General features: G+C 46.7%; 1 protein-coding gene and 5 non-coding genes across 6 annotated transcripts; all 6 read right to left on the bottom strand.

Annotated features, from left to right (window-relative positions):
* Positions 1-47,874: 47,874 nt before the first annotated feature.
* On the bottom strand, positions 47,875-66,462 carry LOC147693646 (small ribosomal subunit protein uS3-like). The gene is made up of 7 exons (XM_086933858.1): positions 66,336-66,462; positions 61,271-61,401; positions 60,615-60,708; positions 54,429-54,523; positions 53,612-53,799; positions 52,697-52,917; positions 47,875-47,938 (listed from the first exon to the last, which is right to left on the bottom strand). Exons 1-6 carry the CDS (start codon positions 66,363-66,365, stop codon positions 52,700-52,702), a joined length of 756 nt encoding a protein of 251 aa, XP_086789984.1. The 5' UTR covers positions 66,366-66,462; the 3' UTR covers positions 47,875-47,938; positions 52,697-52,699.
* LOC147693651 (small nucleolar RNA SNORD15) lies at positions 48,065-48,210 on the bottom strand. Its single transcript, XR_015299554.1, has one exon. It is a non-coding gene; the product is annotated as a small nucleolar RNA SNORD15 (small nucleolar RNA).
* LOC147693650 (small nucleolar RNA SNORD15) lies at positions 53,124-53,269 on the bottom strand. Its single transcript, XR_015299553.1, has one exon. It is a non-coding gene; the product is annotated as a small nucleolar RNA SNORD15 (small nucleolar RNA).
* Positions 54,225-54,369, bottom strand: LOC147693649 (small nucleolar RNA SNORD15). Its single transcript, XR_015299555.1, has one exon. It is a non-coding gene; the product is annotated as a small nucleolar RNA SNORD15 (small nucleolar RNA).
* On the bottom strand, positions 59,306-59,442 carry LOC147693648 (small nucleolar RNA SNORA29). Its single transcript, XR_015299660.1, has one exon. It is a non-coding gene; the product is annotated as a small nucleolar RNA SNORA29 (small nucleolar RNA).
* Positions 60,818-60,962, bottom strand: LOC147693647 (small nucleolar RNA SNORD15). Its single transcript, XR_015299552.1, has one exon. It is a non-coding gene; the product is annotated as a small nucleolar RNA SNORD15 (small nucleolar RNA).
* Positions 66,463-72,089: the final 5,627 nt, after the last annotated feature.

The following is a 72,089-nucleotide window of genomic DNA, read 5'->3' as shown; positions in this document are numbered from 1 at the left end:
TCATCCTGGTGCCAGCGTGGGATGATGAAAAACTGAAGAGGCAGAGGACCCCAATACCCGCGCGCGCAATACCCATTGGACTCAAAGGGCTTCAGTCCTCCCCCCCCCCCCCCCCCCATTGGGTGTGGCAGCCCGGGATGAGACAGCTTCCCGGGCACACACACAGCCGCACCCCCGCACTTCACAGGTCTTTAAAAGACCATTTGTATGTTAATGAGGCCTTGCTGTTGTTTCACCCCTTCTAAGAGCCCCTGCAGCTCCACTCTGCCTATTGATTAAATTGGGGAGGTAGGGGAAATTAGTTTCACCATTTTTCACCAATAAATAATAAAGAGTTTGTAAAGCGCCTGGTTACACTAACTAGTGTATCCCCGCGCTGCGGCCAGAGGGAGCTACAAAGAAGTGTCGAAGAGGGACAGGCAGAAAGCCAAAGGGCTCTATGTCTGGAAGAGCCATGTCTTCAGTCTTTTCCTAAAGGTTTTATCTGATTGTTCCATCCGAAGGTCAAAGGGAAGTGCGTTCCACTGTTTGGCTGCCAGGTAGCAAAAAGAACAGCCTCCCATTCTCATTCTTTTTATTACTGGGACTTGCACCAGCCCTGAGAACGAAAAGCCCTGGTTGGAGTGTAGAAGGACAGTAGGTTGGGGAGGGCCTTTGGGTCTTTCCCATAGGATCTGTTGACAAATACATAGGGCCTTGAATAAAATTATTTTCCTTATCGGGAGCCAGTGAAGAGTAGGTCGAGCATTTTTAGATGAGGCTCTCCTAGGAAGCATCAGGACCAGGCGGGCGGCGGCATTTTGGATGTATTGTAATCTTTACACGCTCTTTTTACTGGCGCCTATGCATAGTGCATTCCCGTTGACTAAGCGAGAGGTGACAAGTGCATGTACTAGGGTTTTCCTGGCAGCTACCGGGAGCACATGTTATGTTATGTTATAAAGCTTTTCTATAGCGCGCGGCTACTCATAAGAGTGTCCCGGTGCTTTGGCAAAGAGGAAAAAAAATCAGTACATAACACAGAGCTCTACACAGGTGGCAAAGTTATTACTGGGTGTAAAGCCACGTCTTCAGCTCTTTTCGAAAGGTGAGCAAGTTGGACAATGATCGCACCGCAGTTGGAAGCTTGTTCCACCAGCAAGGGGCCAGATAACGAAAAGAGCGGCCTCCAGTACGGGCCAGTTTAATTGTAGGGACGATGGCTTTTGCTTGTTGTGCAGACCTCAAAGTTCTCCTTGGAACATAGAAAGCCATCCGTTTCCGGAGCTACTTAGGGCCGATGTGATGCAGGGCTTTAAAGGCCAGAGTCAGCACTTTAAAAGTGACTCTCTTGGCAATAGGGAGCCAATGCAATTTCTCCAGCAGCTCTGACGCACGAGCCCTATGCGGCAGTCCAAAGATAGCTCTAGCAGCAGAGTTCTGCACGACCTGTAGGCGAGCTAGGAGATATTTAGGGAGGCCTAGGTAGAGGGCATTTGCATAGTCCAGCCTCGATCCTATCAAGGCTTGAACTATGATTTTTTTATGTTGAAGAGATATTAGGGGAAGGAATTTCCGCATCATCTTCAACATGCCAAAGCATTTTCCTGTCAGTCCTATGACTTGAGGTCTAAAAGAAAGATCTGTATCACAAAGGATGCCCAGATTTTTGGCTTTTAATGAGGTTTCTCTAGGCGGTGCCATATCCTGTGGCCACCAGGACCTCCACTCAGGATTTAGTGGACTTCCAAAGAAAAGCAACTCTGACTTATCAGAGTTGCATTTCAGGCCATGTCTCTGAAACCACTCAAACACGGCTTCCAGACACTCTCCAATCTGCTTGCCATCAAAATCCTCTCCCTTGTTGCATGTGAAAAGTAGCTGGGTGTCATCAGCATAGGATATGATCTGGGCACGAAAAGATTCCGCTACCTCCGCCAGAGGAGCCATGTAGATGTTAAACAGGCAGGGGCTAAGAATGGACCCTTGCGGGACCCCTACCTCCAGCGGAGGCATTTCAGCAGAAAACGGAGGTGCCCAGACCACTTGTCGGCGATTGGTAAGAAATGACTTAAACCATTCCAACACCGTCCCCCGCAATCCGATCCCCCATAATCTTGACAGGAGACCGATATGAGGGACGGTGTCGAAAGCAGCCGACAAGTCCAACATGACCAAAATCGCCCTTCCTCCACCATCCGGAGTCTCTCGAATGGCATCCGTTATCTCTAGCAAGGCTGTCTCCGTGCTGTGATTCGCACGGAAACCTGATTGAGAATCGTGAAGCAGGTTGTTATTCTCTATAAAGCTGGTAATAGAGGAATGCACGTGTTTCTCAATCACCTTGGCCATGGCTGGGAGAAGGGAGATAGGTCTATAATTCGCATGCTCAAGGGGATCTGCTGTGGGTTTTTTTAGCAGCGGTAGGATAAGAGCGTGCTTCCAGGCCGCCGGTACCTCACCTGATGTAAGGGAGGCATTGAGCAGTGGATTAAGAAGAGTGTTGATTGCCGGGGCAACCCTTCCCAGGCTGATGGCAGGACAAGGGTCCAGCGGCGAGCCTGATTTGAGACGGGTTAGTAGTTCAAGGGAGGAGGCCAGAGACATGGCCGGGAAGTCTGAAAGCAGCGGTCCTGATTCCATTAAAAGTGGAGGAGGATAGCTCGGACAACAGGTGTAGTAATTAGTCCAAGGAAGCAGAGAGAAGTTGGAAGTAGTTTATTCTGAGAAGACAGCTTAACAACCACCTCCAGCATAACACCAGTAGTAACTGACCAGCTAGTACAGATAGAATGTTAAGCCAGGAATGTACAATAACAATTCTGAGAAGGAATGGTGCAGTAACATAGGATGACATAGGATACTACACACCTTCCCCCCTAAAAAAAAATAGCTCCCGAACCAGGACCTAATCGATGAAAGGAATCTTGGATGAGCTTGATTTTATTAGTGAAAAATTCACTAAGTTGGCAGATCCATGCTCCCGTATGAGAGTGATTTGGTGAGCTTGCAGCAGGGGAAATGAATTCCTGAACAATTCTAAAGATTTCCTTACTCCTGTTATCTGCTCCATCAATTCTATGTTCAAGATAACTTTTTTTTGCCTCCGAAATTTTCTTATGATAGAGACAAATTAGTCCCCTGTATTTACTTTTATCTTCTAAATCATAACGTCGCCTCCAGACTCGTTCCGCCCTCTTGCAGTCCTGGCGCAGCTTGCCAAGGAGGGGAGTGAACCAGGGGGCCGAGATTTGTTTGCTCTCCGGTTTGCCTATTTTGCCAGGAGCTAATTCCTCAAATCTAGTTACAAGCCATTTCTGGACAGTTTCTAAATCTGACTCCAGGTTCCTAGTTAGAAGGCAGGGATATTGATCAAGAGCGGCCGAGAGCATTTCTGCCGTCACTCGGTGAAAAGGCCGCGACAGCCTCTTAGTATCCTCCGCTCCTCTTACATTGGGCTTAACCATAATAAAGATCCGAAAATCAATTAAAAAGTGGTCAGACCAGAGAACGGGACGCGTGGAGAAGCTTCTAAAGATCCGGTGGAAAAGATCTGATCAATCGTGTGACCTTTAGTGTGCGTTGGGCTGCTGATGAAAGGAGAGAAGCCCAACGGACAAACTATATCAAGAAGCTTGATGGTGTCGGGGTCAGCCGCTTTATCCATGTGGAGATTAAAGTCTCCCAATAGGAGACAATGCTCAGATCTTAAACACATTACAGAGATTGCCGCCTGTAGGTCCTCAAAGAACGAGCCCAGAGGGCCAGGTGCTCTGTAAATAATGATCCCAGTACAAGTATGGCGAGTAGATAATGTAAGAGTGAAGCCCAAGGCTTCACTGCCCTTAATGTTATCCACCGGGAAAGAAGAACAGGACAGACTCTTGTTGGCAATTAATGCCACCCCACCGCCACGACTCACCTCTCTATCCTTCCTATGGATGGTATAATTAGGAGGGACTGCAGAGGCAATGTCAGGACCCGAGCAGTCATTAAGCCAAGTCTCCGTCAGGAATAAGCAGGAAGTTTTTGCATCAGATATCAAGTTCCAGATGTCAATAGAGTGCTTACCTAAAGATCTAGTATTAAGCAAATGACAGGAAAAATAAAGTGACGGGTGAGCAGGCAGAGCCACTTGCTGCCTCGGCATAACCCAACCGCACTCGGCACATCCCTTCCTAAGCAGACGCCCACCAGGAAAGACATGATGACATAACGAATACGGTCCCCGTAGTGCAAGAAGCTCTGTGGGAGAGTATGTGAGCATCATAGCTGCTAAAATAACTTGACCATCCGACAACCGACCTCCAGCCAGCAGAAGTCCCCCGCCTACTCGCCGCCTTCCGAGACGCGGACGAGCGCAGACGGGCGAGACTCTGGCGCGACTCAGGCGCAGGGAAGGCGCTTCCGCTGCGCGTTAGGAGCGAAGCTTTAAATAGGCATGTCCCACTGTCCCTGAGCGCTAGAACGCTCAAAGATGGCGCCCACTGTTGCAGCCCCACACAAGAATGGCGCTCAGTGCCCCCTGCCTCCCCGGGAACCAAACCCGCTAAATAGCGGTGGGGGATCCAATTTATGGTGCAAGTAAGTGTCCAGAGAACCCTCTACTAAAATCAGGGGAAATATAAACAATACTAAATAAAATATAAAACGGGACTTTTAAAAATAGCGTACAACGCTATGACACTCCAGCAACACACACAACCATCAGCAAAGCGCTGCTACGATACTTAACTCCTTGTTCCAAATGCCAGGAAGATCGAGTGCAGGCTCCGCCTTAAATAGGCATGTCCCACTGTCCCTGAGCGCTAGAACGCTCAAAGATGGCGCCCACTGTTGCAGCCCCTCACAAGAATGGCGCTCAGTGCCCCCTGCCTCCCCGGGAACCGAACCCGCTAAATAGCGGTGGGGGATCCAATTTATGGTGCAAGTAAGTGGCCAGAGAACCCTCTACTAAAATCAGGGGAAATTTAAACAATACTAAATAAAATATAAAACAGGACTTTTAAAAAATAGCGTACAACGCTATGACACTCCAGCAACACACACAACCATCAGCAAAGCGCTGCTACGATACTTAACTCCTTGTTCCAAATGCCATCTAAGATCTTCCGAAAGCCCTTCATTATGCCAATGAACTTACCCGCCACCGTCCTGGTGTGGAGATCGATGGAGAGAGTAGAGTCTAGCCACATCCCCAGGTTTTTAACCTCCTCCTTAGGGGTGGGGGTGGTGCCCAAAGTCTGGGGCCACCAACTAGGTGACCATATCGCTGGACCATTTCCCACAATAAGGACCTCGTTCTTGCCGCCATTCAGCTTTAAACAGTTGTTAGCCATCCAGACTGAAAGCTCTTGAAGGCATGCGGAAAAGTTAGCGGCAGCTTCTTTCTGAGATTGCGTCAGGGATACAACAAGCTGCCTGTCATCCGCATATGACACGACACTGATGCCGTATTTATCAATGATATTAAACAGAGGGTACCCGTGTCCTAACCTGATATTCTTGGAGTAATACTGCCCTTGGGATACTTGAAAGCTCCTATCTTGTAGGAACGAGCTTAGCCATTTCAGAGCCAGGTTGGTAAGTCCACTCTCCTTAAGGCGCTGAATGAGAATGGGATGGGCCAGGGCGTCGAAGGCAGCACTGAGATCCAACAGAATCAGTGCCACAGTCTGTCCCGCATCGACCTGACGGCGGATGGTTTCAGTGGAAAGAAGCAGCGCCGGCTCTGTGGAGTATGTGCCCGGAAACCCGATTGCGTGGGGTGGTGTAGGCAGGCCTGATTCATGTGATCAGTTAACTGAGCATTGACCACCTTCTCCGCGATCTTGGCGAAGAAAGGTAGGAGAGATTTTGGTCGGAGATTCTCCAACTGGCTGGCGCTAATCCTGGGTTCCTTCTTAATGGGGACAACCGCTGCCTCCTTCCACCTTTGGGGGACTACTCCCGCCTCAAAAGAGAGTTTGATGAGGTGTCTAATGTAAGGGCCCAGAATGTCCATACTCTCCCTCATATTTCTCGGTTTAATAGGATCTCTCGGGGAGCCTGACTTGATATTCAGAGCTATGGATTTTAGGTCATCCAGGGAGGGAAGGCTGAAACTGGAGAGACAAGAAGCTTCTTCCAGATTACATATTCCCTTCCAATCACCTTTCCCGTTGCGAGCCTCCTCCGGGAATGTTGAGTAGATCTTCTCTACTTCATCCGAGAAGTAATCTGCTATCAAGTTGCAAGATTCAACCGAAGCTTTAATACGGGCGGAGGTTCTATCCAGGGACGAAAGCTCTTTAAAAATCTCAAATAGCTCTCTAGAGGAATTGTCGGCAAGTTCAATCATCATATTGTAGTATGCCACTTGCGTCTTCCTTATTAGAGTGTGATACATCTTAAGACTGGTTTTATATGTGGCCCTCCTCTTTTCAGAGAAGTCTTCCCTCCACCTGCGTTCCAGACGTTTACAGGAGGATTTCACCGCCTTCAGCTCCTCATTGAACCACGGGCAGATCTGGAGTGCCTCCTAGGAGCATTGGTGGCCCATGGCTCCACCTTGTCAAGCGCCTCACAAATGCGTTGATCTAAAGCATTGCAGGCCGTTTCAACCTCACTCCCTCCAGGTTGCCCCCCCCCCCTGCTGTAGAGCAAGATTGAACTTGGTTTCCGAGAACTTGGACCACTTCCTCTGGGGTCTGCATGTGTCTGATTTTAGCACACCTTGGGCTTTAGGTATAAGAATCCTGAAGGGGATGATATAGTGATCCATCCATGGGACCGGGATAGGAGTGTTAACCCGGATCTCTCCCCAATTGGCAAAGATAGGGTCAAGTAGGTGCCCATGCTGATGAGTTGGGAGAGTGGATTGTAATTCTAACTGAAGTGCCTCCAGCTCCTTGCCAAGCTCTTGCGCCGGGGCATTATCCGCGTCGTCAAAGTGTAGGTTGAGGTCACCCAACACCAGCACCTTGGCATAACGTAGTGCTAGTTGCATGACGTGTTCCCTAAGACTGATGGAAAACTGTGAAGCCTGACCCAGGGGTTGGTATATCAAGAGGCCTTTAATGACATGGATGTTGTCCACTGTGATGGTGAAGAGCCCTGCCTCACTGGCCTCTACTGCCACCTTCTCTAGGGAGTATTCCACTGCCAGTTTATGAATCATAGCTATTCCACCCCCTCTGCTTCTAGGGCGATCCAGTCTTAGGATTCCATAATTAGGGGGGAGGGCTTCGAGGCAATCTGGAGCAGAGTCCTTGTTCAGCCATGTTTCAGTTAGTAGCATGATGTCTGGTTGGTTATCCATAAGAAAGTCATGGAGCTCGTGTTCATGCTTGCTTAGGGATCGACAGTAGACCAATATCAAGTGGAAGTCTTATTCCTTTCTGACTCTTCCCTGGTTAGTTGTCAACACATAGGGGCAGGGACTGCATCTTTGCTCCCTGCAACCTATCTGTATACTATGCGCACATAGGCTAGATAAGGAGGAGCGATTCATATGGAGTTCCTCAGAGGTGTAGGTGAGAGTGCTAAGAAGATGGACAGGGGTTCTGGCCCCGGCCGGTCGCAGACGGGCTTGCCTTTGGCGCGCGTCCTTCCTAGCATGTGCCCTAAGTAGCCCCTCCCACCTCCACACTAGACCGCTGACTGAGTCTGGAGCTGGGCTACACATTCCTCCCTGCCCTCCGTTCAATCGGCACAGGATACGCCGTGACAGACCGGGGCGGGAGGAGTTGAGAAAGCAAGTGAGTGTTTTCTATTTTAAAATCATTCTTGATCGGTAAGCGCAGTGGGTTATCCCCCCAGATTGATTAAAATCGTTTTTTAGTTTGAGCTTGTATAATGCGTAGATACCAGTTACAAACTTGCATCTTTATTTTTTCATGTGTGCGTTGTGATTGATAGCCAAGTGCCTCCTGGCAAAGGACTGTCTACGCTGAAAAGAATTGTTTGTTACTTTTAGTTCCGCGATGCTTATCTTTGACTCTGTGATGTGTATTATCCAAAGGGTACTTCTTACTTTCCTGCGTCAATGCCTTTGGGTCGAGTCTGCACCGTATAAAATTGCAAAAAATAAACTAATGAAGACAAAATAAAAAGCTGAAACATAATTCCTGGGTGAGATACTACTGTATAGCAGCTTTTCCATATTGATGGTGTTTGCATTTGTTAGATGCCGTTTGTGTGATTCACAAAAATATAATTTAAACCTAAAAACAAAACTGGTCACCAAAATGCCTGTTGACCCGTTTTGGTTCAATCAAATGACCAAATATGGAGATTATAGGGTCAACCAGAAAATATTGTAGAGGTTAAGTTCACAGTAGAGGATATTCATTCCTACAGAAAGTGAGGAAGACAAAACACAGAGAGAAGAGTCGGGGGGAGGAGCGGAGGGAGGGAGAGTGAAAGGAGTGTGTAGATGTGATACAGGCACACAAATAATGTTGTTTCTACTTGGTTGCCCTCGATAGCCCTGGCTTTCAACCTGAAAGGTCAAGCAGAAAAACTGCAGTTTTAGTTGGGAGAAAGTCACAGGGGGATTAAAGGGATCCCATGAGCAGCAGTGCTAGTTATCTTGATTTAGACCACACCCCTACTCAGATAGAACACACCCCTTTTTAGAGCACCCCCAGTTTGTTTTCTCCCACTTTAAAGCCCTGAGCTGTCATGCCATTTGGTCATATGGCATGTCTAGTTATGTTGTGCTGTGTCATGCCACGTTGTCTTATGCCACGCCCTGATATGTTTTGCTTAATGCCATTTGCGACATGACCTGAAAAGGATTCTGAATTGCCATGCAGTGCTGTGATGCACGCATTAGACAACATATAAAACACACGAAAGACACGGTTAGAATTATTAAAAATGAAACCCTTATAAAGGGGGGTACTCATTTTTTTTGTAGTTTATGCTGCGTGTGTGGCTCTGTGTGTGTGTGTGTGTGTGTGTGTGTGTGTGTGTGTGTGTGGCTATGTGTGTGTGTGTGGATCTGTGTGTGTGTGGGGCTCTCTGTGTGTGTCTCAGTTTGTATGGGCAATTATTTTTATTTTCTTAGCCGTAGTATGCAAATGTGAATCAGGTGCAAAATCGCAGTTTTTGCATTATCCGCTTTCTGCCTGCAGCGGACTAGAAAACGAATGAATTGTACGCTACATTTTTGCAGTGATCCATTGACTGCCACAAAATTACTGCCCAGGCATGCCAACTTGCAGATACATTTCACAATGGGGAGAGGGGGGGTTTTTTGGGGGAGGAGAAAGAGGATCTTATAGGAGAGGTGTCTATAAAGGGACAAAATCATAAGCCAATTGCGTTTACAAGGCATAAAGGCACAAGGTTGTGAAGAGAGGTCGGGGCTTTGGGCTGAGATCTGACCCCCAACAACCCTCCCCCCCAAAACAAAAGCTTCTGAAGCTACCACTAATTCCCTGGGGAGTATGTTTAAAAAAAAAAATATCCATGAAACGCAGCAGTGCCCACCCTCCAGATATGAGCTGGAAACCCACATCCCACACCTGCAGTATGAGAGACAGAATTGCGTGTAAGAAAGACAGATGTGTGAGAGACAGCATATGTGTGTTCTAGGGAGAGACAGCATTGCAAGACATTTTATTTATGTTTTGGTTTTTTAAACAAATAAAACCCGTCATTTGCAAAGTCAATAGGTCAAACTAGCGTAAATACGTGACCTAATGCATTGCAATGCAATAGGTCTCGTATTTGCAAGAGATTAAGCTATTGGCATTGTAAATGACAATGCCATTTATTCACCTGTTTGCAAAACCAACACATGAATAAAAATTGTCATTTACAATTCCAACAGCTCTAACTTTTGCAAAGGCGAGACCGTTGCATTGTAAATGCTTGTTAACCATACCAGCAGGTCTGAATTTCTTTTTCTGTTGTTCCTACCTAGTCAGGTAGTTTTAATCTTTAACCTAGACACTCCCACTCTAATACCATCAAATTTTTCATAGTATTCACTACAAGTACTCCCACATCTCCGTTGGTTAGCATGCCCCGTTCCACAGCAGGCGGGAAGAACCCGATAATGAGGACTCTTGGCGGGTGAGGGTTATTTTAAGAAAACCTTCTAGTTACCTTACATAGAGTGGAAAGATAACTTGATGGTTGATTGCAGCTAAGATAGGAGGCAGAGTCCTCCAGTTCCAGGCCTCTCTCCTTCTCCTTGACTCGCTGTAGTTTGGTCTAACCATCTCATTCCTTTTGGATGGTTTCTTCAAGATAATCTTCAACAAACCAGGCAAGTAAATAGTTATTTCACGCCTGGAATGAAATAAGAAAAAACTTGCTATCGGAGTTCCTTTAGCAATATAGTTTCTTCTCTCTCAGGTACTACAAATTACAAAAATGACGCTGCTAATGGCTGCGTTGGATTGCCTTAGAGCAATGGCGGTTCCTCTGTAATAGAGGAGCGTTGCTCCAATCACTGCAGAAGACAAAGAAAACTGTAATAAAATAATTGTATTATTGTTTTATTTTCCTCTGACAGCGGATGCTGAAGAGGGCGGGGCAGGCACCCTGAGTGATAGCCATCAGGGTGAGGAACAGTTGTTGGGCAGTGGAAGTGCACATGATGGCTTGGCCGGCCAAACCATCATGCTCACTTTGACTTCTCCAACCCAGCTGTATTGTGAAACACCAAAGGCTACAAGTCACTTAAAAGAGCAACTAACCAGGGAGCTCAGACCAACCTTGGAGCTTCTCTCATGCTGAAGAGTCTGGATTGGATTAGAGTGGCACATGGACTTCCTCATGCTTCTTCACTGAGGTGGGTAGCAGTGCTAGGTAAGTGGTTTTTGATTATCATTCTCCCGCCCGTACTGCCCCATCAGTGTATTTTAACAGCAGCCGCACCTGCATCAGAGGCTCCAACCCCACTCGAGCTGAAGGAGCCCAAGCGTGACCTCTTTGCTTCTTGGTTTTCTCCCTCTCTTGACTTGGAGAGGAGGGCTTGCAAGAAATTTGAGAGAGTGGTGCAAGAAGGAGTAGTTTCTTACCTGTAACTCCAGTTCTGTAGTAGGGGTATCTCTGTTATAGTCATAATCTAGTGAATAGTCCCGCTCATGTGCGGGGACCCCGGAGCAATCAAAAATAATCTCTTAAGCGGTCTTCTTTGCAGTCCTGCACAGACACTTTAGAGAGAATTAAAGACAGATAATGCACCCTATACATGCAAGGCTACACTGTCCAGTACTTCAACTAAAAAATGCAAAGGATATTCCACCAATATCACATTTAAACCTGTCTGCCATGTTACACCATGAACACTTCCCCCCTTCACCAAATCCTTGGAATGATAGAGAGGAAGGACAAGACAGACAAGCCCCCATAGGCTGCCATGATGTGGTTTAAAAAGGGATACAGTGCCTTTAAGAAAACTTTCCAGAACTCTCCTGGTATCCTAGAATGCACAGCAGCTCCCTCCACTGTCAGTTCTTTTTGGAGGTGTATACAGCTAGACCTGTAGCATTCATCATATTATCCTTATCTCCAGTGGGGAGGAGGGCGAGCGCTTATGACTATAACAGAGATACCCCTACTACAGAACTGGAGTTACGGGTAAGAAACTACTCCTTCTGCAGTAGGGGATCTCTGTGTATAGTCATAATCTAGTGAATAGAATGGCAAGCCCATCCAAACATAACCCGGCGGTGGAGAAAAATAAGGCAACACCACTACTGTGCAAACAGATTTCTCAACGAAGCCTGCCCAACCTGAGCATCTGCTCTGGCATCCGAGTCCAGACAGTAATGCTTAGAAAAGGTATGGACCGACTTCCAAGTGGCAGCCTTGCAGATCTCTGCAATAGAAACATTATGAAGCAAAGCTGTTGTAGCCGCTTTGCCCCTGGTGGAATGAGCCTTAGGCTTACCCCCTAAGGTCTTATTCGCTTTCTGATAACAGAGCTGGATACAAGACACAATCCGCCTAGAGATGGACTGTTTCGAAGTAGCCAGACCAGTCCTAACCAACCCATAGTTGACAAACAATTGGTCGGATCTGCGAATGTCTTTGGTTTTTATCCAGATAGAATTTCAACACCCTTCTGACATCCAAGGAATGAAGAGACCTTTCCGCTGGAGTGGAAGGATTCTGGAAGAAAGTCAGTAAAGTTATAGTCTGATTAACATGAAAATCAGAAATCACCTTGGGAAGGAACTTGGGGTGAGTTCGCATAACAACCTTAGCAGCATGAAACACAGTATAAGGTTCTTGGCAACACAATGCCTGAATCTCACCCACCCTGCGGGTCGATGTAATGGCCACGAGGAACGCCACCTTCCAAGACAGGTGCTGCAGTGAAGCCTTGTGAATAGGCTCGAAAGGTTCCTTCATCAGCCTGGACAGCACCACATTCAATTCCCATGCAGGTGAAGGCAGCCGAACAGGAGGGAACACCTTCAACCCTTCCAAAAAATCCTTAATCACAGGAATCTGGAAGAAGGATGTCTGCGAAGGTCCTTTGCTGTAAGCAGTCAATGCAGCCAGATGAACCTTAATGGAATGGAAATTAAGACCAGACTGAGCTAGATGCAGAAGATATGGAAGGATGACAGCCCCCTTGTAGGTCGTCTGATCATAGATCTTAGACATGCACCAGATGCAGAATCTCTTCCATTTGTAAGCATAAGAGGTCCTAGTAGACGGCCTCTTAGCCTACTTCAGTATGTCCACGCAATCCTCAGGAAGATTCAAATGGCCATATTGCCCTATCTCAGGAGCCATGCCGCTAAACTCAACGACGAGAAGTTGGGGTGCACCATCTGCCCCCCGAACTTCGTGAGAAGGTCCGGCCAACACGGCAGCCACCGATGAGGTAGGATCGACCGGTGAAGCAGGTCTGTGAACCACCACTGCCTGGGCCATTCCAGAGCAATGAGGATTATCCACGCCCGGGACTGGGCCAGCTTGATTAGCACCACCGGAATCAGGGGAATAGGTGGAAAAGCATCCAGAAAGCTGTTCGACCAGCTGATCCATTACGCGTTCCCCAGAGTCCCCGGCTGCTAATACCTCCAGTCGAAGACGCTGCATTTTCTGTTTTCGGCGGTGGCGAACAGATCCACGTCTGGAGTGCCCCACATAGCAAAGACGTCGCCGAGCACCTTGTCGTTTATGACCCACTCGTGGTTTTCCTGAACCAGTCTGCTGAGGGCATCTGCCTGAACATTCAGCACACCTGGCAGATGAGTTACCGTTATCGTCAGTCCTCTGGCTAGCAGCCAGTGCCAGATCGCCTGCGCTTCCTGTGAAAGTGTGTGCGATCTTGAGCCCCTCTGCTTGTTGAGGTAATACATCGTGGTCGTATTGTCCGTCTGTACATGCAAGGAGTTGGTCTGGAAGGACGGATGAAAGGCCTTCAGTGCCAAGTGAACCGCTCTGAGTTCCAGGAAATTGATGTGATATGTGGACTCTGCTGGAGACCACGTTCCCTGGATTTGTAGATGGGCTGAATGCGCTCCCCAGCCCTGGAGAGACGCATCCGTCACAATAGCCTGAGTCGGGATTGTGAGAAGTTGGCCTGGTATATGCTGCTCACTAGTTCTAGTGATCACCTTGTACCATGTCAAGCAACCCTTATGATTGGTTGTAAGTCAACCTTATAGACCAGCTATCCTAGAGGTAGCATGGACAAAGCAGTCTTAGGCTAAACTCTGTAAAGGCATGTGAAGCAAGCTGTTTTACCATAGACAATCCCCTTGAATACCAAATGAAAGGACACCACACAGATATATATCGAAAATATATATATATATTTATTTACTACAAATATCCCCTATACTCTTTATGAGCACAGAAGCAAATGTGTTAAAACAAAACACAGTTTAAATACACAAAAGTTGCACAATATGGATGAGGCCGGGGGGCCACTCAAACCATATACTAAAATAGTGGTATAAGAATCACTAATGGAAAAGGAAATAGGCCTAGGGCCAGGGGAATCGCTGCAGCTGTTCAGGACTAACAGTGAAGAAGTCGGGAAAGGCCCGCGGGACTCGGGTGCAGCGCTTAAAGCACACGCCTGCACCAATGCATAGTCAATGGTGCGTAAAATTTACAAAGTTACTGCAAAAGGAGTCTTCCGACTGCACTAGGACTACCAAACTTTAGAATTAGGCACTAGAGGTGTGTACCAGTGTAAGAACACAGGCGTTAGTAAGTTACCTCACCCACAGGAAGCAGGTGCATAGGTGCCAAAGTGTGTCGGGTTTCGTCACGCAGTTCGATGGTGCCTGGAGATGAAGATGCTGCAGGCGTCCAGGAGGGAAGTGTCCGGTGTGATCCAAGGGTGGATCGATGATGTGAAGACCTGAAAGCAGAGGGGACAATGTTCAGAAGTCACTAGCCAGTGACTGGCATGGAACCAGGAAGGAACCAGGCGATGTCGGGTGCAAACAGGCGATGAGGTGCACCTTGTCTCCGCAACCACGTGGACACAAAGACCGAGGACGTCCAAGAGTCGATCACGAGCTGTCCCACGAAGGCTCTAGCTGATGGCGGTGTCAGCAACTTGATTGGAGCAAACAGGCCTTGGCTAATGCAAGCCATGCAGGAAGTGAAGAAAGCTTAGTTCTCGGACCAGCAAGGTCAGAGGGGCTGCTCCTTTTTACAGGAGCGAGGGCCAGTCTGGAGCAACCAGACCAGTGGTGTAGATCGTAGATTTCGTCGCCAAGCTGGCCATCAGCCAACGGGCTAGCGACTGGGATGACGCGTCGAGTGGCAAAGTGCAAAAGGGCCCCACGTAGATCGTGGAGATGCTGGGGGGCTGATCTTCGGTGCAGATGCTGCTCGGTGGTGCCTCGGGTGCTGCGCAGTCAGCTTCTCGGGGGTCTTTCAAGATGGCCGGTCCCACGTGTCTCGGTGCCTCCACGGGTCTCTTCTTTTTGGAGACTGTGAATCGGGCTGTGAGAGGTCTGGGAATCCAGGTCTTGTCGGGCTCTGGGCTCGGGCTCCGGCGGGAGGCGGCGGCAAAGCAGATGTCGAGTTGCTGGTTGGTACCTGTATTCACAGGGTGGCCACTCCTAGGCCACAAGGGAGATTCTTTTCAGTCTTCTGTGCAGCAGAATGTCGAAGTCCAGTTTTCTTCTTAGTTTCAAGTCGAGTTCAGGATGATCTGGAGTCTTGGGACACAGCTCCTAGTCTTATTCCAAATCTAGGGGCCGGATTACCTGCTAGGTCCCTCCTCTGGGTGGGACCAGGAAGGGGGTCGTTACACCCCCTCTCCTTTGTCCAGCTTCGCACCAGGGCTGGGGCTGGCGTGCCCCAGCACCGGTTTGAGCCGGCTTATGCACAGGGACACCTTGTGTGCCCCAGGCATGTCTCATTCTATTCAGCCCTTTCCTACTAAATACACAAAATCCTGGCTGGGGTGGTGCTCGCACCTCCCAAGGCAGGAAACCCTTTGTCCAAGCCTCCCTCGCTGGAAGGACTCCCAGCAGCAGGAGGTCAGACTTGTGTCTGTGGTGGCAGCGTCCATTTTGTGATGCTGAGGCTCGAGTTAACTTTAACCGGGGTTCAGGTTATGTACATGTCGTGTCCCTCTAGAAGGGTGGAATGCTACCCCCGTCGCCAGAACTGGCGAGGGGGTAGTATCCCAATTCGTATGACACCTTACTCGACATGTTTTGATAAAGCCAAACCAAAGATAGCATTGTACCGCGAGGGTCATAATGCACTTAAGAGTATATAGTATGGCAGTATCATGGAACAGCTAAAGGACGTGGTTCCGAAAGCTGTAGACAGGCTCAGCTCATGCTAGAGCACCATCTCACATATTTCCAAGCACTCTGCCTCCAGGATTGATGAGGCCTTCCATAGAGTGGCTGATAGGAACATATGTGTCCATTTTAGGTTAGGTACAGGCATACTATACCTAAGTAAGGGGTGATTACACCGTCTTACCCCAGCTGAGTGATCAGCCACTTGTGTCAAATATGGAGGCCAGGGGTGGCACAATACGTGCTGCAGCCCCTGGTAGGCCTTGGAAACACCTATGCCCTGGGTACCTAGGGTACTCTGTTACAGGGGCCAATAAGGTGAACCAGTTCCAATTCGTAATGCACCTAGAGTGCATTGGTATTAATTTAGAGAGAGAACAGCAGGCTGTGGGTCTGATTAGCAGGCCCACCACCACATTAAGTCATAAACCAGTGAAGCAAAAAGCAAAAATTTGGGGTGACCATAGGATAGCAGACCCTACTCTCCTACAGGGATATCCTTGTGGAAAGGAACCCCCTTGAGTAGATTCTCTGCCGAGCACCACCATCTCAGGGACTGTTGGGCATGAAGAGACAACTGAATCCTGTCGTCCCAGAACCCTTTCCTCTGGTCCCATTGATCCTCCAAGCATTCCTGCAGCAGCCTCATATGTAGGCGCGCATGTGGAGTGAGGAAGATGCAAGAGGCCATCGACCCAAGTAGAGAAGACACCGTCCTCACTGTTGTAGATGGAGCAGCTAGGAGAGCCTGAGCTTTCCGAAGGAGCGATAAGCGTCTCTCCTCCGAAGAAGATACCCTTGCTGACAGCGTATTGATGGAGGCTCCCAAGTACTGCAGGCACTGGACTGGGATCGGAACAGACTTTGACATATTTATGTGCAACCCCAGTTGATTCAGCAGGACGGCCGTCCTGTTGAAGTGCAGTTGTGCTTCCTGGAAGGTGGAGGCCTTGATCAACCAGTCGTCCAGGTACGGGTAGACAAACACCTTGTTCTTTCGCAGGTGCGCTGTCACCACAGCCATGCACTTTGAAAAACGTCCTGGGTGCAGACTTCAGTCCAAACTGTAGTACGGTGTACTGATAGTGATTGGTGCCGACGAGGAAGCTCAGGAACTTCCGGTGTTTCTGTGCAATGGGCACATGGAAGAACGCATCTAGCAGATCTATCGCGCAAAGCCAGTCTCCCCTTTGCAACGGAGGGTAAATCTGGTGCAAAGACAGCATGCAAAACTTTTCCTCGCGAATCCACTTATTTGCTTGTTGCAAATCCAGAATGGGCCTGAACTCGATCTAGTCTTTCTTGTGCACCAGAAAGATGCGCGAGTAAAGACCCTTTCCCCTCTGAGACATAGGGACGTCTTTTTCGCCCTTTTCCTTAACAGGGTATCGGCCTCCGCCTGGAGCTCGCGTAGTTGGAACTGCGAGCAAACTGGTGGAATCGCTGGAGGCGGGCTGATGAAACGAAGACTGTATTCATTGCAAACAATAGTCAGCACCCACTTCTCCGGAGTAATTTTTCTCCACTCTGCTAAGTAATGTTGGATGCTTCCCCCTACCGGAGCTGGTAACGGACGAGGGGGTAGTAGCACCTAAGGGCTTAGATCCGGCCAGGCCCTTATTCGCTGCGGAGGACTGCTGTCCACCTCTGCCCCTCTGGCGCTTCTGGAACGGTCGGCGCTGGTATTGCTGCTGCTGCTGTTGCTGCTGCTGTGCAGCCTGCCGACCCTGTCCTCTGCCCTGTGCCACGTACCGCCTTTGGAACGGACAGTAGGTTTTCCTTTGCTCCTTCGGCTTCTCTAACCCAACAGCCGTCAGGGTCTCAGCCTCTGCCTTCATGCGGGCCATCTTCTCATCCGCATGTCTGCCGAACAGGGTCGCTCCAGAAAAGGGCAGATTGGCGACCCTTTGTTGAGCTTCGGGCTTCAGCGACGTTAGACGCAGCCAGGCGTGTCGGCACAGGTTCATACCGTGGCAGTACCCGTGGGCTGCCAACAGCGAGGAATCCGCTGTGGAGCTGATTATCTGGTTAGAGACAATCATCCCCTCCTTGATGATCTCCTGGAAGTCCTCTCTGCGTTCCCTGGGAAGATGTTCCGCGAACTGCTGCAGGGACTCCCACAATGCTCTATCGTATCACCCCAATAACGCAGAGGCACTGGCGGCCTTCATGGATGTGGAGGCCGTACCACATACTCTCCTGCCCGCTGAATCCATTAATCGACTCTCCTCGTCAGGAGGCACCGTTGATGATGGCGCAGTGGAATGTTGTTTCCTGGCTGCCGTCACTATCACTGAGTCTGGTACAGCATCCGAACGCAGAAAGGCAGGGTCCGACTCAAGGGCCTTGTACTTCTTTTGTAGCCTTGACGGTGCAGACTTCGTAGAGGCAGGCGTAAGGAAGAGGTCCATGGCTGGTTCTTCTAGCCCTGGCACCAAAGGTAGTAGAGAACGAGACAGCTGTTTTTTATGTAGGGTCTCGAATATCACTGAGGTTGAGGGCGTAGGAACAGTCAGCGTGATGCCCAGTTTTGCCGCTCCTCGCAACAAGACCTCCTAAAAGGAGGCAATGTCGTCTACCGGAGACACCCTCGTCCGAGGGGAATCCGAGACAGTCGGGGAATAGTCCCAGGCACTGGATGACTCAGTGTGGCGGGACCTGGACCGGTCTCTCCTGCGGCATCGTCTGGATCTAGTAGACGACCGACGATCATCTCTGGACCTGCTCCGTCCGGAGCTGGACCTCTGTCTCCTTGGTCTTGGCCGCTCCACTGGCCGTACAGGCGCGGGTTGTGGAGGCTGAGACGGCAGCCTAGGCCTTGGAGGGCCTGAGGGTGGCGTAGGTAGATGTAACGAGTAAGACCTCGGAGGAGGAGTTGGAGTCCTCGGAGGAGGTGAAGGTAAACTTGTGAGTACTCAGAGCCCAGAGACAGTTCCACCCTCTTTCTCTTAGGCTGCCGTACCCTTGAAGGGGACTTTGAGGCCGACCACTTCCTTGACTAGCGACAGCGCCGCCGCGACCATGAGCTCGCGGTCGAAGAAGAAGAAAGGCTGATAACGGAGCCTTGGGACTCTGTCCTGGCCTTAGAACGCCTTCGGGACCTGGATTCTCTTCTCGACTCAGATCTGTTCTTCGACATTGAATGCGTAGACGCCGACTTCTCAGACGTCGAAGATCTTTCGACGCCAAGGAACGCCTCCTCGATGACGAATGCTGAGTCGACGACGACCTGCAGTGTCGCCTCGACGGCAAGCGCCGGTGTCTGCTAGACCCCTCTCTATGTTGGTGGTACCTCGACGACGAAGTTGTCTCGACGTAGACCTGGACGTCGAACGACGACGACGCTTCGACCCAGAGCCCTGGGGAGACGGGGAACACACCGTGGTAATTCCTCTCGACGCAGAGGCCATTGACGTCGACGGAGAACGATGACGTTATCTGGCCTTTTCTTTACTGGGGAGCCCCCCCAGAGACCTCAGCACGGGCAGAGGAATGAGCCCCTTCATGCCCAGACCCACCTTGGTCACGCTGTCTTCGCTTCGCCAATCCTTGAAGCAGAGTCTTCTCCCTGTCCCTCAGGGTCCTGTTGGAGAACTGTTGGCAGATCTCGCAATCCTCTGGGACATGAAAAGGTGGCAGACAATGAATGCACACCCTGTGCTGGTCTGATTTGGCCTTCTTTCCAGCACACTCTGGACACCTATCAAATAGGGATGGCATATTTGATAGAAAGAGTGGCTAAACTTACTAGAAAAACACCAGCAAGAGCAGAAAGGGCCAAAGGATGTCGAGTGAAAGCACTCTGAACACTTTTAAAAGTGCAAAAAGATTAGAACACCCAAAAAGGGAGATCTCAATGCTCCAGGGTCCTGCTAGCAGGAGCCGGAAAAAAGAACTAAAAGTGGAGGGAGTTGCTGTGCATTCTGGGACACCAGGAGAGTTCTGGAAAGTTTTCTTAAAGGCACTGTATCCCTTTTTAAGCCACATAATGGCAGCCTATGGGGGCTTGTCTGTCCTGTACTTCCTCTCTATCATTCCAAGGATTTGGTGAAGGGGGTGGGGGGGAAGTGTTATCCATGGTGTAACATGGCAGACAGGTTTAAATGTGATATTGGTGGAATATCCTTTGCATTTCTAGTTGAAGTACTGGACCGTGTAGCCTTGCATGAATAGGCTGCATTATCTGTCTTTAATTCTCTCGAGTGTCTATGCAGTACTGCAAAGAAGACAGCTTAAGAGATTATTTTGGATTGCTCCAGGGTCCTCGCACATGAGCGGGACTATTCACTAGATTATGACTATACACAGGGATCCCCTACTACAGAACTACTTTCCTTCTAGCAAGGCCATTTATAAAGCATCCCTGGAGTCCTACCACACTGCTAGTAAATCAACTCCGGCATCTTATTTTGAATTTAAAATCAATGTGGTTTCTAATGGCCCCAGAGAACATTTTCAGATATGTCCCTTATGGCCTGTAATTTGCTGTTTTCTCCTTCTCCTGAACTTTGTAACTGTGTTACAGACTTCAAGGATAAGATCATTAATATTCAGAGGTATTTGCTTGAACCTTTTCTTTGCCTGGAGGAAAAAAGCATTGATTGATGTGCCTGCTTGTAAACACTGACCATCTGGAAATGAAAATCTGGCCCCCGACAGACTGCTCCCCTCCTAATCTGGTGGTTTAGGTGAACAACCGGGTTATAAGTTACATAAGGTTTTCAATGACTGTCTACAGCCACTGTGCCAGCTTCTTGTAAACAGACTAGTTATTCCTGGACCCCCAATCTGCTATCTAATTTCCAGCCATTTCTCTCCCTATCTAACTAAAATGCTTGACCAGCGCGTCCATACTCAGATCTTAGATTTTCTGGAGGAGCTCAGGGGTTTCCATCACATTCCTAAAGAAGCTCTCTTCATTCTCCGTCACCTGAAGAAAATCAAACCCTTTATCCCACCTGAAGTCTTCAAATGGGTCGTACAATCCCTGGTTCCCTCACAAATTGATTATGGGAACGGTATCCTCATAGGAACCCCCTAAATCCACCTAGCCCCACTCAGATCTGTGCTCCACCTAGCAGCCAGCCTCATCACTGGCTATAAACAATTTGACCACATGTCCCCAGCCCTGAAGGCTCTCAACTGGCTGCCCATTGATGATAGATCCTCATACAAGACAGCATGCCTCACACAAAGCCCTACACCAGAATGCCCTGCTGTACCTCACAAACCAACTTTAAAAAAAAGAAGGCAGCTCCGGAATGATGATCACAAACACTTTCCTCCTCATCCCCCACTTATTTTAAAAGAAAACCACTCTATCTCGCTCCATCTCTGGAAACGCGCCGATCGTCTGGAATGCCCTCCCAAAGGAACTGCGTTGCAACCCCTCCTACATTGCCATCAAAAAATACCCTAAGCTGCATCTCCTCTGCAAATACTAGGGGGCCCTAATCAGGCCTTCGACCTACTCCGACCCTACCCTCCTCTACTTCACTCCCTCCCCTTCACCTCTCCCCCATCCTACTCCCACCTATCTTCCCTCCTCCCTCTTAAAGCCCCTCCCCGGCAGCCCACCCCCCGCCTTCGCTCTTTCAAAATTTCTACATCACCCACAGCTCAGCCGCTTAATCACTCTCACTCCCCACCACCACCTAAATATATATATATATATATATATATATATATATATATATATATATCTGTATCTGCTCTTGCTATGTCTGTTTATTAGACCTCAAAGGAACGTTTATTGATTTATATTGTGTGCAGTTTGAGCAAATCCTGTAATCTTATCTTTCACACATGTAAAGCGCACAGATACCTCCGGTGATAGCCAGCACTATATAAAACTTCAAATTAACAGTCGATGTAGGTTACAGCCCTGGCATAGTACAGAAACAGGCTGTTTGTAGTGTAGGATCAAGCTGTCCCTCGTAAGGGGAAAATGACATTATCTAATTGATCTTTCAGCAGCATTTGATACAGTCTCCCGCTCCATCCTTTTGCAACCTCTTGGCAATCTGGTGGTTTAAGAACAGGTATTGGGCTGGGTTCAATCCTTTTTAAACTTCAGATCATGTAGTTGGGTACGTTTCGCTCCTTTTTCATCTTCCTTCAAACCACTTAAGCACAGGGTGCCATGGAGCTCTTCTCCGGTCTTTTGGCCATCCTAATTGAGGTATTTTGGGTGTATCATCTCCTGTGCTGAGGATAAGTAGCTGCTTCTCTCTCGAGAGTAGCTCACATTAGTTGTGACCAATGTTCCCTCTAATTTTTTTTTCTCTGTGTGCAGCAGTGTAAGGTCTATGTGCGCGTCAACCAAGGCTATGTGCGCCAGTAACCAGACCGCGCGGGTGGGTGCAGAACCAAATAGCATAGTGACTCGCTCCTGTCCCTCAGGCTGAGTGGTCGCTCCCCAGTGTCCCCACGTGACACTCGGTATCGTTGTGCTGCTTTAGCCCTTGATTTCCGCCTAATTCCATTTGCCTGCTGTGTGCCTGCTTGCCGAGTTGCTCTTTTTGTAATTTAATTAATTATATGTGCCGCTTTGACTGTACTCAGTATTGTTGTACCGCTTTTGCCCTTGATATCTGCCTAATTCCATTTGCCTGCTGTGTGCCTGCTTGCCGAGTTGCTCTTTTTGCAATTTAATTGATTATACGTGCCGCTTTCACTGTATGTGCGCGTTTTGACTAGCGCGACGCTGTGCTCCCCCCTCCGCCTCCATTTTGTTGTTGTTGTGATCCCTGGAGCCCGCCCTCCCACTGACCTGATCAGCGCTGCAGAACCTTAGAGCGCCGTGACTCGCTCCTGTCCCTCAGGCTGAGTGGTCGCTCCCCAGTGTCCCCTCGTGACACTCTGTATCGTTGTGCTGCTTTTGCCCTTGATTTCTGCCTAATTCCATTTGCCTGCTGTGTGCCTGCTTGCCGAGTTGTTCTTTTTGTAATTTAATTAATTATATGTGCCGCTTTCACTGTATGTGCGCGTTTTGACTAGCGCGACGCTGTGCTCCCCCCTCCGCCTCCATTTTGTTGTTGTGATCCCTGGAGCCCGCCCCGCCTCCCAGCTGAGCCGCCCTCGCCCCTCCCCCTCCACTATCCATATATGACAGTAGTTCCCGCGCGCAGCGTCCACGCGCAGCGACCGCGCCCAATCCGCGCCGAAGGTGCGCCAAAAGTAAGCCCGTCTACGCCTGTCCGCGCCTGGACTGCGCCCAGCGCCAGACCCCCTGGCCCCCGTCCCTCCCAGCCCCCCCGCATTACCTACGATGCCGCCACCCTCCTAGCCCTTAACCCCGGCCGCGCCCCCTCCTGCGTCCAAGCCGCCCCTGGTCACACCCATGGACCTTTCTCCTGCTACTCCTGCAAATTCATCGGCACCAACAACTTCTCCGCTATGACCACAACACAGATTCCCGACCCCAACCACCTACAGTGCATCCTTCTCAACACTCGTTCGGTCCACAAGCACGCCATAGACCTATGGAATCTACTAGACACCACCTCTCCAGACGTCGCCTTCCTAACGGAAACATGGATGAATGCTTCCTCCGCACCGGACATCACCATTGCCATCCCAGAAGACTATAAGATCACTCGCAAAGACCGTACCAGCCACACAGGAGGAGGAGGAATCGCTATCGTCCACAAGAAATCAATCCGCATCTCAACCAGCTCTGACGCCAACCTCGCCAACTCCGAACACCTTCACTTCCAGATCCACATTGACCCCAAGACCACACTCAGAGGCACCCTCCTCTACAGACCACCAGGACCCCGCGCAAAATTCAGTGAAGACATCACAGACTTCATCACTCCTCACGCGCTCACCTCCAAAGACTACATCCTTCTGGGAGACCTCAACTTTCACCTTGAAAAGATCAACGACCGCAACACCGCCACCCTCTTGGACAACCTCGGACTTCAACAACTGGTCACTTCCCCCACCCACATCGCAGGTCACACACTCGACCCCATCTTCACCTCCAGCAATCATGTCTCCTTCAGCCACACTACGGATCTCCTCTGGACTGACCACAGCTGCGTTCACTTCACCTACAACAAGCCAAAACCCACCAACCACCTCCAACCAACTCTGCAAAGAAACTGGAACAAAATCACCACGGACCAGATCGCCTCATCGCTCCTTCTTAACACCCCAGCCCACTCTTCTAACGTAAACGAAGCCGCCACCAACCTAACCCTATGGTTATCCAACACCGCCGACACCTTAGCACCACTGAAGAAACGTCAAAGCAAACCCGGCAGCAAAAAGGCCTCATGGTTCAACGATGATCTTAAGAAGTCCAAGAAACTCTGCCGCTCCCTTGAAAAGGCCTGGAAAAAAGACCCAACCACTAGCACCAAGGACGCCTTCAAAAACGCCACCCGCACTCACCACCAACTAATCCGAAAGGCCAAGAAAACAGCATTCAAGGATCGACTTGACAACAACGCCCACAATAGCAAGGAACTATTCAACATCGTCAAGGAATTTTCCAATCCCTCAGCCAACTCCAACGACATCACCCCCTCTCAAGCCCTCTGCGACTCCCTAGCCTCATTCTTCCACAACAAGATTGCACACATCCACAACAGCTTCGACAACCAACCCGGAAACCAACCCACCCTACCATCTGCTGAACATTCTCCCCCCCGTGAACATCCTTAACGACTGGAACCCAATCTCCATTGAGGACACAATCCGCCTGATGAACTCCATCCACTCAGGATCCCCCACAGACCCATGTCCTCACCACATCTTCAACAAAGCAGACTCCGTCATTGCACCGCACCTCCGAGACGTCATCAACTGCTCCTTCAACACCGCCACCTTCCCGGAAGACTGGAAACACGCTGAACTCACCGCCCTCCTGAAAAAACCCACAGAGGACCCCACCGAACTCAAGAATTACCGCCCCATCTCGCTCCTCCCATTCCCGGCCAAAGTCATCGAAAAAGCTGTCAACAACCAACTCGCCGCCTTCCTCGAAACCAACAAATCCCTCGACTCCTCACAATCTGGTTTCCGCGCAAAACACAGCACTGAGACCGCCCTCATCGCAGCAACAGACGACATTCGAACTCTATTGGACAATGGAGACACAGTCCCCCTCATCCTCCTCGACCTCTCTGCAGCTTTCGACACAGTCTGCCACAGCACCCTTTTACAACGCCTCAATAACATCGGAATCCAAGGAAAAGCACTTGATTGGATCACCTCGTTCCTCACCGGAAGGACCCAGAGAGTCCGCCTCCCACCATTCAAGTCCGAGGCCACTGAAGTCATTTGTGGCGTACCACAAGGATCCTCACTCAGCCCCACCCTCTTCAACGTATACATGAGCCCCCTCGCGGCCATCGCCCGCCAACACAACCTCAACATCATCTCTTACGCGGATGACACTCAACTAATCCTTTCCCTCACCAATGACCCCAGCACCGCCAAAACTAACCTACACGAAGGAATTAAAGAAGTTGCCGAATGGATGAAACAAAGCCGTCTGAAACTGAACTCAGACAAAACAGAAGTCCTCATCTTAGGTACATCCCCCTCCGCTTGGGACTCCTGGTGGCCGGAAGCCCTCGGAAAAGCACCCATCCCGACAGACCACGCACGGAACCTAGGCGTCATCCTTGACTCTTCACTCTCAATGAACAGACAAGTCAGCGCCGTATCCTCTTCCTGCTTCAACATTCTTCGCATGCTCAGAAAAACATTTCGCTGGATCCCCACCGAAACAAGGCAAACAGTCACCCATGCTCTGGTCACGAGCCATCTGGACTACGGAAACACCCTCTACGCAGGCACTACCGCTAAACTCCAGAAGAAACTCCAACGAATCCAAAACGCCTCAGCCAGGATCATATTAGACATCCCACGCAACGAACACATCTCTGGTCACCTTAAAGACCTCCACTGGCTACCCGTCAATAAGAGGATCTCTTTCCGACTGCTAACCCACGCACACAAATCACTCTACAACATCGGACCAGAATGCCTCAACTCACGACTATCCTTCTACACCCCCTCCCGCCAACTACGTTCTTCCAGCCAAGCCCTCGCCACTGTACCTCGCATCAACAAGACCACCATGGGAGGCAGATCCTTCTCATACCTGGCTGCTAAAACATGGAACTCACTCCCCACTTACCTCCGCCTTACCCAGAACCATCTAGCATTCAGAAAGCAACTTAAAACGTGGATATTTGACAAGTAATCCTCCTCCCCTTTCTAAGCGCCTTGAGACCCTCTGGGTATGTAGTGCGCTATATAAATTCTCTGACTTGACTTGACTTCCAAACTTTTGCTTAAAAAAGTGAAAGGACGGTGCATTTGCTCACATACAGATCCACGTGAACGGTGTTAAGGCAGGTTTGAAACCGTCCCACATAGCAATTTGAAACCTTGGCAGCTATGTTGCTGCATTTCTTTTCTTAATAGAGCTGGGCTACGGGGTAAATGTGTGCATTTATTCCAGTTTTCATGTTAATTTCAGCTCATGATGTGCGCTGCGATTAACATCAAAACTTTAAATGCTCTCTTTGAGCAGGAAAAAATAAAATTATAATAAAGTTGTAATTATAATTTTACTTTTCGCAGTTTCAGGGCTGGGTTAGGGTAGGGCCGCATCAGGCTTTCGAATAACGCATTTTAATGCTAGTGTCTGCATCACCTAATTAAAATCAATTAGTTTCGCATTCTAGCGCCCCTCTGACAATACCGCAATTGAGGCACACGGCCATTGAGGCAGCACCAGCACGATAAAATTGTCTAACATATGAGCATGCAAATGCGCCTTCAAAGTTAAAATGCTATGCGTCAGAGAGAATATTCATGAACAGCGCTGAGCAGGCAGGCCAGAATCTAACCAATCAATTAGCCGTGCCCCAACCAGCCTTCCTGTGAGTCTACTCTGGGGGTACCAGCCATCACATGGGTGATCCGTGGAAAGGGTCATGCCTGCTGTTTTCCCACAATTACACCACCCTTTTGGTGACCAGAAGCACACACATGCTTTGAAGATTGAACACACCGGGTGGTAGCTTTGCTATTCCTTCCTGCACCTCCCAGCAGAGAAGTCACACTACCCGAGCCTCTTGCGCAGGATGTTATAGTTTTACAGCCTGGTGGTCCCATTCCCTCCTAAGCCCCTGCATCAACCTGGACAGAGATTGTTGACAAACCAGTCAACTTCTCAGCCCCTGCCGTGCCCTCTGAACAGGTGTACTTTCGTGAACCAGAGGCACAGTATTGGTCTTGTCACTTGATCCTGGGACTTGATCGTCGTCAGAGTGGCACACAAGTGTTTAAATGCGACCAGCAGAGAAAGGAGGTGTTTTTAAAAACAAGCTTGTAATCCATATTTCAGACATTCTGTTTGTATGATCTGGGTTTAAAGCAATATTCGCTTATATACTTCAAAACACTTTATTTTGGATTGTGTATTTTTTAGGTTTGAATGCTGTGGACTGTCAAAAACAGTTTGCCTGTTGTATTGGACTAATTTACACAAAAAGTATCCAGGAGTCAAAAAACACTCTAATCACAGACAACCGTTGGCATGACAAAAAGAGGGATTGTGAACTAAATGTAGTTAGATTGAACTAAGACAACACGTGATACCATATAAACAAATGCACGTGCAACATATACCCAAGGTGAGAATTTTCCCATCAGTTGTCGATCTGTTCCACCACTTTTACATAATTTGGGTTCTCCTTACCCAGGAGTTAGTGCCCACGCAGTCACACAAGTTGAAAGAGGACTGTGAGAGTAAGAAGACTCTACCCTTTATCTAATGAGTGGTGTCAGTGTGATGTTACAACTGAAAAAAAGCAGTGCAAGTGAAATAATTAGTGAAGTGAATAAAATTAGGTGAGACTGAGTAGAAGTAGAAGCTTTAATGTTTTCTTGCAGCTCCCTAAACATAAAAACAATAGTGAGATAGCAGATTTGACAAAATATCCGCTCAGCGAGTGGTCAACATGTTTCTGCATACGAGGAAAAGTGCCTCCGCATTCATCAGGACCTAGGTTTTGCTACTGCTGTTAAGTATAGTGAAAGAATAATGATAAAAAGGAATCATATCACCTGCCCGTCAGGTACAGATCCTCCGCCACAATCTAAAAATAGTCATGTCAACGAGAAAAGAAAGTGAGAAGAAACAAACATATTTTGAAAAATACACTCAACAGTAGTGTTATTTCTGTGATCATGTCATTGCATTTAGTTAGCATGATATCACTCACCCAATTTCTGTGGGGATAGCGCCTCACCTCACCTGGCTGCAGCTCAGGTAATTGAGGAGCACCGCTCTGTTATGAAAAGACACACAATTGTAAAAGCATTCCACCGTTTCTCCCATAGGGAAACACAATCCACATTGATAGCTAAAATAGTGAGACACCTAGAATGGTATATAGTGTCGAATATACACGTCTGTTTTGCCTCAGTATTCCTAAATTCACTGTGTTTTTACCCAAGACAGTTGTTGTATTCGGTCTCAACACATACATATACTCCGTCATTGGGAAAATACTCTGGTAATCACAAAATGTTACACTGTCTGTGCCCCAAATCGACTAAATCCTAAGTTATTCCAATAGCAAGTAGGGGCCGCATCAATAGCACGCACATAAACAGATACTAACTTGCTTATCGGCAATTAGTGACTCCTTCGATATCAGACAAACAGCATCTAAAAATCTATATCGGCGTACAAACAGACATGCTGCTTTACGGCAAATAATGACTCCTACGAAAATTGCGATTCTCATATTTACATGACTAGAGAATCTGGATTTCATTAAAGACTCGGAGGCTGACATTATGCATACAACTTTTAATGCAGATCCCAGCAGCCGCATCACAATAGAAAGTTCCAAATAGAACAAAGGCAACAGCTAAAAGCCATGAGCCAACAACACACAGCCTCTTTTAAATGCGGCTCCCAAGCAGATAAGTCTTACCTTATACTCTCTTATTTTATACTCTATTAATTGTTTAGTGATTATTTAGAGTTTTATTTAATGATTACAAGTATTTTGGGGGTTTTTGTCTTGACTTTAGCATGAGTCTCCTTGTATGGTGTGGTGCTTTCCTTCCCCCTTAATCCCACACCCCTTCCACTACCGATTTCCAATATATGGAAATTTCCCTCATCAACCCCCCCCCCCCCCCCCCCCACACGATCGTTTGCTGTTTGACGTTTTCTTTGCTTTATGTAAATTGCGCTTCGCAAGTCTCTCTGGCGATACACATCGTTTTTTTCATAGAGATAAGTATTGTTCTTCCCTTACTTCTAAACTTATTCCCTTTCCGACGATACACGTCGCTATTTATCGAGTAAATACCTTGTTTTCTTCCTTAGTTATTGCCCGGCTTTTCCTCGCGCTCAGCAACGCGAGTCTGTGGTGCTTTCGAGGAATGACCCTTAGCAACAGCGACGCCGCGTCGTTTGTTTGCTAGGGCATTTCCTCTATTCCGCACGTGTCCACATGCTTTAGCGCGTCTCTATGGCAACCCCTCTCGCCTGACAGCGCTCGTCTTTACCGGCAAACGACAGTTTACTCGTGTCATAAAATCCTCAATATTTTAGTATTTAAAAACGTTATCTCAGCATTTCGAGCTGCTTTCTCACCATTTTGAGTTGTTTTCACCCCGTTTTTTTCTAATTAACTCCTACATCGTGGGTGTAATTTATTAACTCTAATGTCTAGCTCTGGCTCTGAAGAGGCCTCTGCCCCTTGTCAGGATGTCACCACTGAAATACTCAAAGTGAGATCGTCTCTCAAAGAGGCTCATCCTGCACTAATCAATTCTAAACGTTCTATTCAGCAAAATAATCCTATCTCTGGCAAAAGACTAAAAAAGAGTAATAATATTGACCTGAGCATGGGAGGTCTTGGCACCTCATCTACAGTTAGAGGTCCTAGTACCTCAAGGAATGAGGGAGGTCTTCGCACCTCAACTAGTTTGGGTGCCCTTGGCGGCACAAAGAATATCGGTGCCCGTAGCGACACACATTTTAAGAATGCTCACTACGACGATGATAATGCCTCAGATGATTCTAACTCTGAGTTTCTAGACGAATATATATTCGACCTTAATGACCAAGACCATGATTTTGGAGATGGCCTAGATAATACGGACCCTTCCAGTAAAGATGTTATATGTAACCCCTTGGGCGAGGAGATGCTTTCTCCTCAAAACTTAAGACATCCTCGAAGCTCTGAATGGTACCCTCAAGAACACGTTTCCAAATTTGTTAAAAAATGGATTAGATATCCCTTGGAGAGGGAAACTCGTAACATCTTGAGAGCAGAATGCTCCAGACCCTCGGTTGGGGATAAGACCTGCTACACCCCAAATCTTGATCCTGATTTGATCAAATTCCTTTTTAAATTGGGACGTGATCCAAGGAAGGGTTTCGAAAAATCCTTCAAAACTTGTCAAGATTGTCTCCTTGACGTCCTTGGCCCTCTCATAAGAATCCTCGACTCCGCAGAGGAGGCCCATCTAGAAGGAACCCATCTTGATACCGAGCTCATTAGAGGATGGAGCCAAAGAGCTATTATTCTTTTGGGAAATGCTAATACAAGCATTAATGCTGAGAGGCGTAGAGTGGTTCTCACTCGTATTAACCCTAAACTCGCCGATCTCGCCGATAAAGAGCCCTCTAATAACCAAAAAGGACTTCTCTTTGGCGAAGATTTAATTAAATCCCTCGGCAAGTATGTTTCTACATTCACTGCCTTAGACAGAGCGCAACAAAACATGCGCAAGGTTTTTAATACTGGAAATGGCCTTTTTGGAAGGGCCGGAAGACGCGGCCAACCTTCCGGCTGTTTCTCTCAGAGGCCCAATTTCAGATCTCGTGGAGGTGGCAGAGGCTACCCTCAATACCAACAATACCAACAGTATCAATATTCTAGTCCGCAATTCTACCCTCAAAGAGGCAGAGGACAACGTGGCAGAGGATTCAGAGCACGTGGGTCTAACACCCAAACCAACCCCTCAGGTGAGTGCTTCCCCTCTACCTTTCCCTTCTTTCCCTTCAAAGGTGGGCGGGAGACTGAAGTATTTCGTAAAAAATTGGGAATCCATCACTCAGGATCCCTGGGTTCTAAACACTGTAAGGGGTTTTACGATAGATTTCGATCAAGAACCTATTCAACTTTCTCTCCCAAAATGTATTCCAATGTCGCAGGTACAACAAGACATAATAGAAGAGGAAATCTCTTCAATGATTCAGAAAGGTGCAATCTTGGAGGTCCCTATGGATCTCATAGGTTTTGTGAGCAACCTTTTTTTGGTCGAAAAGAAAGACAAGGGTTGGAGGCCGGTTATAAACCTCCGCCAAGTAAACAGATTCATTTCCTACAGACATTTCAAGATGGAGGGTATCCACCTCCTAAGGGATCTGCTCCTAGAAGGGGACTGGTTAGCCAAACTCGACCTCAAGGACGCCTATTTTACTATCCCCATGGCCAAAGCCCATCAACGTTTTCTCCAATTTCTTTGGAAAGGGCGACTGTACCAATTTCAAGCTCTTCCATTTGGTCTCTCTTCCGCACCATGGTGCTTCACCAAAGTGATGAGAGCCGTTGTTTCCCACCTAAGATCAAGGGGTGTTCGTCTAATTATCTACCTAGACGATATTCTAATTATGGCACAAGAAAAGTCACACTTAATTCGAGACCTGGATTTTGCGATGAACCTCATAGAAAGTCTAGGTTTCATCATAAACAAGGAAAAGTCTCACTTGACTCCTTCAAAATCCTTGGAATTCCTGGGCTTCACGGTCGATACCACCCGTTGTCTCCTCCTCCTTTCTTCAAAGAAAATCGCGAAAATAAAGAAGCAAATAAAACATGCTCTGAGCAAACAGTCTCTCTCCCTCAGGGACTTAGCCAGGTTACTAGGTCTCCTTTCATCTTCAATTCAAGCAATTTTTCCAGGACCACTCAATTATCGGGCTCTTCAGAGAGTCGAAGCGAGAGCCCTGAGGTCAGGACTTTGGTACGGAGATCAGATTTATCTGGACTCAGACTCTCGTTCAGAATTGATTTGGTGGCTAAACAATCTGGAGGCTTGGAACGGCAAGGCCATTTTTGGATCTTCCCCGGAATTTGTTCTGGAATCAGACGCCAGCCTTCATGGTTGGGGTGCTTGCCTCTCGGATGTAAACACTGGAGGACTTTGGTCTCAGGACGAATCTCTCCACCACATAAACTATCTGGAGCTGACGGCCGGACTTTATGCTCTTATGAGCTTCAAAGATTCGCTTCAAGGAAGGTCTGTCCTTTTGAAAATGGACAACATGTCGGCAGTGGCTTATATCAATCGCCTAGGAGGTACGAGGTCGGCGGATCTCTCGGATCTAGCAAAAACTTTGGATGTTTTGCCTGGAGCACAAGATTGCTCTAAAAGTAGAATACCTTCCGGGCTCTGCCAACTCATCCGCGGATTGGAACTCCAGGTTCCTTGTGGATTTCAGCGATTGGAAGCTGAACCCTCACGTCTTCAGGACTTTAAATCACATTTGGGGCCCTCTAGAGGTGGATCTCTTTGCAAGCAGACTCACCTCCCAACTTCCAGATTATTTCAGCTGGATGCCCGACCCGGGTGCTCGAGCATTCAACTCCTTCCTCCAGCCTTGGAGGGATGTCCGGGGATATGCCTTTCCCCCCTTTGCGATGATTCAGAGAGTCCTCCAGAAGGTGAGACAAGAACAATGTCTCCTCACTTTGATAACTCCCTTCTGGCCCTCCCAAGCTTGGTTTCCAACTGCTCTGGAACTAACTTGCAGCATTCCTTTTTTAATCCCGTCTCTGGAAGATCTTCTCACAGATTCAGACGGTCGAATTCATCCCCTTATTCTCAATCAGACTTTGTCCCTTCTTGCTTGGAAGGTGTCAGGAGATCTAACGAGATCTCAGGACTTTCGGACACGGCTTCAGTTCTCCTCAGGGAGTCTTGGGCACCAGGCACACATTACAGATACAATAGAATCTGGAAACTTTGGGTTTGTTGGTGCTTAGAAAGGGACCTGGATCCCTTGGAGGCTCCTATTGTTGACGTAACCAATTTTCTAGTCGAACAATTTGAAAGGGGACTTAGTTATAGATCCATTAATTGCTTTAGGTCAGCAATCTCTGCTGGACATTCCCTCGTTAATGGCAAAACCATTGGAAAAAATGTTATCATTTGTAGGGTTATGAAGAGTATTCGTCTCAAAAGACCCCCTAGACCCAAGTATGACATACTTTGGGACGTTAATTTGATTCTTCGTCTCTTTAGTAATTGGCCTTCTAATTCTCTCCTCAACCGGAAGTATCTTTCTATTAAACTGGCTACTCTCTTATGCCTGGTTTCTTGCAGAAGATCCTCAGATATCCGTTCTTTGGATATTTCCTATCGTTCCTATAATGTTTTTGGTGTTAAATTTGATATTCATAGTCGTACTAAAAACATGTCTGACTCCATTTTTTACCCACGATTCGATCTACATCCTAAACTCTGTGTTGTTCAGTGCATGAAAGAATATGACCTCGGAATGTCTGAACTCCGTCCAGTTGGTGTTAATCAATTGCTTATTTCTTTTATTAAACCTCATAAAGGTATTAGTTCTCCTTTGATTCAGGGAGTTGAAAACAGAAGTGTTGAGTTTTCAATCGCTGTAATCCAAGATGAATCTTGAATTCCAATCTGCGCAAAGATTGGATTTCCCGGAAAGGTATTCTGCTCTCAGAGAGATTTTGTGTTCTAGGCAGAAAAAACAAAGCTTCTTTGCTAGATTGGAGAGGTCTTCTGACTTGGTCCCTCCTAGACGTTTATGTAAGCGACGGCAGACATGTTGTCCATTTTCAATATGACTGATCTTCCTTGAAGGAAGCGTTTGAAGCTCATTAGAGCATAAAGCCCTGTAGTTAATTCTAGATAATTGATGTGGTGCAGGGACTCTTGCTGCGACCAAATACCTCCAGTGTTTTGGTCCTGTAGTCGTAGGTTAGTTCCAGAGCTGTTGGGAACCATGCTTGGGATGGCCAAAACAGAGTTACTAGGACAATTGAGGGATGTTCTTGTCTCACTTTCTGAAGGAGTCTCTGGATCATTGCGAATGGAGGGAAGGCATAAGCGTTGATCCCTTCCCAAGATTGGAGAAAGGCATTCACTGCTAGAGCACCGGGATCGGGCATCCAGCTGAAATAGGATACCAATTGGGTAGTCAATCTGCTCGCAAATAGGTCTATTTGGAATGTACCCCAGAAATGATTCAGGGAGTTGAAAACAGAAGTGTTGAGTTTCCAATCGCTGTAATCCAAGATGAATCTTTAATTCCAATCTGTGCAAAGATTGGATTTCCCGGGAAGGTATTCTGCTCTCAGAGAGATTTTGTGTTCTAGGCAGAAAAACCAAAGCTTCTTTGCTAGATTGGAGAGGTCTTCTGACTTGGTCCCTCCTTGACGGTTTATATAAGCGACGGCAGACATGTTGTCCATTTTCAATATGACTGATCTTCCTTTAAGGAAGCGCTTTAAGCTCATTAGAGCATAATGTCCTGCAGTTAATTCTAGATAATTGATGTGGTGCAGGGACTCTTGCTGCGACCAAATACCTCCAGTGTTTTGGTCCTGTAGACAAGCACCCCAGCCATGAAGGCGGGCATCCGATTCTAGAATAAAATCTGGTGCTGAACCAAAGATCGCTCTCCCATTCCATGCATCTAGATTGTCTAACCACCATGTTAGTTCTAAGATTGCTTGAGAGTTTAAGGAAATTCGATCTCCGTACCAAAGACCTGATCTGAGAGCTCTTGCTTTTATTCTCTGAAGGGCTCGATAATTCAATGGTCCCGGAAAAATGGCCTGAATAGAAGAAGATAGAAGGCCTAAAGGTCTGGCTAGTTCTCTTAGGGTGAGATTTTTTTGTTTCAATACATGTCTTATCTCCTTTCTGATTTTGGCAATCTTCTTGGGAGGGAGAAGGAGAAGACATTATGTTGTGTCTACTGTGAAACCCAGGAATTCCATCTTCTTTGAGGGATTTAGAATGGATTTTTCCCTGTTTATGATAAAACCCAGACTTTCTAAGAGGTCTATAACTGTCTTGAGATCTTTGATGATTTGAGCATAATCTTGAGAAAGAATCAGGATGTCTTCTAAGTGGATGATGAGACGAATACCTTTTTCTCTTAGACATGAGGCAACTGCTCCCAGTACCTTGGTGAAACACCATGGGCAGAGGAGAGACCGAAGGAAGGAGTTGAATGCCCGAGCACCCGGGTCGGGCATCCAGCTGAAATAATCCGGAAGCTGGGAGGTGAGTCTGCTTGCAAACAGATCCACCTCTAGAGGGCCCCAGATCTGATTCAGGGTCCTGAAGACACAAGGATTCAGCTTCCAGTCGCTGAAATCCACAAGGAAGCGTGAATTCCAGTCCGCGGAGGAGTTGGCCGCACCTGGAAGGTATTCTGCTCTCAGAGCAATCTTGTGCTCTAGGCAAAACATCCAAAGCTTCTTGGCTAAGTCCGAGAGGTCTGCAGACTTCGTGCCTCCAAGACGATTGATATAGGCCACCGCTGAGATGTTGTCCATCTTCAAAAGGACAGACCTCCCCTGAAGAGAATTCCTGAAGCTCATGAGAGCATAAAGACCGGCGGTCAATTCCAGGAAATTTATGTGGTGGAGAGATTCCTCCTGAGACCAAAGACCTCCTGTGTTTTGATTCAAGAGGCAAGCACCCCAGCCATGCAGGCTGGCATCTGATTCCAGGACGAAATCCGGGGATGAGCCAAAGATGGCTTTCCCGTTCCATGCCTCCAGGTTGTTCAGCCACCAAAGCAACTCTGAACGAGAATCCGAATCCAGAGTAACAAGGTCCCCATACCAGAGACCTGATCTCAGAGCTCTCGCTTTGAGCCTCTGAAGAGCCCGATAGTTGAGTGGGCCTGGAAATATTGCTTGAATTGAAGATGAAAGAAGACCTAGAAGTCTGGCCAAGTCTCTGAGGGAGAGATTCTGACGGCCCAAAGCATGCTTTATTTGCTTCTTTATTTTTGAGATCTTCTTGGAAGGAAGAAGGAGGAGGCAACGAGAGGTGTCGACCGTGAAACCCAGAAACTCTAACGATGTTGGAGTCAGGGAGGACTTCTCCTTGTTTATAATGAAACCTAGGCTTTCTATGAGTTTCATAGAAAAGTCCAGGTCCCGTATCAACTGCGCCTTTTCTTGCGCCATAATGAGAATATCGTCCAGGTAGATAATGAGACGAACACCTCTTGATCTTAGGTGAGACACAACGGCTCTCATGACCTTGGTGAAGCACCATGGTGCGGAAGAGAGACCAAAGGGCAGAGCTTGAAACTGGTACAAGCGGTCTTTCCATAAAAACTGGAGGAAGCGCTGATGAGCCTTGGCCATGGGGATGGTAAAGTAGGCGTCTTTGAGGTCTAGCTTGACTAACCAGTCCCCTTCTAGAAGAAGGTCCCTCAGGAGGTGAATACCCTCCATCTTGAAATGTCTGTAAGAGATGAACCTGTTTACTTGGCGGAGGTTTATAACCGGCCTCCAACCCTTGTCCTTTTCGACTAAAAAGAGGTTGCTTACGAAACCCATGAGGTCCAAGGGAACCTCCAGAATAGCACCTTTTTGAATCATTGAGGAGATTTCCTCTTCGATGATGTCTTGTTGAGCCGGGCACATGGGAATACACATTGGGAGCGAAGTCTGGACAGGTTCGGACTCGAAATCTATTGCAAAACCTCTCACAGTGCTCAGAACCCAAGCATCTTGAGTGATGCATTCCCAATTTTTTAAGAAATATTTCAGTCTGCCCCCTACCTTTAAGGGGAAAGAAAGGGAAGGGAGAGGGGGAGCGCTCACCTGAGGGATTATTCTGGACGCTTGATCCACGAGATCTGAAGCCTCCGCGGACTGGAAAATGCATATGAAAAGGCAACAATAGTTTTAAGAGAACGGAACCATTAACGGACCCGCAATGCTGCTGCCGCGAGCAATACACAGCAACTTCCTGCTGGAAAGGAGCACACTGACTGTTTACGCGTTGTGTATCTAACAAACAAACACGCTATGGAACAGACTGCTACCGTACTCACCTATCCGTCGGTGTCTCCAGGCGTTCCTCTGCGCTAGACTGGGGAGGCACCGAGCGGATAGGGCGCGGTCCATTTGAACATCCGTATCCTCTTTGCGTGTGCGTAATCGCACACGGAATTCTGGGTCTAGTAGTGTGAATGTTCAAAAAATGAGAAAACAAATAAATTGCCATGTGTCAATAATGTTAGTGTGTGCAAGATGTAAATTGCACCAAGAGTGTTGTGAAGTATTGTAGGTTTTGTAATGCGAATGAAAGGCACTACGAAGTACAGATATATTCTTGTTCGATATAAACAAAAATACCAAAAGCAACAAGATACTTGGTCTTATGGTGCAAATGTATCGACATTTTTGAAATGTAGTTACATCTCCATAAGGCTAATTGCTAGCGGATTCACCAAGTTAAACAAGCACTGGCATTGCCAATAGGTTTTGCATTTAGAAAGTTGGAGCTATTGGTTTTGTAAATGACATTTTATATTTATATATTGTTATTGACAATGCCAATAACGATATAAAAATATAAAATGTCATTTACAAAACCAATAGCTCCAACTTTCCAAATGCGAAACCTATTGGCAACGGCAGTGCTTGTTTACCCATCTCACCCCCTAACTAACAGGCACACACAACCACTACTTACAAATTAACTTACTACTCCCCATTTCAAATCCAATCCCACCATTCTGTCACTACTGTAAACTCTACTAATGAATTCAGGGGCAATTAGCAGATTTATGGCGAAAGTAGCGAGTTATGCTTTAATTGGCGAGCATAACGCTATAGACTGAATGTGCCGGTTCTATTTGTGTAATAGGCAATCTATCCACGACAAGGTTTGATCGATGGAGTTGTGTGATGCCCTTGCCTTGTTTTATATTGGCTGTCAACTCTTAACTGGGACTGAAGTATCTGGGTAACAAAAATTGATATAATGACTTAATGTGCCTTATTCTCTTTGAGCTACATCAGTTTAGAGTACTTCTGAGAGAAAAATGTCTGCGCAATATCAGGGACTCATTTATCAACCTGTTATCATTAGTATACTGCCTGGCGCTGGCGAGGATCAGAAACGCGGGAAAGGGGGCACAGCGCTGCAATTTATTCCAGCTCTCATATTTCTTGGATGAAAGGAGACTTCTAATAAAAAGGAAAGCATGGAAAGATGCTGCGGCCGCCGATCTACGCCGCGAAAAATCAAGTGGAAGGAAAGTGTCTGCTTTTATGAACGGTACATGTTCAGAACGGCAATTAGAGGAGCAGGGCCCCCGTCTGTGCGGGCTGGTTTCTGCATAATGCTTCACAAAGACACAAGCACTGGCAGAGATGCGGAGACTCTGCACTGAGCCGCCGCATCTGCATGCATAATGAGGGTGGAGGGTTCAAGTCCCATGCCGGGCACGGCCAGTCACTGATGTTCAAGGAAGAAAAGCAGAATAAAGCTTGAAAGCTTGAAAACAGCTTGAAACAGTGTCGCCTGTCGTGAACTGAGGGCTGTAACTCACTGTGTAATGCACTATGTAAAGGCGACCACATGGCCGGAGGGAAGCCGGATGGGGGAGAGAGAGCCTGGTGGGGGGGCGGGAATGCGAGCGAGGGGGGGAGGAGAAGTGTGGCAGGCGGATTAGGGAGATGCGAGAAGGGAAGCCGGATGGGGGCGGGAGAGCCTGGTGGGGGGGGCGGGAATGCGAGCGAGGGGAGGAGAAGTGTGGCAGGCAGATTAGGGAGATGCAGGTGCTTGTGTGGTCACGTGACCCGCTTTTGTGGTCACGTGACTCACATGCACTGTGGAAAAACCACAGTGGTTTGACGAGTCGATCGAGCCCTTGAATTTTCACCTATTACATTCGCAAGCGAATGATAATAGGCGAAACCTAAAAACCCTCTGCTAGTAACAAATTACAGTGAACCCAACCCTTTGCAGCTCATCTTTGCATTATATGTCGCGCATTTGTACTGCGGATAAACTGAAATAACACAAATTGGAGCCATTTCTAGTGTTTTTGTGCAATCATGGCTAGTACATACATTAGCAGTAGAGACCGAGAGCCACTGTGTTTCGACTTTTGTTAATATAACAACAGTGTCAATCCAGTGCTAGAGTGTTTAATTTAATTGCCATTATAGTTTGAATGATAAATGATGATTTAAACTCTCCTAGCCAGATGTTATTAGTTGGAAGGTTTTACTTCAGTAATAACAGAATTCCATTATAGCGACATCCAGAGTATCGGCTCATTTAGGCTCTCCTTGTCGCTGTTAAGCTTATAGACCCATTTTTGTTCTATTTTAAACAAAAATGTGCTTACATCCGGGCAATGGTCTGGGATGGTTGGCTGAACAGAACCATTCTGTGCTCTTAAAACTAGTGTTGCCTTTTCATATGCATTTTTGCCTGATTTCGTATGAGTCATTAATTGCCGTAAAGCAGCAGGTCTGTTTGTATGCATGCGACCGACGCCGATATAGATTTTCAGATGCTGTTTGTCTGATATCGAAGGAGTCACTAATTGCCGATAAGCAAGTTAATATCTGTTTATGTGCGTGCTATTGATGCGGCCCCTACTCGCTATTGGAATAACTTAGGATTTAGTCGATTTGGGGCACAGACAGTGTAACATTTTGTGATTACGAGTATTTTCCCAATGACGGAGTATATGTATGTGTTGAGACCGAATACAACAACTGTCTTGGGTAAAAACACAGTGAATTTAGGAATACTGAGGCAAAACAGACATGTATATTCGACACTATATACCATTCTAGGTGTCTCACTATTTTAGCTATCAATGTGGATTGTGTTTCCCTATGGGAGAAACGGTGGAATGCTTTTACAATTGTGTGTCTTTTCATAACAGAGCGGTGCTCCTCAATTACCTGAGCTGCAGCCAGGTGAGGTGAGGCGCTATCCCCACAGAAATTGGGTGAGTGATATCATGCTAACTAAATGCAATGACATGATCACAGAAATAACACTGCTGTTGAGGGTATTTTTCAAAATATGTTTGTTTCTTCTCACTTTCTTTTCTCGTTGACATGACTATTTTTAGATTGTGGCAGAGGATCTGTACCCGGGCAGGTGATATGATTCCTTTTTATCATTATTCTTTCACTATATTTAACAGCAGTAGCAAAACCTAGGTCCTGATGAATGCGGAGGCACTTTTCCTCGTATGCAGAAACATGTTGACCACTCGCTGAGCGGATATTTTGTCAAATCTGCTATCTCACTATTGTTTTTATGTTTAGGGAGCTGCAAGAAAACATTAAAGCTTCTACTTCTACTCAGTCTCACCTAATTTTATTCACTTCACTAATTATTTCACTTGCACTGCTTTTTTTCAGTTGTAACATCACACTGACACCACTCATTAGATAAAGGGTAGAGTCTTCTTACTCTCACAGTCCTCTTTCAACTTGTGTGACTGCGTGGGCACTAACTCATGGGTAAGGAGAACCCAAATGATGTAAAAGTGGTGGAACAGATCGACAACTGATGGGAAAATTCTCACCTTGGGTATATGTTGCACGTGCATTTGTTTATATGGTATCACGTGTTGTCTTAGTTCAATCTAACTACATTTAGTTCACAATCCCTCTTTTTGTCATGCCAACGGTGGTCTGTGATTAGAGTGTGTTTTTTGACTCCTGGATACTTTTTGTGTGAATTAGGTTATTGTGAGGGGCATGTATCCAGTGTGGAGTCGTTAAACTAGCCCTTGGACCCTCTTCTAAGTAGTGTGCGTCATGGTGTTGTATTGGACTGCCATGGTTAGCCTGAAAGAGATAAAAAAATTAGGGGAAGATTGTAGTGCATTGTGAATTGTTGTACACAGCAGCGTAATAGTGAACTGCAATGAAATGTTGTTGTACACCGTGGTGAGCCACAGTGCTTTACCATGGTTAATGTTGCATCACTGTTCTTTCTAGTTGGTTATCTGGTGTGCTTGGCCACTCTGTTTCCAGAAGTCGGCAATGTGGATTTTCCACACCCAAAGATATTTAATGAATGAATGCACCCGACAAGAGTCCCTGCAGGGCTAGGTCACGGAAGGCATTATGTCAATAGCTGAGACTAGAGGTTCTTTTAATCATTTTTCAGATCTGTGACACATATGTGCCTGGGTGCTTGTACGTCTGAGTGTGTGTGATGTTATGTCTGCATACGATAGCTTTTGTGGATGTGAATGTTTGCTTGCATGTGGCTATATGTGCATGCGTTATCTGTGTCTGTGGGCTGTGTGTGCGCTTGTGTGATGAAGTTGACACCAGGCTTCAGGGACATCCGAGATCTACTGTGGCATCTCATTGAGACAGTTTAGGGGATATGAGAATGTGTATAATCATTGATGCTGGGCACACTCCTAGTGTGACATGGATCCACTGGTTTATTACAAATATAGCATCCTACTGGAAACAGGCACCTTAACCAGGGCGGTGCTTTTGTTATCCTCTAAAGAGGCTAATTGAACTGTAGGGAATGCTTACTATGCCTTTAGGAATTTTAGCCTTAGGTCCACAAGTGTTTGAGTGTTCCTTGCCCCAGACCAGAGTAATATTTGCTTTGCCCTTTCTCCTCATCCTCCTAGCCCGGTCTCTCCCCCCATGCAAAGCTCTATCATCCAGCATCTCAATGAAGGATGATCATCATCTGTACCTCCAACCTCTGCCTTTCACCCAAGTCACAAGAGATTTTCTTTTCTTCCAAGGGCTCCAGTAATCAGCTCTTCTTGTTAGTGTTCATCAGTACTGATGATCACTGATTTATGCAGGTACCCTAATCTGACAGAGTGCTGACGCCTTTATTGTTAGGGATCCTGTGATCACCTCTCCCTGCAGATGCTGCTCATGTTCAGTCAATCATATGTACCTCTCTGCATATGATCTCCTGTAAATGCATACTGCAGGCTACTGACCTGATCTTATGCATGACCGTCTACTGCAGAGATGCACCTTGTCCCCTGCAGCACATGCAGTGCATGGGGCCGCCTTCAGGTCCAGTCCTACACTATGAAGTGACCTGTGCCACTTGCATTTCCAGACTGGATTGTGGGCATCAGGCACAAAGGTACTGTGGGTCTCATCCTGACACATACCATACCAATTTGTACATGGTATCCTGCTGCACAACAAGCCCTGGTGAATCCCATACTTATTAGAATTGGTCGTGATAAGCTACAGAACCTCCTGCTGCACATGGCTCTGGTTCCCTGCTCTTATTGCGTGCGTTAGCTAGCTGCACCGAACCCTAGCGACCTTCTCTTTCTGCACATGGCAGCAGAGACCTGCACTTTATGTAGACAGCCACCTGCTGCATGTGCTTTCTGCACATGCACATGGCCCTCTGCTCTTCACATACAAGGCCATGGTAATGTCCTGATCTACCCTATAATGTACTGATGCATTGGCCTTCATTAATTGCCCTTTCCACACAGGTCCTTATGACCAGCTCTTCTTTGTCACCATCTTTTGTTGGACAGAATGCTACTGTCACCTTGACTCGATTTCCAACATGTTACCTGCACATGGCCTTGGTGATATGATCTTCAAGCATACCATCTGTCAAGCAGATTCCTGGTGAAATGCTTAGCAGCAAATGCCCATGAAGACTTGTGTATCTTTCCTGTGATGTCCTGCTGCCACACAAGGGTGCATGCTACTCTTGCACATGCTCTCCTGCAACAAAAGCCTCAGCAGACTAAGTAGTTGTGCACCTAATCTTCTGTACAGAGCCCTAGTAACTAGCATTTCCTGCACAGGTTCATGGACACTTGTCTTTCATACAAATCCATACTACACTTTGCCCTAGTCACCTTCTCATCTCACTCACAAGAACTCAGGGGCATATTATCAAGGGGGTTTATCTCCGCTTTTTTGGCTTTAAAAGCCAAGAAAGTGGAGATAAAATTATCTCCCTATTACCTAGCTGTCGCTAACACCAGTTAGCGACAGCTAGGAGATAGCGACCATCTTGGGCCCCACTTTGCATGTCAGTGAAATTTATCACTAATGACATGCAAAGCGGGCGTGCCAAGATGTTAGCGATAGCGACTGTTTCCAGTCGCTATCTCCTATTACCAACTTATGGAGATTCGCGCCAAGCGCGAATATCTCCAAAAGCTAACACCTGCCCTGAGCAGTTCTTAGCCATGTTATCCAATGGGAGGTGGATAACATGGGTAAGAGCATTAGCTCGGTAATGCATGAATATCGCTGACTTTTCAGCGATATTCATGCATTGCGGTCGTTTTATCGCATTTGCGATAAACCTTGGTAATACTAAGGTTTATCTGCGATAAAAATCGTCGCAGCTCAGCGGTAAGTTTGTCTCCAACCAAGCAATAGCCTCACTTTTTCATGCAGTGCCACTTTCTTCAATAAACATATACATGGCCATGGCGTATAGCCTGCATCTTAAGTAGCAAAGGCACAGCTTGACTTTAGGTCGAGCTGACCTAGCTTTCAATGCGAAAGCATTGAAAGCTGTCAGCGAAGACAACTAATGTTGCCCGTATTTGGGAATGTGGACACGAGAGGGTGCACGAGCGCAGAGCGCGGATTTCACCTCGTGGGCGCGCACGTCACCGTGCCCCTCTCGTGCCTCATTCCCTTGCGCAAACACTCCACACTCACGCATGCGCACATACACAGCCGCACATACACAGCCACACACACTGCATACACACTCAGACGCGCACACACACACACACACACATTCAAACAGACACACGCGCGTACACCCCCCTCCCACTCACCGGGCTCTTTCGGCGTGTTCCGTGTCTCCTCTGCAGCGCTGGTCGGGCACTCACCGGGCTGTTGCTGGGGATCGGGCTCCTCTCTGCGGCAGTCTCGGCGCAGCACCAGGGGACAGGACTTCACTTCCGGGGCTCCCTCCAGCACTTGGGAGCCCCGCAACACTCTTGCTGTTGGCAGCCCCGGGACTCTCCTCAACTCATGGGAGCCCCGGGCTGCGGAGAGGCCATCAGTCGACCGGCTTCACTTCTTCCTCGGCGGCGGGCGGGACTTCCTGCCGGATTGCAGGCCCCGCCCCCGTCTCGGCCAAAAGTGCCCGACTTCTGGTTTTCACGGAGCAGGGCTGCGGCGGTGATTTCTTTCGGGGGCAAGCACCCTCGAATTAATATATAATTATATATGCGAGGTGGGCACTCGCAAAGGACCTTAAAACGGTTCCCGTAAATAATAACTTAATTTTCACTATAAGTTGCATGCATTCTAAGAATTCTTCTAAACCTGCTCTCACATTGGTTGTCATTTGAGACTGCTCTCTAAATTGTATTTGGTTCTTTGGGGAAGAGTTTGGTACCACAGTCCGTTCACGCAGAACCCAAGAGAACAAGGAGTATAGACGGTAGTAAGCCCATCAACCTCTTCAGTTTCCCCTGAGGAGCACTCAAAGGACTAAAGGGGAAGTATCTAACCCCCCTTTAATTCTTGCATGCTTCCAGGGATGCTAGTGCATCCATTTCTGTACCCTTCCTACTAATCTCATCTCATTCACTAACTAAACTTTTCTCCTTAAGCGTACGTGGATACTGTATGAATTACCTGCATTCAGTTCTGTTGCCTGACAGATGTTTGGCTTTTAATCTACTCTTTGCTTTAGACTTTGCTCCTTCGTGTCTCTGGCATTCATTTGGGGACAAGGGTGGCTGCCACTAACTAAGGGGGGCGCGGTGAGCTGGACGAGTGTGGGGGTGGGAGAGTGAGCGCGGGGGTACAATGGGTTAATAAAAAAAACTTGCATTCAGACGCCCATACCCATAAGTGGACACCCATCAAAAAAATATCTGTTTTCTATAGTCTCCAGCTGTAGAACTCACTTCCGCAATTCAATGCGGCTTAGAGTAGCCCGGACTCTTTTTGTACCTAAAGCGTCACTTTCCTTTCTCATTATGTGCAGAACACTAGCATTTCAAACTATTTCTACAGAGCTGCAGGTTTCAGAACTGAGCTGTGCGAACGTCTGTTAGATATCCGTCCTGGTTTGCTTCGAAGTGCGGTGCAGTGGACAACAGGTGTACCTAAGTGCTCTCTTTGTTTCCTAATTCTACTGTTACTTTGCTCCTGCCGTGTTCACTATGCTCCCGCCCCCTCCCGTTGTCTGCCGTTCCTTTGCTCCCGCAGCTCTCCCGCTGTATTTTCTTTTGCAGTTTTCTACTTTGATCCTGCCCCCCTTCCGGTAGTGTTCACCATGCTCGAGCCCCCACCTGTTGTCTGCATTTCCTTTGCTCTATCAGTATCCCACACTGTGAATGAGCGCTATTTTTTTGTTAGGCGCCACACTCGTGAGTGCATTCCAAAGGCGGCGTGTGGAGCTCCTCATACTGTGGGCGCTGTTCACCAGAGCTGCCTCTTAGCGCTGTGGAGGGGCGCCCACGTGGATGTGTCGGTACTTCGAGAGAATGAGCCAGTGTCAGTCTGTGCCTGAGGATCTGCCCCACGCAGACACCCATCCTCATCTTCACCGGAGTTTCGCTCGGTGCAAGCGGAAACCCACCGCCCTCACCTTTTAACTTTCGTTGAAACTTTGTTTTACTGTACTCTTATTGCTATAAATGAGATAGTTACAATATGAGCACCTACTGCACGTTTAAAGAACCACAGTGATTAAATACTACAATGTTAGTATGACCGTTATACCAGTCACTGGAGGAGTATTTTAGAAGTCCTTTTGGCAGGAGTTCCCTTGCATGTCTCTGCACTTTCATTTAATTCTAAGTAGGACCTAAACAGGCGAACGGTAATTCTTCTTGGGATTTAGAAACTCGTGCACTGTACACCCTGCACCATGTTTTCGTTAGTTTTCCCTCGTGTCACGTTTTTTGTGCGCGCCTCACGCTGTCTTCTCCCTCCTCCGTCCTTAGTCTCCTCTGTTCTTCACTGTCCTCTCTCCTCTGTCCCTCACTGTCTCTCTTCTCCTTCATCTGTTCCTCACTGTCTCTCTTCTCCCTCCTCTGTCGCTCACTGTCCTTGATCTCCATCCGCTGTCACTCACTGTCCCTTTACCTCTTCTGTCGCTCACTGTTCCTCTCCTCAGTCCCTCACTGTCCTTCACCCTCCTCTGTCTCTCACTGACCTACTTCTCTCTCCTCTGACCCTCACTGTGTTTTCCCTCCTCTGTTACTCACTGTCCTTGTTCTCTGCCCCTCACTGTCCTTCTCCCTCCTGTCCCTCACTGCCAGTGTTCTGTCCCTCACTGCCCTTCTCCTCTGTCATTCTTCTCCCTCATCTGTCTCCCTCTGTTCTCTCCCTCTCTCGCTCCCTCTCCCTCCCTCCCTCGCTCCCTCTCCCTCTCGCTCCCTCTCTCGCTCCCCCCTCTCTCTCCCTCTCGCTCTCCCTCGCATTTGACCCTAAGCAAGCAGTAAACTACAGGCCCATCTCCCTCCTCCACGCTCTCTCTAAAATTCTGGAAAAATACTTTAAAATCGCCAACTCTCCAAGTATCTGGAAGAGAACAGTATTCTCCACCCTACTCAATCTGGCTTCCGCCCCTAATTTAGCACCAAGACAGCACGACTAAGTTGTAGAGCACGTCCGGAGCAACTTGAAAAGGGAGGTAAAGCCATGCTGATACTGCTCGGCTTTATAGCTGCCCTGGACACCGCGCCTCACCTCAAACTTCTGGAGCGCCTCCACGAGATAGGGTTCAGACACCAGGCCATCAGCTGGTTAGCATCATTCCTGGACAAACTCAGGAAGTCTGGCTGCTACGGTATACAGCTCAGGTCAGACCCTGCCGGTGGGTGTTCCGCAGGGTATGGCCCTCAATCCTACTTTGTTCAATGTATATCTGACACCCCTTCCTACATTCGGAGTCTCTTGGCTCTAAAGTAATCTCGTACGCAGATGACAGCTGCTCTTTTACATGCAAGAAAGGCATGGACTTACACAGTAAACTGATTTCTTGCTGTCTTACCAAGGTTTTTCAGTGGCTGGAGTTAAACCATTTGAGATGCAACCTGCATAAAAACAGATTGTGACCTTTGGAGTTGTCCCCCACAACTTTGTGTAAGCCTGTTGGCCAAACAACCTGCCCCACCCTGACCCTCCGCAAGACTGTCAAGAATCTAGTAGATAGCACCCTCTACTTCCTTCCGCAGTCAGTCTTGCTGGGTCCTGCTACAGCGTGCTTCGCATGCTGAAAAAGTGTCTCCCGCTTTTATAAGAGGCTGCTGGCAGAAAGGTAGTGCAGGCCACGATTGAGTCTAGATTAGACCATGGGAATGAACTGTACTCAGGCCACCCTGACTTTAACAGACTACAGGTGGTACAGAATTCCACAGCAAACATGCCTTGCAGATCTTTCTTTAGCAACTTTCGAGGAGGAAATGACCTGCCTGTCCACACATGAACTAAATCTCCTTTCAAAGCTTTAAATTAATTCCCGTTAACTTGCTTGAGAGACACTTGCACCCACTAATGTAATAAACACTTTCATGCAGCACCCTCACTTGTCACCTACTCTGCATTGTGCATGCACGTTTTCTATGTACTGAGTGGTACCTATTTGGGATGAGTAGGTTAAGTAAGAATACATATTACCCTGTATGCTCTGCAAGCACTTAACACCTTCAAACTCGGCTGTTCACAAACAAGCCTTTACAGTATTCTAGCTATTATACCCTACTGCCTCGCTTGAAAAGCCCTTTTATCCTAGGACTCGTGCCTCCCCACTGCCAGTCGCTTATCCTGTAATTTTAAAGCTTACTTTCATTATATACTTCTACTTGCATGACTATCACTTATGATTTGGTGGATCAGGTATGGGGCACAGCTCCGGGTTGGGGTTGGGGCAAGACTTTAACTTGGTTCATTTATTAGTGGTTTTATAAAACAACTTCACAACGCTGTACAAAGGAGGATGTGAAAACCGTCCTACTATAAATTCATGGTGACTACATTTTTCCAATAGGTTAAGACACTTAACATGGGGTTAGCTCCACATGCTAATTCCCTTAAAATGCCCACTCAGAGGATAGACTACCATCAAAAATTCAACACAACTAGAGTTTGGTCTTTCATATTTATTTTTTTACAGCTCTGTATCCAGACATTTCTCAGGCGCACCGTGACCTGCAAAAAAAGAAGAAAATCCAGTAAGAATGTGTTCATCCAGCACAGCTTTGCAAACTTGATGAAATAAGGCTGGAACATTGTTGTTTTCCAATGCATTTTATACAGCTTAACATTACGGTTAACCCTTCTCAGACAAATGCCTCGAGTTCATTCATGAGATAGAACATGTCTTTAATGCAACTAAGCCAGCAGTACAGAACGTAACACTGGACAAGTTAACTTAGAAAAGAACATGTTCTTTCTGACTCGTCATCGTATCATCACTGAAAGGATTCAAAATAAGTCGCAAGAAAAGAGATGGTGGTGAAAAGTAGTTCCAGTTATAAAGCAGTGTTAAGAAAACACAGATTGCAGGAGGATTAAGTACTCTTTATGCCACAAGCACATCTTAGTTTAATTTTATATCAACACAGCGTGAGCTTTTCAAGCAAACTCCTAACTGCGGTTGAAGATAGGGTATATATCACTTGAGAATCCATATGAACGTGGACTTTGGTATTTTAACATTTTAAAAGGAGGGTACTCGCAATTTCAATAGCTGGTACAATGGGGTAGCAGGTGCTTACACTTAAGTCCCATTTCAAGTCGGCTCGGCCCTGAGCCCTGCCCTCCCTAGCCACCCTGCCCTCCCTAGCCACCCTGCCCTCCCTAGCCACCCTGCCCTCCCTTGCACCTTGCACCCTGCACTCCCTTGCACCCTGCACTCCCTTGCACCCTGCACTCCCTTGCACCCTGCACTCCCTTGCACCCTGCACTCCCTTGCACCCTGCACTCCCTTGCACCCTGCACTCCCTTGCACCCTGCACTCCCTTGCACCCTGCACTCCCTTGCACCCTGCACTCCCTTGCACCCTGCACTCCCTAGCAGCCGGTCCTCCTCACTCCTCAGCCCGCCCACGGGTAACAGGTCCCATTTGCAAAATAAAATCATGGCCACGCTGTAACTGTATTGGTGCGTCCGCTCCGGTCAGGCAGCCATCCACGGAGAGGGGGCGGGCAAAATGGCAGGCACGGATGCGCTCTACTGCTGCAGAGTCAGACCTCATGTTGTAGACAGGGAGGTTGACCTGAGCTCAGAGCAGAAGCGCCTAGCCGCAGATCATGCAGAATGGGCTGGTGAGGGCGAGCACGGCAGTAAGTTAAATCACTCAGAGAACTCTCCCAGTTGTAATCCTGGCTCACGTCTATTGGCCTGACTGGGCAGAAGCATCAGAACAGACGGTTTGTGAGGGGAAAGCTCAGGAGTGGATGGGCACTCCGTATCGGAGGGAGGGGGGACAAAGGATTCCGCTGGTAATCGCCCTCGTCCTCACGGGCCACATCTTTATTTTTAACGGTCCATTTGTGCGTTTTACGAGCACAACAGTGATGTCTCCCATCCCAGAGGGATATCGGAAGCCTTAAGGTTTTTCGAATTGTGCTTGCTCAGGGCACCCGGGTTCTCTAGATACTGAGGTGTGAGCTATGTTGAACAGAAAACACGTAAGGGGACATAAACCGCAAGGGCAGAGGTCATGTGAATTCTGCACAATAGAGATGCAATGACACAAAACTTGGATCATGTTAATGTGCGTAAGAAATGGCCCATCATACAAAAAATATAAAGTTATCCTGGGAAGACAATTCGTGTTCGATAAATACCCACAATTTCACACCAGCTGAAACCATGACGCCATAAGAGACCTACAACTTGGTGACGTCACAATGGCTAACCCCTCAACGATGTCAGGAGTTGAAAGGCTGAGCTGTGTGACACTGTGTCCAAAGTCCACCAGACATACTCAAATTCTGCGCACTGCCTTATGAATCACCGTGTGACGCTGAGTATCACAACACACGGCTCAGCCCAAGCAACCACGAGACAAGATCTTTACACCCCTCACAATAAGTACACACGTGTTGGTGTGGCCAGCCAACATGCTTGTAAGTGGTGGCATAAACTCTTGTTAGGCACTTGGAAAGCTCTGGTTTCTAGCTTGATGGCGCTATACACACGTGCCATCACTAAAGTGCACAAAGGCCACACTTGTCCAACAATAACACTTGCTCTGTAGCCAATCCCACTGCTTCCCGGGCCAACGTGGTCGTGCAGAGTTAAGTCAGCCATGACTGGCCAGAGCCCATTCACCAGCAGGCATGAGGGGCGCACCGACGCTGTGCCACAACAAAGGCTGCCAGACAGGCGGGCCTGCGCCGCCATCAGCACAGAGACCCCTCCCAGCAGGGCTGGGTACCAGGCAGAGCACCGCAGCTTCCCCCCTTTGTTCCACCACGCTTCCAGGCACACCGAAAGTATAAGCCGATTATGAGGCAATGCAAGAACAAAAGGCCGGGGACTCACTTGTTCGTGTGAATGTAGGTCACGATAGGTACTCACCCAGCAGATTACAAGCCTTCATGGGGAGGGTGAGCTCTGTACACATCTTCCCCTCCACACGGACAGCGGGAGGGGGGGAGGGGCGGGAACGGACAGCGTGAGGGGGGGGTGGGAACACGAACAGCAGGAGGGGGGCAGGAACGGGAACACGGACAGCGGGAGGGGAGCGGGAACGGACAGCAGGACATCACGCAACCCACCCCTACAAACGACACGTTAAAAATGGCCAACACAAACATTAAAAAAAAATCCGCCCACCGCCGCATGATGTGCTAAAAGGGGCAGGATAAGAAAAACATCGCCGGAACGCCCACGAATCGCCTCGGACCATGACGGACAGATCTCACTTCCAATGGCTAGCCTCCATTTATGGAGCTAGCCAATGGAAGTGAGAGGCGTGACAAAGGCACCATACTCTTCTCCAAAGTTTTGCCTGCGCGAACGCTGCTGCGCAGCAGATGCCAGGCGAAACCTAAAAAACGAGTTACAAACCAAAAAGCCAATAGCAAGCAACAGGCGGAATGCATTCTTAGGTCAACCTTCTGAAGTCCTAAAGTGTTTTATTAGAAAAAATAAAAAACTCTGGTAGGCTGCGACCTAAAAACCTACAGAACAAAGACATGAGATCATCAAGTAAACAGTACTTGATGCTGTCATGTGGATTCTTGTAAACTGTAACCACTTTCATACAGATTTTATTGTAATAACGACCAGTAAGTATCCTGCAATCCCTTTCCTCGACGCTCGGAGTCAACGCCCTCCAAGAATGTTAAAATGAATGTCCCACCAGGCCGTACAACACCCATTCGCTAAGGGGACACTTATTTGAATATTCTCTCACATGCTACCACAAGAAGCAAAGGGGTCTTCCGTGGTGCCCTGCATTGACTGGGCGCTTGTCATCCGATAGCACATGACTGGCAGGGAGAGGACTCCAAGACTGAAGCTCTGGGATTCCATCAGATTATGGGACGTGTCCATGTGTGAAATGTTTACATATGGTATACTGGTAATAAGAGAAAGGGCGCTCAAATCACACCACTTAAAGCTTGACCATTCCCCTGTGAGGGATAAATGAGATTTGCATAAAAAGATTAGGAGCCAAGCTACTGTTAGGACTTCTTAATGGACTGTAATTGCGGGAAAGATTAATTTTAAAGAGCACAATTTGCAGGGGCAGTACTATGAAGATCAAAAATCAATTTGGAAAAATTAACCACCTACATATTTTAAGAAAGCAGACGTTGTCATGGGGACCAGTTTGCAACCGTTGTTAAATCTTTACACAACTAGAAAATAAATAGGGCCCGCATAACGAGAAACCAACCAAATGCCAATGCTTTTATCCTATCATTTTCAATTGGTGGCAATGCATATTGTATCCATATGCAACAATCTGCAGATGCCCCAAAAAATAATTATAGCTCAAACGGGTCCAATTACTTAAAACGTGCAGTCATGTGCTACCGTAAGGCCCTTCGAAAAGTTTAACTGAGTGTCTTTCAGTTGCTTATTTCGGTACTTGGTGATTAAAATAGCAAGGTGTATTTTTGGCCCAGGCTGCATTACCGTTTGCAAAAATTACAAAATAATAAAGTAAATACAGTCAAAACTTAGCCGCATAATTTGCCGGAAAACTTGGTCAACTCAAGACGCATAATTTAGTGCTCATATGCAGCATAATTTCAGTGACTAAGAACCATTTGGGAACACTCCATCTTTTGCAGATACGAGGACAAAAGACCAATATGCCCCAACGTAAGCCAAACCCCCAAAACCACCTACAGCAGGCAAATGTGCAATTGAATTGCTACACTAAGTATTATCATGGCCACAAACAAGGTTTAAGTCCGTGCTGCAACCCAGTCGCCAGAAGAGTATATAGTCCTTACAGCCCAAACAGCATGGGGTATTGGAGCCCTTGTTGTAACAGTTATGGCTTGGCCAGAATCTGAATCGTAATTTGGATTTATCCCACTTGACTATCAAAGCTAACATTTTGCATGGAGTCCTGAAACCAATGCACTCAGGCGCTGTTCTCTCCATGCTCCCTTATAAAAATGTACTTTAAGACTTTTTCCTAACACGAATCAAATAAAGAAGCTTTACCCACCAACGAAATATAATTTATAAGCCAGGCAATATGAGCACCAAAGATGGAAATATATCCAGAAACAAGTGCACCCGAGAAAGGATTTGATTAACTTCACAGCAGATTCAAGGAATGACATGGGTCACCAAAGTTAAACTGCAAAAACACAAAGAAAGCTGAAATGCAATTTGGGGCACTGCAACTAAAAGATTACATGTACCTAGCAGCACACTGACATTCTTCATTAGTGTCATAGAAGAATAAAACTCGTGTTAGGCACAACATACCCATTAGGCTGTAGGAACTGGCTGAGGCATGGCTGGTGGTTGCTGCGGCTGTACTGGTGGCTGTTCTGGTTTTCCTCCTTTCTGCTCAGACATGGGAGTTGTTGGTAGGATCTCGTCCTTGGGCTCCACAATGCTGACATGGTCAGGCAGTGGCTTCTTGGGCCCAATCTTGCCACTTGGGTCCCATGGCAGCATAATTTTCACTTTGATGCCAAGCACACCTGTAAACAACATTGACCGTGAAAAGCTGCATCTCTCATACACTTGTACTGGCGATTCTAAAATCCACAAGATGAAATAGGAGGATAGAAGTTTTTTTTAACTGGGATAGCTTTCAAGGTCATCCCTAAAGACTGTTACTAGCTGGTAATGACTCGGGACTTCAAGCTGCACTACAGGCGCGCACCAGGACTGGCAGTTCATTAACCCTCCTCAGACAAATGCCTCAGGGTCATTCATGAAAAAGGACACAGCCTCAAGACTGCCTAAAACAGAACCACAGAACGTGGCACTGAACAGGTAGAATCTTGAAGAATATGTCCATTCCGATTCGTCATCGTATCATCACGGAAGGGTTTAGAAACAATCTGGTGATCCATGGCGCTGCCTAAGCACAAGTCAAAATTGTGAGGGTTCAGTTGATGCTATGGCTCTACCAGAACACAATTAATTTCGGGGGAACATTACATTTTAAGAACAGAAAGTCTAATGAAACACTGGTAGCCCAAGCAATTTGATAATCCTCCAGCAAAAACGGCATGAACTTAAGTGGGCCTAAACGGTCAGGTGACTTAAAAGACCTAACATAGAAAAGCATTGAAATACACCACTGAAACCTGTTAGTGAGGTAGTATATTGAAGTAGACAAAACCAACTATTTAAATTCCAGATCAATAAATGCCTTTAAGCACTTACCTTGCCTGAGCAGCACGTGGCGGACTGCAGTATCAACATAATAGTTCACAGGATCTCCACTGTGGATCATCAAGCCATCCACAAACTTCATGGACTTGGCTCTCTGGCCTCGAAGTTTACCAGAGACCACCACCTCGCAGCCCTTGGAGCCACTCTCCATGATGAAACGCAGGACGCCATAGCAAGCTCTGGGAAGGAGAATTGACATTTATAAAGCATCATGTTAACAGAACAAAATACAAGTCCTAAATTATCAAGCTTTTAAGTATCTAAAAGTGTAGTGATACCACTTAGAGAAATCAAGAAAGGTAAAACGCAGGTAAATTTATTTAGTGAACAGTTTGTATACATTCTGGGCCACATCCAATTGGCTTACGATAAACTATTTCAGTAACCTCATCAGAAGCCACTCTTCTGCTCACCAGACACCTCGTTTTTTTTTTTTTTACATAGACCTTACATGATACAAAGTCAGAAAGAACCCCAAAGCGTAGTTTGTGAAAGCCTGGGCTAAAAATGCCAAGTGGGTGCGAATTTGTAAAGAGCACAACAATGAGATTATGGTCTGTACAAATGAGTTACTTTCCAAATAACCTGCAATGTTGGTGAAATCCCTTCTCAGACAAATGCCTCTTGATCATCAATTACAGGACAATAAAAGTCCAAGGCCGTAAAACCACAGCACAGAACGTGACGTGGTATTGGACACTTGGACAATGACATGTCCCATCAGCCTCGGCATCGTATCTTCACTGAAGGGTAAACAGATGACTGCAGCATTCAAGCACAAGTGATACATGCAGTTAATACAGCTTACCTACGCACCGCTAAGCCTCCCAGAAGTTTGTAACGCAGAGACTCCGCTTGGGCGATGGCACACAGACCTCTTGTAGCCACTTTCTCAGCATAGAGCTGTCGAAACAAAAAATTAGTTTGAAAAGATTAAACGGTATACAAAGCAAAAACCGATCTAAGAGTGGGAAATGGTTAGTTAGGATTGAAAATCTAAAGCAGCAGTCTAAAAAAGGATTTAGGAGGTCCTTGGCTGTCAGCATTAATTGCAACACTTATAAGTGCTAGAAAGTACATTGGCCAAAGAACAAAAAAACAACTTACAATAGGCCACGTTTAAAAAGGTGTAATCGATGCTACTCATTTCAGCAAATGTAGGTAAATTGTACTGCACATTTAGTGAACAAGAAATACTGAAAACCACTGGTTCTTAACCGGTGGCACTGGGACTCTGAGGATCCACGAAGCTTAGAAAATTAAATATTAACAGTTAAGGTTAAAGTGCCCTTTAAGGCAACTAAAAACAAATATCCCATTAATTGTAGTGATTTTTAGGACTAGAAGTTCTCGGGCATCAAGCTCATATTACACCATTTAAGAAGCAGAGCAGACTGTACTGGCATGCAGCCCGCATGTATTGGGTGCAAATTGAAAGCGTATCCCCATTCACCATGGGTTTTGGGGTTAAGTCCTCTTAAGTGCATGTGTTTTCTAGCTGCATCCATACTGCACTGCTCTCATATGGCCAGACAGCTGCCTTGTCACCTTGCATGCTTCTCCCCCATGATGTGCTGGTCCTCATGAACTTCTCCCAAGGATTGCCTTATCTGTTTAAACTCACCCCACTGCATTTTTCTTGCCAGTTCCTTCCACCCTTCGCCTACGTTGCTTCCACACCTGCTTCACCCACCTGTGTCCTTTGTGATGCTTACCCAACCTCTGCCCCGAGTTACACCAGCACTTTTTACAGAAAGAAAACATTTGCACTAACTTCATTAATTTACTGATCCGACTCAGTAAATAAAGCACTTGCATCAGTGTCTTTTCGGTTGATTTTCTTTAGCAAATCTGCAAAGCATGGGGATGCTGTACAGCATGGCTAACCAGCTATTGGCAAAGCCAACAGATACCAGATTGTCTCTCAATGCTTGTTTAGTACCTGGATAAACAGTCTTGAGTATCTCAACCATGGCACAGGGTCTGTACATTGGAAGTTTGCACAGGAGAGGAAAAAAAAAGCTCATTGCAAGATCTTACTCACTACTCTGTACATAAAAGGTTTTTTCCACTCACTAAAAAGGAGTTACTTGGCACTGGTTGAGTGTCTCGCCAATGTGGTCATTTTCAAACAGTTTGGCCTCCTAATCCCATCCAACTGTATGTTTACGTATGTGGCCACTGTAGTGTATGCATTTGATGTACATGCAAAGCAGTTATGAAGACCTGCGAGTTTCATTTTGATCATCACAGGTCGGTTCCTGTGAGCAGGTTTGTTTGGGGGAGTGCAGGTGGTATGATGTGTTGACAGTGGAAGCATATCAGGATGCAGGCAGGAGACCTAGGCAGTGAAGTGAGGAAAAAGTAACACATTGCTTACAGAAATGTGATGGTCCTTCCCGTGGCACAGCCACTTGGTAGATGGTAGCAAGGTAAAGGGGGTTGCAGTCAGCTCTGCAGAGCGAGGAGTCTCTGGTAAAACCACCAGTTAGTCTTTTTCCTAATGACAGGTTGTGTGTGTCCATATGCAGGGGCAGATAGTTCATATATATCCCTTTGTGCCTCTGTTGCAGGTGCCCCAGGTTGGAGACTATCCTGCTACAAAGGCCATTTTCAGTAGAAAGTGGTCCCTTAAAAATCCTAACTAGTTCACTAGAACTGCAGGTCATGTGGGTCTTAAATCATCTACTCAACCCAGCTGTAATGCTCTTGACCCATAACCTAGTTTCAAATTATGTGATCTACGGCAATTTAAATTCACTGAACCGCCATGATCTTCATTGCCACATATGGAAACACCTTCCAATACACTAGTACAACGTATCTGCTGTACAAAAAAAACTTAATTGGTTTAATATATTAAATTTTTGTTCCATATGCAATACAAATCTAGCCACTTAGGATACATCACCCCTGACATGCCTCTTCATTTAACAGCATTGATATCAGGGTGGGGGCAGGAATGTTTAATATTTAAACGCCATCCCTTTTAGTAAGTACATAACTAAAGTGTGACGTGGTAGCACACTATTGCTGTCATCAGATCTTTCATTGAAATGGCCACACCATTTCCCACCGACAGTTTTAGTGATAAGACTATGTAGTGTACAATGTTTGGAAATTAGTTTCAGCAAATATGTGACATTTGCACAGCCACAAGAAACGTGTTCAGATTTATTTTGCTCACAATTAGATATTTGTTTGCGTAAAACTTCTGAATTACAAAAAAAAGGGAAATCCTCTCATAACTGCGGGTCGTTAAACAAAAAAAAGGGAGAAGTATTTACAGCTATTTAAATGGTGCGTTAGAAGAAAAAAAACACATCTACATCGCAGCCTCCCCCCCACAATAATTGTTAAGACAGCTCACTTGACAAAAACCCCCAACTGTATTGAGAAAAAGTAAAAACTATTTTCCAGGATAAAATAAAGCAGCAATTAGTAAAACGACAAACTGATATTTGATCTTGGTCTTTGAACAGACAGAATGTGTAATGATTAAAACTAGATTAAAAAGGCATCTTTATTGCTCATTCACTTTCTGAACAAACAAACACCTTTTCCATTTTAACTTAAGTTCACTGACCTGAACAAAATCAGTGGATCCTAAAAAATAGCTCAACCTGATCAAATCTGACTCCATAGTGAGTGGGCAAGTAGATTTGTCAAGGCCTGCAAAGGCTGCGTCTACCTCGAATAACTAGAGGTACTCAAAGTCACAGCGAACTATCCTTATTAAAAACCCATCGCTGTTGTGATAACATTTGCTATGTAGAAAATCTGACCTAGCCCACATGTATGCCAACACTGAGAAAACAAGCAATGGAAAAGCCAATTTTTATTGTGTTGTATATGGCTTTTTTGAAATATGGATGAGCAGCTGGAAGCTTCATTAACATTTTTTTAAAAAAGTTATTAAAAAGCAAAAAATAGTTTCAATCTCAAGGACTGCCATAATAGTCAGACAGCCAGAGGGGAGACTAAATATGTGGAGGCGCTTTTTTAATAGAAGGTAGTAGCTCACAGTGAGGTTATTCAATGGCTTAAATACGCTGACCTGCTGTCCACACTGTGCTACAGTGGGCAGAAGAAAAAGTTATACCATAAACCAATTAATTAAGGTGGCTGGCATTAATCTTCCCACCATTTTTCAGTCTCCAGAGGCAGGTCATGGTGGGAGGCAATTAAACATTATGGGCCAGGCACCTACACTATTGTCGAAGTGAAGGTGTAAGCATATGTTTCTCTCTTCCAAGACACTATTTTTTGGACAGCAGGATAATTCTTTCGAAAACACAACACTATCCTAAAACACAACACAATCCAATTTGGTTTGAGTGAAGGTCGTTTTTTATTGTATTTATTGCTTTGTCAATCCATTTCACTCTTGATTATTTTTATAGACAGTTGTTACAGAAGAGAACAGCCGACGTGTTTTGCTTTAAGTGGCAAATCGAGCCAGGGCTTTCAAGGCCAAACATTATGTACATAGGTCATAATCTGACAGGAGTTGAAAATATTCACATGCACATTAGCAATCATAGCGCCGTGATATCCTACCTGGATGATTGTTAGCGCTTTATAAGAAATTAAATAAATATTCCAATTTGCTTCAAGGTAGAATATGAACAATATCCAAGGTCTCAATAATATGGTTCCATGGAATCAAATAGGCGGACACATTATTCAATCTCCGCCCCCCTTAGATGGGTGAAGAGAAGAACACATGGTGCCCATTACATTATTTGACTGCTATCTATACAGGAGCTTTTATTTAGGTGGGGAGAGGAGAATTGAATAAAGTGTCCACCTATTGGATTCCATTGGAACCATATTATTAAGAAATTGGTTGTAGTTAATAGACTACCTTGAAGCAATTTGGAATATTTTCAACCCGTCAGAATATATGACTTATGTACATAATGTTTGGCCTTGAGAAAGCCCTGGCTCGATTTGCCACATAGGGCGAAACATGTGTTGGCGGTTCTCTTCTGTAACAACGGTCTATAAAAATAATCAAAAGAGTGAAACTGATTGACAAAGCAATGAATGAAAATTAAAGAACTACCTTCACTCAAACCAAATTGGATTCTGTTGTGTTTTAGAAAATAAATTATGCAGCTGTCCAAAAAAAAAAAAAAAAAATCTTGGAAGAGGGGAACATATGCTTACACCTTCACTTCTACTTGTTCAGAGCGAGGTTGAGGAGGTCCAGAGCCTCAAGCAAACGTTCCTCCAAGATTTTAGGAATCAATATCCAGTACCAGGATCTCTGGACCTTACTTTTCCCGTAGAAAACTATACAATTGTCAAAAGCCACCACTAATCCCATTTCAGGCCTGGTACTGTCCATTAACCCCTTCCGTGCGGGGGTAATTCCCCTGCTGTGCTGGGGGACGGGGGTGCGCGCAGCAACCCCATGCTCATGACGAGCTGAGCTAGTCATAAGCACACCCGTTCCTGTGGAACGTTCAGCACAGCAGGGGAATTATCCCTGCATGTGAGCGTTCCGTGGCTCATGAAGAGCTCAGAGCATGGATGGGGTTAGAAAAGTCTTCAGCATATACCAATAATGTGCTCAAAAGCAGATCAATTCTGGGATCTCAGAGGGCATGCATCCGGTACGCACCAAGAATTAGTAACCATTTCTGGTAAGGATTTATTAAATAAAATGCATTATTTTCTTAATACTTGTTCAACCATTTCATATAGAAGAGACAGTCAAAATCCATCATCTCCTTCAGACGATGGCAGGTTTGCTCTATCCCATTAGCATAGCCGCTTATTCTGTAAACCGAAGGAAGCGGTACTAAAATGGGACATGTTTCTTAGAAAGCAAATGACAAGCTGAAATAATTCTCAATAGGAAAATAATCACGACAAAAGGAGTCCAAGATATCAAAGGTCAATTAAGATTAAAGTAAATGCAAGTACTATTTTGAGATTTCAACTAACATTGGCATGAAAGGTTGGCCCTACTGTCAAGCCATTCATAAGGCTGTCTAGTACACCACTGCTGGCCATTACAGAAGAGCTTGGGATCCCGGTCACTCAGACTGATATAAAGCAGAAAAGTGAATTACATTTCTACATATGAAGATGGAAAATAAATGATCCATCATTTACGAGACTTTGTTGATGTGAACACATGGGGGAAGAGTACAACGCCATTTATTTAAGAGGCCTTTTAAGAAAAGACAGGTGATCTAAAAGCAGACAGGAGACAAGATGTTCGAAGGTGGAATGAGACTGGCTGGATAAGTCTGCAATTATGTATTCACTTTGCACATGTAAGTGTGCAACAGAACAAACTTCCGTCATGTATACAAAGCAGGCTGGGTAAACCGCATCTGTGCAATCTACATGCAGAAAGATCAGAAGTGCATCTGGCAACCATAAGCATGGGCTTTCCTGAAAGGCTGATGCTCCCGACACCTCTCTGCACATGCCTTAAGACAGCCATGAAAATGTATCAACACAACAGAAAGAATAAAATGCCTAGAACAGCATGAACTCAAAAGTTGTGTACAACCATATAAACTGGAAGAGTAAGAAACGACTGGACTAACTTCCAAATTTGTGCTGGGCGGTTGATGTCACGAGTGTACGTATACAAACGAGTGTACGTATACAAAGTAACAGGATTTCGGAACACAAGGTCGATACAAAAGCCATTTAAAAAAAAAAAACAAAAAAAACACATTCTGGCATAATAAATAGCATTTTATCCGACAAATGACTAGCAATGCGGTCTTCATACCACCATTCAAGTCTGACCTATCAAACAGAACAATGCTTGCAGATCGCAGCAGCTTTTATTCATGGAGACAGGAGAAGGAAGTCAGACTGGTCTTCAAGTTACCACTAAGACACATTGCATGAAAGAAACTCTTTGATTGATCATTGTTCAATGTTACCATTTTTGCCAAATGAAGTAATCGAACAGAAAAATTTAGCTTACAGCAATTTTGAAGTTTATACAAATATTGCTTACCTCCACACTACCCTCAGGAAAGCCAAACCTCTTCTGAACAACAGCAGTCAGTTCACGGATACGACGACCCTTCTCACCCAGAACATTCTGGGTCCTAAAAACAGATTGACAATGGTTAGTTTTTTCTCTTTACTATACGGAAAAAGCCAAAGGTTGCTTACTAATTACCAAAAAGCGAGTTACTCACATTGTTGCAAAGAAATCCTTCTCAGACAAATGCCTCTATGTCATCAATGAAAGAACAATCCAAGCCCGAGGACTAGACGTCCACGGCACAGAACGTGAAATGGAGCTAGGCACCCGAGCAAGAATTGTCCTTACAGACTCGTCATCGTATCATCACTGAAGGAGTGCGGTATGCTTAATGGGCAAAAGTGTAGTTCAGAAAAAGAAAACAGGGCTGACCGAATCTTTCATCAGACCCATTTTCCAAGCAGTTGGAAGCACAGACTTGTTCATACAGCAACTTCAAGACTGCTACTTGTCCATGCCATTCCCCTCAGCATTTCATTTTTGAGAAACTGCCCTGAGGAAGCTGGACGGGCATTTTTGAAAGACCTTTAACGTTCTTCAAAACAATCCATTTTACTCTAGAAATCATACATACCGAACTACATTAATCTATAAAAGATGACAACCTACGATTAGTGTCGTACCTGGTGGCAAGGATGATTATTTCAGTTCTAGTTGGTGTAACTCTGACTTCCACCCCAGAGTAGCCATCTTCAGCCAGCTCACGAGTCAAAAACTCATTCAACTCTGCTTTGAAGATGCCATCAGCAACAAACTGAGGAAAAAACAACATAAGTTTAATTCTCCAGTATCAGCAATGTAATGCTATTTGTGGGGGCTCTTGAAATGCACGACAGCAGAACCAGAGCGGATCTATCCATCAAGCCAAAAAATAAGATTACTGATAATTACATTTAGAAATAAGCATAGTGGAGTTCTTGCTAAAATACAAGCATGCAACTATGACCTGTCTAAAAACATGTCCCTCTAACCTAGACAGTAGAATGCAGAAATTAAATAGACCTCAAAATAAAGTGCCAGTTTCCCACTGGAGCAGGGTCAAGACTGCTTTCCACACGACTGGATCCAAACTGATGTGGAGGGCGGGAGAAAAAATATGCGATTGCCAGCGACTGAGATTAATTCAAGCATTCCATTCATCACCTTGCTGCAGTTAAATTGAAGCCACACTACTGAGGAATTAAGACTGCTATGTAAAACTTAAGAAAGCTACCCCCCCTTTTTTGTGCAGATTTATATAACACGAGATCGGCTCAAAGGTATTGGAGCGCTTTACAGGCGCACCAGTTCCCTTACACAGGGACATTCATTTCTTGGGGAAATTAAGTGATTTTTGCCCAGAATCACAAGAAGCTGAGCCAACGTTAGGCTAGAACCTCGTTCCCCAACTCATAAGTGGCCAGCTCTGACCGTGAGGCAACAACCTATCCAACCCTTGGCTGAACACTTAAGTACGTCTGGCCGTAGGGCCCGCATTCACCAACAGTGTGTGCATTATTACTGCAGACGTTTTAATGTATACAGATGATTTGAGATGGGGGGGGGGGGGGGGGGGGGGGACTACTCACTTAAGTAACAGCCAACATGGGGAACTAGCTTATCTAGTTAAGTATGTGTGGAAATAACATCCTCTTAACGATGCTGCCAACGAAACAAGGGCACATAGTAAACTAGTCAGCATTCATCCACCCAAGGTACTTCCAGGTCGATAAACCTGGATCTCTTAATACTCTACACTCTTGTTGGCAGGGTATACCAGAAGTGGGTCCCTTGCTCACTGGATTCAAGCTAGCCTTGCTGATGAGGGGGTGTTACCCGAAAGCGGTTCCAGGATGCTTGTGTCCGGTTCAGGAAAGACGTGGATTGGCAATTTGGGCTGGACTGTTCCCATGAGGCACAGGGTCAAGACTGATTTGCACATAGCTGGGTCTGAACTGAGGTGGCAAAGTGAGCTAAAGAACGATGATTGACCCTGATCTGTCACTTGGGGCAAGTCAGACCCTCCAGGATATCGCGATTTGCCGCGAAATCGGTACTTTTTTAAAAATGCCGAGATTTTTACAAAAATGCCTGCGAAATCGGCATTTTTGTAGAAATCGCGGCATTTTTCGCTATATCCTGGGGGGGTCTGCTTTATCCAAAGACATGCACCGGTTGCCCCACACCTGTAGATGATCTACAGACACTGGGGTCAGAGGGTTAAAGCAGCTCGGCTGCAGCTGGCAGTGTGAAGGTCTAGTTTCTTTGTCATTCAGAGCTGCCCGGGACTGCGCTCGTTCGCACCTCTTCCAGGCCCACAAGAATGACAATGGGAGCCCTCACCTTACACATCAACAGGAGGGGAGGGGGGGATGGGTTGTTGTCACAGAGGATGGAGCAGGAATCGGACAGAGCAGTTCTCCTTCGAGTGTAATGGTAAAGGGTTTGCAGTGACAGGAATAGGACCTTCGAGTCTTAGGCCTGTGAGAAGGCTCATTTACTGACCTGGCAAATTTAAACAGTCAGCAAGTCAATTTGGGAAAGAAACGGAGAACAATTTAAATTGAAAACAAAAGACACGCTACCTTAAATCTGTTAATATATTTTTTTTAACTTGAATCTTGCATTGCTGAGAGATTATCTGCAGCATGCACACCCGGAACTGTCTATGTGCTTGCACTTCTACTCTAATGTGAATTGTATTAGCAAAATGTCTGACCTTGCTTTAAAGATGTTGCACTAAGTGCTCCATCCATGTACGATTTTTAGCATTGGATCGTAGCAAGCTTCTCCTTAAAGCTGAAGTTTAGTGCAAAAACGCTGGGCTCTCTATGAGCATACTATGAAATCATGGTTTTATTCTATAGATTAAAGAATTAGCAGAGTATCAATTTTCCGATTTAAAAAAGGACTACAGGCCATAGAAGACAAACAAGCAATGGCACCTTTCTGTACTCCAGGATATGGGTTGAATGGATGAATGAAAGATTGAATAAATGGATAATGAGAGAGGATGGATGGATGAGAGGGGAAGGATGGAGAGAAAATTTAAATAGCTGGATGTATGGGTGGAAGGGTAGCTGGATGAGGGGGTGGGTGGATGGATGGATGATGAGGGGAAGGGTGGATGGATGATGAGGGGAAGGATGGATGGATGATGAGGGGAAGGATGGATGATGAGAGGATGGATGGATGATGAGGGGAAGGATGGATGATGAGGGGAAGGATGGATGGATGGATGATGAGGGGAAGGATGGATGGATGATGAGGGGAAGGATGGATGGATGATGAGGGGAAGGATGGATGGATGATGAGGGGAAGGATGGATGGATGGTTGATGAGGGGAAGGATGGATGGATGGTTGATGAGGGGAAGGATGGATGGATGGTTGATGAGGGGAAGGATGGATGGTTGATGAGGGGAAGGATGGATGGTTGATGAGGGGAAGGATGGATGGTTGATGAGGGGAAGGATGGATGGATGAAGAGTGGGTGGGTAGATGGATGGAACGGGCATCCGGTGGGATATCAGGTTGTGTTCAAAATACACTGTACTATTTAACGTGCTTACTAATAAAAGGGGCGATAGGTATAGCCATCATTAGTGCAGCAGGTACAGTGGCACCAAGCGCAAAAAAGCAGCGCAAGGGGCTTGTAAATCTGCCCCAAAGTGTCTACGTTGTAAAGAAACCAAATATACATAGCTTCACGTTGTTAAATAACTAAAAAAACTAAGATAACTAGTTTGTTGTAGGAAAAATGGCCACATAAAATGCCGCAAAATTTCCATATTTGTGCCGCTAAATTTCCATTTTTGTGCCGCTAAATTTGCTATTCCATGCCGCTATATCCTGGGGGGTCTGGCAAGTGTCTGAAAAGTTTCAGCAAACCGTCCATCATCTCCTTGTGTTGGTTACCATAATACTCTAGTCTACACTTAACTTTAAAATCCATCCATGTCTGTGGACAAACTGGCTGACATTCAGAATCTAATTAGTCAAGCGGTGTTCTTACCACAGTTCGTGACAAAATAACAATTCCCATGACATCCAGACTCTCGTGCAATCTGCAGGATAGAGCAGCGGATATCAAAAGCACTTCTGGTACACAAAACACTCAAATCCTTAAAGCGAGATGTGACCAACTATGGCTTCATAAAGTGGGATAGCCCCATTGATGTCAAAAAATAACTGACAGCGCCAACCCTCCACTGCAATCTCCACTTTAGTCACCGGGACGAGTTAGACATGCTGCAAGGTACCAGGAGTTGAAGTGACTAAACATGCCTTCGTGCCATTGTGCCGGCATGAGTGAAAAAAAAGTGTGGGCAATCTCGAAAAGGGTGCTTGGAAGCCGGTATTGGGATTAGTTGAAGGAATGGTTTGAAGCTTCCTAATAACATATATTCTTTGAGCTGTTAACTGTTTCTAAAACGACCGTTTTAAAAATAGCACTGCTTACATTACTCAAATCTACGTTTTGGAAGCATGTTTTATCTTAAACTTTTACCGCATTTCGTAGCAGCCTATTAGACTTTATGCAATGCAAGTTTCAAATAACAGTCACATTGCTTTTTGTTAAAGACTGGGATCCCGTATCACTAAACATACGCAAGTCACTATTCACCCTGCAACGACCACGTCTACACACGTTGACCGTTTCTTGTTAATTAGGTTTCGGCTGAACCTCTTTCACTTATTGTTAACCGTTTCAAGAGGCAGCCACCAAGGCCAAGTGTTACCTACCTGCGGCTGCGACTGTGTGTCTCCGCAGGACTTAAAAGTGATTTTCCATTTTCAACGTTCGGAAAGAACCGGTAGTAGACAGGAAGCGTTTAAAACGTGCACAGGTAACGAACACAGGCCTTCAGACGGACTCTTAGGAGGCCCCCATTAATTCGTTCCTGCTTCTCAGCTACTTAGGTTACAGGCAACCTACTTTGCAGTGGCGTGAGCTCATCACAAGGTTCATAAACCAGCAGCATGCAGTAAACATATTGGCCTACTGACAAGATATTGCTTGTGGTTAAGGAACCGTTACTACATAAGGCAACTTAAACCTGTGCAACTACCCGATATCTGTATCTGAAAGGAAATGGGGGGCCTTTTTCAAAAGTAACAGCATTTTTTATTTCATGTATAAGCCAAGGTTCTAGTGAGTACGTTGAGGTTATAATGGCCGTACTATACAATAAGGCTACTTTGCGAGAATAAAGTTAGTTAACGAAACCGCGCTTAATATGGCAACTTTACCCGAGTATAGGGAAAACAGACAAACTCTGAAAGGGTGCAGTTTATAGTGAAACCGGTAATAAGGAAAAGCATAAAAAGACGGTCTAACACGCAGTTGGTACAAACTTTTCAGCATAAGACACCATTGCACATTCCACGAAACAAGGAATACATTGTAGGGCAGCGTTTAGTCAACGCCAGGTGGTTACCGTGAATTATAGTAGCGAGGCATCCACAGCCTCCCGCAGACGGTCACGCATACCACGCTCAGCAGGTTCAAGTGACACAGGCGATGTCTAAGGCGGGGAGCAAAACACCGCCACCAGCCTCAATCCGACGCCATCCATAGCTATCAAAGCATGATACAAGAACAACTGCAGAGCCATAGCGATCTGCCATATCCTGGCAACACCCTCCCAGTGTTATTAGAGGGCTTTCTTCAACCAGAAGTTACCGTTTCAACATTTAACACGGCTCACCTTCCTCTTCTTGGAAATTTGGACCGCCATCTTGCACAGCGCAGCTGAAGGGAAAGGGAGGGCTCTTCCGGCGGAAGTAGCTATAAGCTTCCCTGTAATCCGGAACTTATCCGAAGTGCGACGCACGGAATGGTACGTCAGTGGTGTGCGACAGCTCGAGTAGGAAATAAGAAATAAAAAGAGGCCACGAGAGAGTGACTGGAGGTAGATCGAGCATTGTTTCCGGTACACCCAGTTGTGTCCTTCTTTCGCAAAGAATACAAGTGTGTTGCGAAACTAGAACTAAACACGCTCAATTAGTCTCGCCTAATCCTACTATTCCACGTTTTTATTTTATTTATTTGATGAGAATTTATATAGCGCGAGCATTACCGGACGAAGGTGTCAGAGCGCTTTACAAAAGAATCAGTTGCGATACATAAAGATGTAGGATTACGCGAGTTACATAAAAGATACAAACAAACATTTTTGCAAATGAACAAGTTGTAAAGTCACACAAGAAAGAGATACTAACAGAAAAAAATGGAAATAACACGCTTCTGCCAACACACCTGGAACAATAACATAAGGTGCGCAGAGCTTCCCGCACCGAGGCTGCAGCCTCCATGGCCAAATATACGCACTAAAGTTGAATAAAATAGCACTAACCTCAAAATGCCAAAGAAGACATGCGTTACATAAAAGATACAAACGGAAAAAATTGCAAATGTACAAGATGTAAAGTCACACAAGGAAGAGATACAAATGGAAAGAAAAATTGCAAATGTACAAATAGTAAAGTCACTCAAGGAAGAGATACCTTTCTACTCTCTACCATTCCTATGTGACTCAGAGTATATCCATGTATATACTCTGAGTCACATAGGAGTGGTAGAGAGTACAAAGGTCTACTGCATATACTAGTGATTAGTGTTATCTATCTATATATCTATCTATATATATATATATATATCTGTGAGCAAGGGCATTCGCCTGAAACGCGTCAGACCGTTGTGCTGTAACTAACGAAATACACATCTTGCCTGAATTTGTGGGACTCGCGGTGGTTTTTAGGTCTCGCCTTTACCATTCCGCAGGAATGGGAAATGGGGAGAATTCAAGTTGGCTATTTTCTCTTCAAACCAAAGGGCTTTCAGCCGCGGTTTTCTTGCAGTTCATGTGAATCACGTGATCAAACATGCACGAGCATTCACTCCTCTCCTAGCAGCACTCCTCCCACACCAGCAACTCCCCCCTCCCACACCAGCACCTCCCCTCTCTCTCCCCGCAAACACAGCCTTGCCCTTTCCCACACCAGCACCTCCCCCCTCCCACACTAGCACCTCCCCTCTCTCTCCACGCAATCACAGCCTTTCCCTAGCAGCACTCCTCCCACACCAGCATCTCCCCCCTCCCACACCAGCACCTCCCCTCTATCTCCCCGCAAACACAGCCTTGCCCTTTCCCACACCAGCACCTCCCCCCTCCCACACTAGCACCTCCCCTCTCTCTCCACGCAATCACAGCCTTTCCCTAGCAGCACTCCTCCCACACCAGCACCTCCCCCCTCCCACACCAGCACCTCCCCTCTCTGTCCACGCAATCACAGCCTTGCCCTAGCAGCACTCCTCCCCCTCTCACACCAGCACCTCCCCTCTCTCCACGCAATCACAGCCTTGCCGTCTGGTATCTGCCTCATCATCCTTGTCCTCTAATTCCAACTCTCCATTGAGGTGCGGAGGTTCTTCAAGCAGCGATTGATGCTGTTTCACTGCCGCCATGTTCAAGAGAGAGAGCCTAGGTCTGACCGGAACACTGTGGATCCTAAAACAACTCTGATTCAGGGGACCCGGGTTTCCGCTCTAACATCACTCTATGATTCAGCCATCACCAGTCAAAGGGGATGCCGGGACAGCTGCACACAACATTACGGAGCGCTCATCTGTAAACATACAAAACGGACTTCACCACTTTTTTTCCACCGAGGGCTCCTTATAAAAACACGGTAAAAATAACCAATTAAAAACAAATGACATCATATTTGTAACTGCAGCTCGTGAGAACCCATTTCAAAATGAGCTTTAAGTTTTCACGAGCAGCTGAGCTATACTATTTTCGATATGACAATCACATTGGAATATAGAGATCGTAATAACCATGCACGTATTCTGACGCTTTTAGCTAGTTAGGAATACATTTTCACAAACACTTGGAAAGCTCAGAGTATTCGGTTCTCGCATTCACGCCCCCCACCAGGCTCTCCCGCCCCCATCAAGCTTCCCTCCTAATCCGCCTGCCTCCCCTCGCGCATTCACACCCCCACCAGGCTCTCCCGCCCCCATCCGGCTTCCCTCCTAATCTGCCTGCCTCCCCTCGCTCGCATTCCCGCCCCAGGCTCTCCCGCCGTGGAAAATAAAACCTGAAAACTTTACTTTTTTCTTTGTTAACACTTCATAGACTGGCCCTGCTATTCATTTTGTAATTCATGTTTTTCGGATATGAGAACATTAAGATTTACTTTTCGTCACTTTAAAACCAAAGCTCCCTTTAATCGTTTTGGAATATTGCCATTTAATGCGACACAGTGACAATAATCCCTAGCTGTTCTCCTCCCCTGCACTGTCCCCCCCAGCATCTGCGCTGTAATCTCACACCAACCTCTGCCTACCTCCCCATAGCCACTGAACCTCCGCAGCCCCGTCTCCCGCCGGCTTCCAACTGGCCTCCAATTTGTCCCAAGATCGTATTGGCAGCAGGATCTCGTGTGTGTAAGGAATATCTTAACGCATGGACACGCAGTTGCCCCGGGGCGGGTGGGCCAGACATGCGATGTCGCCCTTCCCTCCTGTTGTTTTGTATCCACAAGCGCTATGGGAGTCTGTGGGCAGCAGTTTGGACTGTGTTGATGCATATTTTGAAAGCCTGTTGCTCCCAGACTTTGCTGCTGTAGGTGAGCAGTCCCAAGTCCATTTAACCCACTATCTGCTATATTCCAGCAACTAAAAGCTACACATTTCCTGTGAGGAACAGAGACCACAGAGCCCCCACATTACGTTGAATTCGGACCGTTTACACCATGTTAATTGCACTCCCTCCCCCATCCGGCTTCCCTTCGGCCTCTCTCCAGGCCATGTTCCCTCCCCTGCCAGAGTCCACCCCGCCCCTAATTTATCTCTCACATCAAAGCCCCCAGGACCCCCTCCCCCGCTCCTGATCATCGCAGACTCCCACCAACCCCTCCCCCCCCCGTCATCCACATCCTCGCGTTGCAGCTCTCTCGTCCCGGGCTGCTCGCCCTCTCCTTCGGTCCTTGCAGACCCCCTTACTGTCCGCCACATCCCCTCATCCCGACCACCACAGAACTCCGCCGTTTCTTCATGGACCCTTCAAAACACCAGATGCCATCGCCCTATAACCCTAGGAAACTACCCAGCTCCCCCTCTAACTACCCAGACTCAGTCATAACCCTTCCCCTCAGCCCTCGCTCACCCCCGCAAGACCTCCAGCTCACGGCGCCCCCCCTGCAGACTCCTGCAGTATCTTAAAACCCCCCTCCGCGCATCAAGGAACACTACGTTTCATTGCCAATACTACACCTGCCGTAGAGCCGATTCATTGTAAATAGAATGTTCCTCCCGCACTGGCGGTGCTCCTAATAACGATGCTATCTTATTTGACAAATCATTAATAAAAACAGTTTTCTTCCCAATACACTAATATTTAGTGTAAATTTAGTCCGCCGGTGAGTCAGCCCGGATCGGCTGCCCTCCCCCCACCTGTGTGTCTCAGGGACACCACCACACTACTCAGGGACACCACCACACCACTCAGGGACACCACCGCACCACTCAGGGACACCACCACACCACTCAGGGACACCACCACACCACTCAGGGACACCACCACACCACTCGGGGACACCACCACACCACTCGGGGACACCACCACAGCCCTCAGGGACACCAACACACCACTCAGGGACACCAACACACCACTCAGGGACACCAACACACCACTCAGGGACACCACCACATCACTCAGGGACACCACTACATCACTCAGGGACACCACCACATCATCCCTCAGGGACACCACCACACTACTCAGGGACACCACCACACTACTCAGGGACACCACCACACCACTCAAGGTCACCACCACACCACTCAGGGACACCACCACACCACTCAGGGACACCACCACACCACTCAGGGACACCACCACAGCACTGAGGGACACCACCATAGCCCTCAGGGACACCACCATAGCCCTCAGGGACACCACCATAGCCCTCAGGGACACCACCACAGCACTCAAGGACACCACCACAGCCCTTAGGGACACCAACACAGCACTCAGGGACACCACCACACCACTCAGGGACACCGCCACACTACTCAGGGACACCACCACACTACTCAGGGACACCACCACACCACTCAGGGACACCACCACACCACTCAGGGACACCACCACACCACTCAGGGACATCACCACATCACTCAGGGACACCACTACATCACTCAGGGACACCACTACATCACTCAGGGACACCACCACATCATCCCTCAGGGACACCACCACACTACTCGGGGACACCACCACACCACTCAGGGACACCACCACACCACTCAGGGACATCACCACACCACTCAGGGACACCACCACACCACTCAGGGACACCACCACACCACTCAGGGACACCACCACAGCCCTCAGGGACACCACCATAGCCCTCAGGGACACCACCATAGCCCTCAGGGACACCACCATAGCCCTCAGGGACACCAACACAGCACTCAGGGACACCACCACATCACTGATGTACACCACAAAATCAATCAGGGATACCACCACACCACTCAGGGACACCACCACACCACTCTGGGACACCACCTCATCACTCACGGACACCACCTCATCACTCACGGACACCACCTCATCACTCACGGACACCACCTCATCACTCACGGACACCACCACATCACTCACGGACACCACCACATCACTCTGGGACACCATCACATCACTCACGGACACCACCACATCACTCTGGGACACCACCACATCACTCTGGGACACCACCACATCACTCTGGGACACCACCACATCACTTTAATACACCACCACATCACTGAGCACCATAACAGCATCACTCAGCACCACAACAGCACTGTCCTTGCTGGCTAACAACAAGCATTCCCATAGCCAATAGGACTCGCATTAGGAAAGTGTAAGCTATTGGCTTTGTAAATAACAATGCTATTAATTTATATATTTTCAATGCCAACACATATTAAAAAAAAATAATTGTCATTTACAATACCAATAGCTCACACTTTCCTAATGCGAGACCTATTGGCAACGCCAGTGCTTGTTCTGTTTGCCAGTGTTGGAGGTGCAGAGCCTGTATTTTTGGATCTATATATATATATATATATATATATATATATATATACACACACATAGTAGATTTTCTCAGGTCAAGACCCCCCCCCCCAAAAAACAGAAGAGCAGATTTTTTATTTATTTATTTATTTATTTATGCATTTTTATATAGCGCAGACTTTACCCGAAGGCGTCAGAGCGCTTCACAATAAGAACAGAACTGATACATGAGGAGAACATTACACGTGATCAGATTACAAAAGCAGGCGTTAAGTTACATAAGGTAAAGTGACAATTGTGAGCAAACAAAATACATCATGTAGCAAAAAGTGCACAGGAGGACAAAGTGACTAGTGTGCAGGTTACAAGAGAAAACAAAGTTCAATT

The sequence above is a fragment of the Lissotriton vulgaris genome, chromosome 8 (genome assembly GCF_964263255.1).
Source record: "Lissotriton vulgaris chromosome 8, aLisVul1.2, whole genome shotgun sequence".
Lineage (NCBI taxonomy): Eukaryota > Metazoa > Chordata > Amphibia > Caudata > Salamandridae > Lissotriton > Lissotriton vulgaris.
The sequence above is the reverse complement of the archived record's forward strand: the minus strand, read 5'-3'. Positions and strand labels throughout refer to the sequence as shown.

Excerpts from the sequence above, each read along its gene's own strand:
- LOC147693646 (XM_086933858.1), bottom strand. The coding sequence starts at position 66,365 with ATGGCGGTCCAAATTTCCAAGAAGAGGAAG. Across the intron at positions 60,709-61,270 it reads ATAATCATCCTTGCCACCAG|GACCCAGAATGTTCTGGGTG; the intron begins GTACGACACTAA and ends ATCTGTTTTTAG. Across the intron at positions 53,800-54,428 it reads GGAGGCTTAGCGGTGCGTAG|AGCTTGCTATGGCGTCCTGC; the intron begins GTAAGCTGTATT and ends TCTCCTTCCCAG.